Source organism: Triticum aestivum, chromosome 3D (genome assembly GCF_018294505.1).
Source record: "Triticum aestivum cultivar Chinese Spring chromosome 3D, IWGSC CS RefSeq v2.1, whole genome shotgun sequence".
Taxonomy (NCBI): domain Eukaryota; kingdom Viridiplantae; phylum Streptophyta; class Magnoliopsida; order Poales; family Poaceae; genus Triticum; species Triticum aestivum.
This window is the reverse complement of record NC_057802.1, coordinates 420,671,367-420,743,455: the sequence shown is the minus strand read 5'-3', so window position 1 is coordinate 420,743,455 and position 72,089 is coordinate 420,671,367. Positions and strand designations below refer to the sequence as shown.

The 72,089-nt window shown below is 47.0% G+C and overlaps 3 protein-coding genes and 1 long non-coding RNA gene across 5 annotated transcripts in view; 2 read left to right on the top strand and 2 right to left on the bottom strand.

Moving 5' to 3' along the window:
* Nucleotides 1–1,825, bottom strand: part of LOC123076342 (uncharacterized) — a 2,132-nt gene extending 307 nt beyond the window's left edge. Inside the window, exons 1-3 of the mRNA XM_044498642.1 lie at nt 1,450–1,825; nt 279–359; nt 35–198 (exon numbers count right to left, since the gene is read on the bottom strand). Coding sequence (XP_044354577.1) covers nt 35–198; nt 279–359; nt 1,450–1,759 — 555 coding nt within the window. The 5' untranslated portion in view covers nt 1,760–1,825. The remainder of the gene's footprint in view (nt 1–34; nt 199–278; nt 360–1,449) is intronic.
* Nucleotides 1,826–31,618: 29,793 nt separating this feature from the next.
* LOC123079307 (tyrosine decarboxylase) lies at nt 31,619–33,579 on the top strand. The gene has a single exon (XM_044502047.1). The coding sequence runs from the start codon at nt 31,842–31,844 to the stop codon at nt 33,426–33,428; it is 1,587 nt and encodes a 528-aa protein (XP_044357982.1). The 5' UTR covers nt 31,619–31,841; the 3' UTR covers nt 33,429–33,579.
* Nucleotides 33,580–34,643: 1,064 nt separating this feature from the next.
* On the top strand, nt 34,644–37,495 carry LOC123079306 (uncharacterized). Of its 2 annotated transcripts, none has more exons than XR_006437920.1 (5): nt 34,644–35,153; nt 35,371–35,501; nt 35,585–35,761; nt 35,868–37,219; nt 37,354–37,479. It is a non-coding gene; the product is annotated as an uncharacterized lncRNA (long non-coding RNA). The 2 variants fall into 2 exon arrangements; XR_006437919.1 differs by having other exon boundaries at nt 34,645–35,153; nt 35,868–36,957; nt 37,259–37,495.
* Nucleotides 37,496–58,404: 20,909 nt separating this feature from the next.
* LOC123074812 (uncharacterized) lies at nt 58,405–60,290 on the bottom strand. Its single transcript, XM_044497554.1, has one exon. The coding sequence runs from the start codon at nt 60,227–60,229 to the stop codon at nt 58,694–58,696; it is 1,536 nt and encodes a 511-aa protein (XP_044353489.1). The 5' UTR covers nt 60,230–60,290; the 3' UTR covers nt 58,405–58,693.
* Nucleotides 60,291–72,089: the final 11,799 nt, after the last annotated feature.

Below are 72,089 nucleotides of genomic sequence, written 5' to 3'. Positions count from 1 at the left end.
GATGCGAATGTAAGTACACTCAAAAAAGTCATACCATTCTCTGCCCAGCCTTGGTAAAGGTTTTGTTCATCTCACACACGTAGTGGCCAATAGCAGGCTTAACTGACTTAATATAGTGGCTGAGACGCTTCCGAGCACACATTGACATCTTCAAATTCTTTGAATACATCCATCTACCATTAGAGTCTGGATTATAGCCTGCAACCAAAACCAAACAGATTGATTTGATTCAGCCAACGAACAGCAGAATCAGTTAATCATGAGCAAGCAACGCTTACCAACTGTGTAATGTTTAGGACGGTCACACACGGACATGCATACCTTCCAAGGCTTCTTTACCTTCATCCGCTTATGCACTCCTACATAATTGAACAAGCCAGGAAATTATAAGTGCAAAGGATAACAATAACTGGCACGGTTATATGCAAGTTAGGCTGTGAATTTAAAAAAGCATTCCAAACAAAAGTAACCCAAGACAGGATAGTTTCATCATTGCTGAACAAATAAAATAGCAGAGATGGTATTTCTCTTATGATGTTGTTGATCATATGGAGATGTATAACATCATGCCAGCATAGGTTGATCATTCGTCGCCTTCACGATGCTATACATATGTCACCCAAACAATAAAATACATACTATACATATACATACATCCTCCAATTTCCATAAATTATAACAAATAGTCTTCAGCCAAGAACAGAGCTGGGAGCAACAAAAATGACACAATTAATCAAAGCATAAACCTAAGAATAGGTCGCAATGTTACATAGTGTTCAAAGAATGTTCATCCGCTACTTTTGCAGCCTAAAAACATTCTCTGTAGTCTACTCTCCTCCATTTGTTGCCTATCCCAGCAAGTACATGGCATGAGGGTTGAATAATGAATATATGTGGCTAAAAAGACAGAGAGTTGAGGCGTCTTAAAATATAAAAAAGGAAACCTATACAATAAATGTGATGAAAGCCACCAAACTGATACTTCCATCACAAACTGTATCGCAAATTGAGATCATATAACCACTGTTAACGAATTGGACCTAAAATCATACTTCCATCACACACTATATTGCAAATTAAGATCATGTAACCACCATTAGCAAATCAGACCTAAAATCGTGTCGGCCAGTTCGGTCGTACATATCTTTAATACCAGATTCTGAGAATAACAATAAGCTAATAACCACACCAAAGTACTGCATGCCTTTCTTCTGCTTTATACAAACTGAATTTCTCTGAAATCCTCACAATTCCTGTCAAAGCTCCTGCCTTGAAAGTGAAAGCTTTCATGCCTTTCTTCAACTTTATATAAACTAAATTTCTCTCAAATCCTGACAGTTCATGTCCGACCTCCTCCCTTGAAAGTGAAAGCTTTCAGTTCTAGAATTTGTGGCTCTAAGTACATGCAATGAAACTCCAGGATACTGAGATGCACGTGTGAAAAAGTACCTTTAGAAGAGGTGGTATGTGCACCTCCATCAAAGCTCCTGTATGAATCTTCGTCAGAGCTCGTGTATACACCTTCATCAGAGCTGGTGTATACGCTTTCATCTGAGCTGGTGTCCCCGCCTTCATCAGAGCTTATGTGCCTTCCTTCATCAGAGCTGATGTACATCACTTCATCGGAGCTCATACGCATTCCTTCATCAGAGGAGCTATCAGCACACCCATCTGAGCTGCTATTCGAGTGTTCATCAGAGCTACTGTCAGTGCTTCCATCAGAGTTGATGTCCACAGGATCGGTTCGAGATCCCCTCATGATCCCCCGTCGCAGGAACCTACAAAATGATGGATCTTCAATCAAAACAATGCCGCCATTGAAATAACCACGGCGATTTACTTCCCTATGGGCACATCCGTAGATATAAATAAATACAACTCAGGATCTATCATGGCTAAAAAAGGAGACAGGAGGGGTGGAAATCGACACATAAATAGCGGAGACGCAAGTTCCAGATAAATCAAAGCTAAATCCAAACATGTAGACAAATCCAAAATCAGAACAGAGCAGAAATCGCACCGGGCGGCGGCTTTGGAGACGCCTCTAACGACGAACTGAAGAGACGAGGAAGAAAGGGGATACACAGGCTCGCTGGATCCACTCGCTGCCGCTTCATATTCGGCTCTTCACGGGCCACGACTGTCGCTATTCGTGGGCCGGGGTACATAACATTGGCCCATCGAAATACTTATCTCCATATACAGAGAACAAAAAGGTGTTTCTTTCTTTTTTCCTTTTGTTACTCACAAGAAAAGGTCTTTCTTTTCCTTCACGTAAAAAAACAAACATTTGCAAGGCACGGTTCTGTTCTTCCATTTACTATTACATCTACTTCAATTCCTCTTACAGAAGCCAGTATTCATTTATTCAAAGAGCATCGTTATTTCATATTTGTGGCATAACTAAAAAGGTTATTTACCTTTCTGCAAGACATTGGCCATCCTACATGACTTAGTGCATCATTTCCAACCTACTATACTTACTGCATATAATATATGAGCTATTCTTTTCGAACAACAATATGTTAACGCACACTCTTACAACGATTGGCTTATACTCGGCCTTTGCGCCATTGGCGCAACGGGTCATCTAGTTATTTAATAGACAAGGGGTCATCTACTCATTATGCTTTGGTTGAGAGAGAGTCATCTAACTAGGGTAAAAAAACTAAGGGATAGATAATTAATCAAATTGCCTAACCGTACATAATCTATCCTGGGAGAATCAAATATGGTTTGTTTTCTAATTGCCGGCGGCTGGATGAGTCAGGAGTGTGCCTCTACGAGGTGAATGTCCAGGAGAGCAGGTCTCCAAGCCGCTCTCACGGTCTCACCTGGTCAGCGGGATGCTATACACTTACGCCTGTTGCTAGATCAATTTTTGAGTATAGGCCGACATGTCTGGCTGGGTCTCCCCTATGACCATGTCAGTGTCACTATACCTGTAGACATTGTGATTTTGGATTAATATAGAGCGTGTTGTGTTTGCCTTTAAAAAGCAGGATCTATACATGTATACGTGTTGCTACATCAATTTTTAACAGTAGCAAGATATATTGGGTTAGTAGCGCACACGAGCCTCCACGACTTGGTCGATGGGCGCACGTGCAGATTCTGGGAGGACCACTGGCTTGATGGACAATCCATCTCCAAGATCGCGCCGCTGGACTACAACAAGGTGGCCAAGCAACGGCACAAGACGCGCTCTGTGCACGATGGAATCCTCGAACGCGCGTGGATTGCGGACATCCAGGGCGCCCTGGGCGCTGCTGCTCCCTCTGGTGCCGTTTGAGGCTCATGACCCTATCCGACGAGCTATTGTGGCGCTGGACTACCACTGGATCCTACACTGCGAGCTCGTGCTAGAAAGCCCTCTTCGTAGGAGCAGTGACTGACCCACTGGCGCATTACATGGAGATCATGGGCACCTATGCGTATCAAGTTCTTCATCTGGCTAACACTTCTTGGGTGACGCTGGACTGCTGACCGCCTTTGCCTATCACAGCCTGCTGCATGAGCGCACGTGTCTGTTTTGCGACCAAGAACCAGAGACGATGTGACATCTTCTCGCGGGCTGTTCTTTCTCCCGCCAAGTCTGGCATGAGATGCTAGCGTGGTGCCGATCCACTGCTAGGCTACCCGACCACAACGAGGAGTTCATTGCCTATCTTTCCACGGCAATCACCGGCACGACGAACTACCTCCGACGCGGGCTCGCCTCCATGGCCATCCTCACGGCCTGGTCGCCATGGAAGCACCGTAATGGCTGCCTCTTTGATGGTGACCAGCCATATGTGGGCCGTGTTGTGAACGCGATCTAGGAGGAGGCACGACTTTGGGCACGTGCCAGTGCCAAGGGTCTTGGGATCATCCTATGGGAGACATAGGCTAGGGCTTAGGTGGATGGCGCACCCATGGAATCTTTGTGCGCCATGCCAGCCGAGACATGCCATCCCTATGCACATGCTTGTTTGGTGCCCTTCGCAGACATATGCCATCCCTATGCACATGCTTGTTTGGTGCCCTTCGCAGACACATGCCATCCCTATGCACATGCTTGTTTGGTGGCCTTTGCAGTAACCATCTGTAACAACTATACTTTGTAACTTCACTCCTCCTATCAATGCAAAGATACGCAAGGCTTCCGCGTATCCGGTAAAAAATGAAGTGGATCAACCTCTTTTTGGCTCAGCCAAACGCTTTTTACCACTGATAGAGCTTTCTAAAAAAGTGATACAAGAGTGTATTCTCTTATCCATTGTTCAGGAAATCGGTAACTGGTAGCTACTCGGTCGGCTTGGGAGTAGTGATTAATCGGCGAATCGGCCTATTAATTGAATTAATCGGTCGACCATTAATCGGTAGTTTGAAGAGGAATGGCCAACATATATCTAGTTTTTTATGTGTTATACCATACTATCATGCTCTCAACTATGTAATATACCAAAATATGCTACTGTTCGGTCGAACCCTAGCTATTGCGCAGTGAGAGGGGGATCGGAGGGGTTACAGGAAAAAAATTGGACTTTGTTTGCCCACAAGTTAATGTGTCAACAACGATTAATCGGCCTAACTGGCCAATTAATCAGCCTGACAAGTTAACACGATGAATAGGTGTTATTCGATTCAATTACCCTACAAGTAGCGATTAACTGGCATGTTAACTGATTAATTGGACGAATTCTTGAACAGTGCTCTTATCGCCCCTCTCCCCCCCCCCCCCCCCCCGCCCCCAAACGTAGATGGTTCAGCCACACCCGGTGGCACGAAATGATTGAGAACTAGTACGGGGTTGAAATGTGTTTTATTCTTTGCATCCTTTCAAACAAATACATGTCCATGTGTTGGAGGGCTTCTACTCTACTACTCCCTCCGTTTGAAATTACTTGTCATCAAAATGGATGAAAATGGATGTATCTAGAACTAAAATACATCTAGATACATCTATTTCAATGACAAGTATTTCCGGACGGAGGGAGTAGTTTTTTTAGTCTTTTCTACTCCATTAGTTTTTTAGCCTTCTACGCCACTAGTAGGCCGAAGGTAGATGGTGCTGCTATTTGTCACTTAAAGCGGTGACCATTCAGCGAGGTGGAAGAGATCTCTTGCTGAACGCGGCACATTATTTGGGCCGACCGACTTTCAGCTCAGTTAAAGAAAAAAGGGGAGGGAGAAGGAGACAATGAGGGATCGATCCATGGTTCTCCAAGAACATTTTTTCAAATACATGTTCAACATTTTTCAAGTATTTGTTTAACATTAAATACTTGTTCAATATTTTTTTAAATGTTTTTTGAAGTGTGTTTTCTAAAATATATATATTTAGAATACTTTAAATTATAAACAAAATTATATAAATATAAAAGTAAAACATAAACCGTAAAAGAAGAAAAAGAGGTTGTGGCCTCCCGCGCTCGTGGGCCGGCCCAGGTAGCTCACCCCTTCAGCGAGTCCGAAGCCAGACTTGCTGAATGCGAGATATAGGCACGCCCAACGGTCACAGCGATTTAGGGTGCCACGACAGGCGGGAGGTGGAATTCCTCCACATTAAGACACCAACCTACCCTTGACAAGTCAATAATCATTCACTAGATTTAGGATCACAAGCCGATGCGATGCTTCACGCCGAAATGGGTTAGTCTGCATCTGAGAGACCCCGCCTAGCTCTAAAATGGTTTCAACCTTTCCTCGACCTCAACGAGCTGGCGCTTTATTTTTTTCTTTCGATTTTCTTTTCATATCTTTCTTTTTCTATTCTGGTCAGTATTATTTATGTTGCCTAATTCCAAAAATATCCGCATATTCAAAACCTACCTTTTCACTAACTAATTATATATTTACATTTTTCTAAAAATAGCAAAATTGGCAAAATTTTCTTGAATTGAAAACAATTGCGACATAACAAATGTCCGCATATTTAAAAATGTTGGCAAATTAGAAATAATTCATGAATTCAAAATCATTAGTGAATTTGCAAAAATGATCGCGCATTCAGAAAATGCCTATGAATTCAAGAATTAACTAATGCAAAAAACCTTGCTGAATTTTAAAAAGATCGGGGAACTATTTTTTTTGAGAATTCAATTTTTATATATAAATACAAAACAAATTTTGGCGGATTCAAAAATGTTCATGGATTTCAAAATGTTAAGAAATTTAAATAAATTTTCATAAATTTGAAAATATTTGCATTTTTTTATTAATTTATAAATATTAAGGAATTTTCATGGTTTTGAATTTTTTTTAAATAAACACTTGCATATTTGGAAAATGTTCAAATGTTTGAAAAATAGAAAATTTAGAAAATGATCATAAATGTCACAAATATTCATGATTTGTTTTCCAAAAAAGAAAAAGAGAAATAAAAAAGGAGGAAAATAAAAAAACTAACAGGTAAATTCGAAAAGGAGAAAAAGAAAAGAAACCAGAAAAACCCGCTATGAATCTCTTGAAGGAAACCAACAGAATTCCGTAGCGAGCGGTGCTGGACTGGCCCATTGCTAGCGCCTTGTCGGCGATTTATACGTTGCAAGCATAACATTCATCGAAGGCAGACGAATTGTGAAAGAAGTGGTTGGAAAGTTATCAATAGCCCAGGTGATGTCTGCGGCCACGACTGTGAGGCAAATCGCCGCCCTGGAGAAGAAAACGCTGAGAAGGTCTTGTAGAACACACTGGCGAAACATGGACATGACAAGGAGAACCTTATTCCTACAAAGGGATGGTGCCGCCATCTCGCTCCCCTAACGAAAACCCTAAGACAGCCCAAGACCTGTAGACGGTCGGGATCACGTCGCGAAGCCCCCTTCTCTGATGACGAAGCTAGGTCGGGCAGCCACCGAAGGTAGCCAAAGCCAATGCATGGGAGTTGAGACGCCAACCCTAACCAGCCACTGGCGTTGCCAGCGCATGTGCAACAACTGGCCCTCCCCAGCATATCGCGCGCCCCACCAGGGCACCACATTTCTGAAGGACCTCCTAGCCGTTGATGGTGCTGTGTGGTGAAAGGAGAAGAGGCGATCTAGTTTTTTTGTGGGAGCGGCGTGACTCCTGCGTATGTTATGACATCGTGTTTTGACGTCAATGCCGCTGACTGCACATAACACCACCATCGCAATGAGCAGGAAGAAGAGAATCATTACCTCAACACCAACATGAAGAAACACAAAGCGCTTACCCAGATCCGAAGGACCTAAGACGGCGCAAACAATGTCTCCCAATCCAACACCCAAAGCAAGAGAACCACCGCTTTGATGGAGAAAACTCATTCGCCACCGCCACCGCCACCACTACCCGCGGAATCGAAGTGGGTGCGAAAAACTAGATTAAATCATGGCAGAGCCGAGGTTTGCTAAACTACCGTCCATGTTGGTGGCTCTAGCTAGTGTAAACTTGCTAGAACCATGTGTTTCCATATAAGATGTTTTCCATACAAACATTTTTTGCGAGTAGAAACAAAATCTCGTGAGCTATACAAACAGATTCTGTTGCAAATTATCTCCTCGCGCAAAATGTCCATCTGGTTGGGCAGATTAAAACAAGTCATTGCATATGTTGGCACTCGATCGGCGCTCCTCACGCGCGCCAGTTCATTTTCGCATCGTGGCTAGCTGCATGCCATGGCACTGTACCTTGTCTAGCTAGCCACTAACCGTCGTTGACTGCTGATCTGTACACAATTGCATTATGATCATTCACATAAATATTATATGTTTTTTCCACAGCATTATGAATAGACATCACTTAATAGATTAATATCATCTACTTGAATCATGTACGGGTAATGATGTGAAGCTGATGATTCGATTTGGCTGCATCATCTTCCTCACAACTACTACTAGTATATGGCCATGCATGCATGCACGAGTTGTCGTTTGCATTAATTATTCGTGTGTTGCAAGGCCAAGAGGAATGGAATCAAATGATCATGAGAAGAAGTGACCTTCACAGTGCACACACATGGTTGCTCAGACTTTGATGTATTATAAGGGTGTACATATCCCGCTCCTTCTGCACTTTCATGCTCTTCCTAAGGTGCACGGCTCGACTCACATGTAAGGGTGCATGAGAGTTGAAAGCTGAATAAAACTGTTGCTTATTGATGATTTGGTGCGGCATACAAGAGTATATAAGAGGGTACAAACCGACTTGGGGTAGGGATACAAAACTGACTTGGACTAGAAGTCGTATACCATAATGACTACTCTAACATCCCCCCGCAGTATCAACGGCAGACTCGACGACGTTGAGACTGAAACAGATATCTTGAAACGGCTTAGTAGGCTTTGGTGAAAATGTCAGCAAACTGAGCCGTAGAGGGAACATGAAGCACCCGAACCTGACCAAGAGCAACCTTTTCACGAACAAAATGAATATCAATCTCAATATGGTTTGTGCGTCGGTGTTGAACAGGATTGCTGGTCATGTAGACTGCTGATATGTTGTCACAGTAGACAATAGTGGCCTGCTCAATAGGCCTATGTAGCTCGGAGAGTAACTGCCGAATCCAGATTGTATCTGCAACGGCATGTGCCACAGCGCGATACTCAGCCTCGGCCGACGAACGTGAGACTGTAACCTGTCTTTTCGAAGACCAAGAAATCAAATTGTTACCAAGAAAAACACAAAAACCGGAAGTGGACCTTCGAGTGTCAGGACAACCAGCCCAGTCTGCATCAGAGTATGCGGTAAGCGAGTTTGGAGAAGAATTATTGAGGTGGAGACCATGATTGAGAGTTCCTTTTAAATACCGAAGAATGCGTTTAACATGATTATAGTGAGGAACCCGGGGATCATGCATATAGAGACATGCTTGTTGAACAGCAAAAGAGATTTCAGGACGAGTAATGGTGAGATATTGGAGAGCACCTGTTAGGCTACGATAGAGAGTAGGATCGGAAAAGGGTTCACCGGTAGCCGAAAGTTTAAAACTAGTATCGACAGGAGTGCGAGATGATTGACAGTCAAGCATACCAGCACGATTAAGAAGATCAAGAATATACTGGCGTTGGGAAAGAAAAAGGCTGGAGGAATCTCGAACAACAGCAATGCCTAAGAAATGATGAAGGAGTCCTAGGTCAGTCATAGAAAATTCAGATCTAAGAAGAGAGACAATATGATCTAAGAACTTTTGAGAGGAGGCGGTAAGAATGATATCATCTACATAGAGAAGTAAATAGGCAGTGTCAGAAGTTTGATGATACACAAAAAGAGAGGTGTCGGAGAGAGATGGAGTGAAGCCTATTGTTTGAATGAAGGAGGAGAAGCGTTGAAACCAAGCTCGTGGGGCCTGTTTAAGACCGTAGAGAGATTTCTGAAGAAGACATACATGAGTTGGAAAGGATGGATTTTCAAAACCCAGAGGTTGCTGGCAGTAGACAGTTTCTTGAAGGGAACCATGGAGGAAAGCATTTTTAACATCAAGTTGGTGAATGGGCCATGAAGAGGAGACAACAACACTAAGAACGGTGCGAATGGTGCTAGGTTTAACAACAGGAGAGAAGGTTTCTTCGTAATCAATTCCTTGTTGCTGAGAAAAGCCACGACAAACCCACCTGGCTTTATATCGTGAGAGGCTCCCATCGGAGTGGAACTTTTGGCGAAAAATCCATTTGCCAGAAACAATATTTGTATTGGGAGGACGAGGAACAAGTTGCCAGGTGTTGTTTTGAAGTAAAGCATTATATTCTTCTTGCATGGCAGCGGCCCAATTGGGATCAAGTAGAGCAGTTTTGTAATTCTTTGGAAGAGAAGTGAGAGATACGGAGGTATGAAGGTTTAGGCGGTCTTGGGGTTGATGAAATCCTGATTTGGCCCTAGTACGCATGCGATGATCATTAATCGGGGCTGCTGTAGGAATAGCACGAGGGGGGGGTAAGGTGGGTACTGGTGAGTCCGGCGCAGCGGAAGAGTCGGACGAAGGAGTAGGGCTGGGTGGTGGAGTGGGAGCAGGGCTGGGTGGTGGAGTGGGAGGAGGGGCCGGGGGTGTTGGGGAGGGAGCAGAGGTCGGGGGTGTTGGGGACGTCTCGGGTGGGGTGAGTGTATGGTTGGGATTGGCTATGGTGGGTGTTAATGGTGGTGGTGATAAGTTGTGTTCGGCAGGTAGGGGAGTATATAGTTGGAAAGGACGGGGAGAGGGGGTGTTTGCGGAGCTAGGGGTGTTGGATGGTGTAGTAGTGCGTTGTGAGAAAGGAAAAATGTGCTCAGCAAACGTGACATGACGAGAGACATGAACGTGTCCGGTGTGAAGGTCGAGACAGCGATAGCCTTTGTGCTCGTCAGAGAAGCCGAGAAAAGCACATGGGATAGAGCGTGGTGACAATTTATTTGCAGAAGTGGCGTAGGCATTGGGAAAACAGAGACAGCCGAAAACACGAACCGCGGAGTAGTCGGGGTGGGAAAGAAAGAGGGAATAATAGGGAGTAGTGTTGGGTTTAGTTTTAGAAGGTCGAATATTTAGAAGGAAGGTGGCCATGTGTAGGGCTTCAGCCCAAAACTTGGGAGGCATAGATGATTGAATGAGGAGAGTGCGAACTATATCATTGAGGGTGCGAAGAGAGCGTTCTGCTTTACCATTTTGAGGGGAGGTGTAGGGACATGAGAACCTAAGCAGGATGCCATGTTGTAAGAAGAAAGTACGATTTTTAATGTTATCAAACTCGCGACCATTGTCACATTGGATAAAGCGAATTGGGAGGAAGAAGTGAACAGACACATAGCGTTGAAAATTAAGGAAAAGAGAATGGACCTCGGATTTGTTGCGTAGAGGAAAAGTCCAGACAAAGTGGGTGAAATCATCTAGGATAACAAGGTAGTATTTAAAACCCGAAACACTTGCAATGGGAGAGGTCCATAAATCACAATGTATTAATTCAAAGGGATAAGTGCTACAAGAACTAGAGGAACTAAAGGGAAGACGCACATGTTTGCCTAATTGACAAGACTCGCAAAACACAGAATTATGAGAGTCCCTATTACATGGTATGGTAAATTCACTAAGCATAGAAGCTAAGACGGCGGGGTTGGGATGGCCCAAGCGACGATGCCAGAGATCGACGGAGGCCAGCATGGATGTTGGAGGGGTGGCGGCAGGAACTCCATTAAGAGAATAAAGATCACCGGAGCTATTGAAGCGAGCGATCTCGGCCTTGGTCAGGTAATCCTTCACAGATAAACCAAAAGGGTCAAATTCAGCCGAAACTAGATTGTCGCAAGTAAATTGGCGAACAGAGATAAGATTTTTAATGAGGGCGGGTGCAACTAGAACATCGCGAAGTAAAAGAGGTTTGGTGGAAGAGGGAAGTTGAGCCTGACCAACACAATATAGGAATAGATGATCCATCTCCAAGGATAATGGAAGGGAAAGGAGATTTAGTGCAAGAAGATAACCAATTACTAGATGCAGACATATGACTAGAGGCCCCTGAATCAAAGATCCAATCCGTACCTGAGTTTCCTTGTGCAGCAAAGTTATTCATGGCCTGGAGAAAGGCAGCTTGATCCCAGCTCGGCGTCGCAGGTGAGGGTGGCGTCGGAAGCAGTGCCGGCGGATACGATGGTGAAGGCAGTAGGGCCGGCTGGGGAGTGTAGTAGGCATTGGCCGGCTGTGGTGGGGGTGGCGTCGGGAGCAGGGCCGGCTGAGGTGTGTAGTAGGCGCCGCCGTCGGTGCTGTAATGACCATAAGGAGCATACGTCGGGGCGGCGTGATAGGCATTGGCCGGCTGTCGGGGGTTGAGAACCCCGGGAGCACAGTAGGCGGCCGAAGGCCGGGTTGCCAGGCACCTGAGTATGCCGGCGGAGCACCGAGGGTGGACGGAGCGGACCAGGGCATGGGCCATGCTTGAACAAGCCCCGTCCAAGGATCATGAGGAGGCCGCCATGCAACCGCAGATGGAGCACTGGTGGGTGGTGCAGGACTCGGTGCTGGTGATGTCGTAGGCGGAACCGAACGAGTCGACGGCGGCCTGTAGATAGGGTTTTTGCCGCGGTAGTTCGGACTAGGACGCCAGCCTGGGGGCGGTTCAACAGATGACGATGCGGACGGCCCGGCGGCAGGAGCTGGCCTGGAAGGCGGCGCTGGTGTAGACGACAGACGAGGACGAGCCGCAGCATGAAAGACCTTGGGGCGAGAGTCCTTGCGAGCTTGTGTTTCCGCCGCGAGTTGTAGCAAGGAACGTACTTCAGCGAAGGTAGGAGGGGGCCGTATCATCGGTATGAACGAGGCTTGCTTGTCAAAGTCTTCGTTGAGGCCGACTTCGACGATATTGATTAGCTGTGAGTCACTAACTGTATCGCCGAGTTCGCGGAGCTCATCGCCAATGGTCTTAACGCGCTGGCAGAACAGGTTCACCGGCGTCTCCTTGCACCATATTGCGAAGCTCGGTGTGGAGAGCGTTTATCCGAGCGTCGGTGTTGCTTTGGAAGAGCTGACGGAGGGAGTGCCAGATGTTGGCAGCGGTGGCGCCGTCGTGATCGAGCATGTTGAAGATCTCGGTGGTGATGCGGGTGTAGAACCACTGGACGATCGCGAGATCGTCTTTCAACCATTGCGGATCGTCGGGGCGGGGAAGACAGTTGGCGGCGACATGCGAGCGCAGGTTGCAGCGGCCGAGGTGGAGATCGAAGAGATGTCTTCAATGGTAGTAGTTGTGGGCGGCGAGATCAAGAACTATGGGGATGTAGGGGCTGACGTCGGAGATTGTGTCAGCAAGAGATATTGATGCGGCGAGGATGGGTGCAGGGTAGTTTTGTGGAGCTATGGTGAGGGCCGAGAGAGAAGCGGCCGCGGCGTTGGCAGCCTTGGCGATGAGTGCGGCCCGGCGCTCGAAGTAGCCGGGCGGCGGCGGCGGCGGTGGCGTTGGCGGAGCCATACCCTAAACCCTGGAACCGGTATCTGATACCATAAAAGCTGAATAAAACTGTTGCTTATTGATGATTTGATGCGGCATACAAGAGTATATAAGAGGATACAAACCGACTTGGGATAGGGGTACAAAACTGACTTGGACTAGAAATCGTATACCATAATGACTACTCTAACAAGAGTGAGTATACTCATACCAACTCAATTTGTTTTTGAACAACCAACAGGAACTCTCTGCTTTCTCATATAAATGAAGAGAATTGGTCCGTTTATTAAGAAAACTGACCGAGAACCAATCAACTCAAAACTTTAGAAGTAGGAATGCAGAATATAAACTGATACAACATTTTTCAAGTACTTATTAATTTTGTAAAAATAATTGCTCAACATTTTTATATACATGATAAGCATTTTTTCAAATACTTCTTGAACATTTTTTTAAATACTTGTTCAACATTTTTCAAATACTTTCTTAATATTTTTAAATACTTGTTCAACATTTTTTTAAATATTTTTTGAACTTTGTTTTACTTAATATATATATTTTAAATTATATAAAAATTATAAATATAAAAGTAAAACATAAAACGTAAAAATAAAATAAAAAAAGAGGCTGTGGCCTCCCGCTCTCGTGGGCCGGCCCAGCTGGTTGGCCCCTTCCACGAGTCCAAAGCCATACTCGCTGAGGGCGAGATATAGGCGGGAGGCTCCCAACGAGCTGGCACTTTATTTTTTCCTTTCGATTTGCTTTTCATATCATCTTTTATATTTTGGTCGGTCTTATTTAAAAATTTAACAAATTTTCACTAATTCCAAAAATATCCACATATTAAAAACTTACCTTTTCACTAATTAATTATGTATTCACATTTTTCCAAAAATAGCAAAAGTGGCAAAATTTTCTTGAAATGAAAACAATTGCGACATAACAAATGTCCCTATATTAAAAACTGTTCGCAAATTAGAAATATTTCATGAATTCAAAAAATTTCGTGAATTTGCAAAATGATCGCGCATTCAGAAAATGTCCATGAATTCAAAAAAAAAAATCACGAATGGAAAAACCTTGGTGAATTCAAAAAAAATCAGGAACTAATTTTTTTGAGAGTTCAAATTTTATTCATAAATACAAAACAAATGTTGGCGGATTAAAAAATGTTTGCTTATTGAAAAAATGTTCATGGATTTCAAAATGCTTAGAAATTTAAATAAATGTTCATAAATTTGAAAACATTTGGAAATATTTTTTTAATAATTTATAAATATTTAATAATTTTTAGAAATGTTCATGGATTTTAAGAATGTACAATTTCAAAAAACGAATACTTGCATATTTGAAAAATGTCCAAGAGTTTGAAATAAATAGCAAATTTAGAAAATCCTCATAAATTTAACAAATATTCATGTTTTTTTTACAAAAAGATAAAAAGAGAAATAAAAGGATGGAGGAAAATAAAGAAAACCAATAGGAAAAAACGAAAAGGAGAAAAAGCAAAGAAACCAGAAAACCTGCTTCCTGAAATAGAAAAACCCGCTGTGAATCTCTCGAAGGAAACCAATAGAATTCCGTAGCGAGCGGTAATGGACTGGCCCATTGCTAGCCCCTTGTCGGCAATTTATACGTTGCAAGCATAACATTCATGGAAGGTAGACGAATTGTGGAAGAAGTGGTTGGAAAGTTGTTAATAGACCAGGAGGTGCTGGTGGCCACGACTGCAAGGCAAATCGCCGCCCCGGAGAAGAAAATGCTGAGAAGGTCCTGTAGAACACACTGGCGAAACATGGACAGGACGGGGAGAACCTTATTCCTACAAAGGGATGGTGCCGCCATCTCGCTCCCCTAACAATAACCCTAAGACAGCCTAAGACTTGTCGATAGTCGGGATCATGTCGCGAAGCCCCCTTCTCTGATGACCAAGCTAGGTCGGGCTGCCACCGAAGGTAGCCAAAGCCAATGCATCGAAGTTGAGACGCCAACCCTAACCAGCCACTGCCGCTGCCAACGCACGTGCAACAGCTGACTCTCCCCACCATATCGTGTGCCCCACCAGGGCACCACATTTCTGAAGGACCTCCTAGCCGTTGACGGTGATGTGCGGTGAAAGGAGAAGAGGCGATCTTGTTTTGTTGTGGCAGCGGCGTGACTCTTGCGTATGTTATGACATACTCCGTGTTCTGACGTAAACGTCGTTGACTGCACATAACACCACCACCATCGCAATGAGTAGGAAGAAGAGAATCATTACCTCGACACCAACATGAAGACACACAAAGTGCTTGCCCAGATCCGAAGGACCTAAGACGGCGCAAACAATGTCTCCAAATCCAACACCCAAAGCCAGAGAACCACCGCTTTGATGGAGAAAACACATTCACCAGCGCCGCCATCACCTATTGGGGGGGGGGGTGTGTGTGGAAAACTAGATATCAATTAGATCATGGCAGAGCCGAGGTTTGGCTAAGCTACCATCCATGTTGGTGGCTCTAGCTAGTGTAAACTTGCTAGAACAACATGTATTTCCATATACTAATATGTTTTCCATACAAACATTTTTTGTGAGTAGAAACAAAATCTCGTTAGCTATACAAACCGATTCTGTTGCAAACTATCTCCTCGCGCAAACTGTCCATCTGGTTGGACAGATCAAAATAAGTCATTGCATATGTTGGCACTCGATCGGTGCTCCCACGCGCTCCAGTTCATTTTCGCATCGTGGCTAGCTGCATGCCATGGCACTGTATCTTGGCTAGCTAGCCACTAACCGTTGTTGACTGCTGATCTGTACACTACTGCATTATTATCATTCACATAAATATTACTCCCTCCGTTCCTAAATATTTGTTTTTCTAGAGATTTCAAATGGTCACCACATACGGATGTATATAGACATATTTTAGAGTGTAGATTCACTCATTTTGCTCCGTATGTAGTCACTATTTGAAACCTCTAGAAAGACAATTATTTAGGAACGGAGGGAGTACATGTTTTTTCCACAACATTATGAACATACATCACTTAATAGATTAATATCATCTGGTTGAATCATGTACGGGTAATGATGTGAAGCTGAGGATTTGATTTGGCCGCATCATCTTCCACTCTAGTACTCCCTCCGTTCCTAAATATAAATCTTTCTAGAGATTTCACCAAGTGACTACATACGAAGCAAAATGAGTGAATCTACATTCTAAATATGTCTACATACATCTGTATATTGTATTCCATTTGAAATGTCTAAAAAACTTATATTTAGAAACGTAGGGAGTATATAGCCATGCATGCATGCACGAGTTGTCTTTTGCATTAGTTTTTCGTGTGTTGCAAGGGCAAGAGGAATGGAATCAAATGATCAGAGTAACCTTCACAGTGCACACACATGGTTGCTCCAGACTTTGACGTACTCCGGAACTCGATCGATTATCCTCAAGAGAATATTCTGTGTCTTTTTTATTTGCTGGTGTTCAGAGTTGATATACACGGGTAACTTTTAGGGTTATACTTCCTCCGTCCGAAAAAATTTGTCCGTCAAATGACTTGACGGACAAACTTTTTCAGACAGAAGGAGTATATCTTAATAATTACCGCTTGACAGGACACAATATTACATATTCTCCTTGAAGCTTCTCGAGGCCTTTGCTGAGTTCATCAACGTAAAGACTAAGAATATATATCAAGCATGAGAATGACCAAACAACGAACAATTGGATCACTACGCCAACCTTTTGCCAGGCTTCTACACATATATAGTACGTACGTGATAGAAGTATATATACGATAGCACTAGATAATGTTGTTTTCACAAAATACTACTTGCATCTATATATATACCAACTGTTCCCTTTTATGGTACTGATGTACGCGTCGTTGAACTAATTGCATATAAGAAAAAGGAACTACACACAAGTAACTTAAATACTAAAACCGTACTAGCTACCTAACCAGCAAGCAGACCGAATGAAATAAATAGTGTTATTGCTGATTGCAAGTGAATTATCAGCAAGGGATAATGTACAATATAAAGTATGCATTGTATATAAGATACCAATATCTTACATATAAATATAATAATTAATATGCATATGAGTATTTAGTTGTTATATATGGTGTGTGCCTACAGTACATTGCACCTATAATAATCGTTCAAATAAAATCCATGATTTGGTAGGTGGCCATCCCAAAAACCCTACCTAAGCACATCTTATTTGTTTCAGAGAGAGTCATCTAACAGGGCTGCAGACCGGTCGAAAATCCCTATACCTAACCAGAGCGTAGGTACTCATGTTTTTTTGTTACAAATATATTGTTTGACTGACACCATTATAATTGTGCCCCTATATAATTACTGTCCAACAATTAGTAGTTAGCCAATTATTTGTTAGAGAAGGGGCCATCTACTCATTATGTTTCGATTGAAAAAGTGTCATCTAACTAGGGTTAAAAACTGAGATGTAGGTAATTAATCAAATTGCCTTACCGTACATAATCTATCCTGGGAGAATCAAATATGGTTGTTTCTAATTTCCGGTGGCCGGATGAGCCAGCAGTGTGCGTCTACGAGGTGAAAGCCCAGGAGAGCAGGTATCCAAGCCGCTCTCACGGTTTCGCCTGGACAGCAGGATGCTATACACTTACACCTGTTGCTAGATCAATTTTTGAGTATAGGCCGACATGTCTGGCTGGGTCTCCCCTATGAACCTGTCACTATACTCATAGACTCCTTTGGTCGCTCCCGCGGGCGGCCTTGGAGCGAACCCAGCCGCCGCCGCCAGCGGCACAGCCCCCGTCCATCCTCCCCTCGCCGCCGCCGGAGGGCGTCGCCGGGCAAAGCCCGGGCGGTGGGGCCCTTCCCTCCTCTCGCTCGGGTTTGGGTGGCGCGGGCCGCTCGATTCAGCAGGGATTCACGCTCTGGCGAGGGTGCTCACGCTCGAGGCGTCGCGGCGAGGCAGCGCCAGCCGGCGCGGTGCGTGCGAAGGGGGTCACGGTGGCCTGGTCGGCACGGAGGTGTGGGTGCGCCCGTGCGGCGGATCTGGCTGCCCTGGCGACGGCTTTGGGCGCCGTTGGGGCGTGGTGGTCGGGGCGCCGCAGTGGTGCGGCTGCGCGGGGCCGGCGAGTGGAGGTCTGCAAAGCAGCGGATGTAAGGGGCAGCTGGGGGTGGATCTGGCACGGCCGGGCGCGGATCTGGCGCGGCCGGGCGCATCAAGGGGCATGGCGGCGCGGGGACGGGCTCGCGGCGACCGCGAGCAGCGCGGGCTCGGCAGGGGCGCGGCGTGTGCGGCTGTCGGTGGCTGCACGCGGTGAGGATGTGGTGCTGCTGGAGGCTGCGCGGATGTGGTGCTGCAGGGGCGACGGCCCCGGAGCTTGGGCGTCGTTCCTGCTGGGCGACGCGGTGGTGTTGGCTGCGGACCGGAGCGCGGCGGGTCGTGGAACTTGGCGCTCAGATCTGGAGTCAGCATGGGTACTCAGGCTCTGGCCTGGGCGAAGGAGAGGCGACCGACGAGGCATCCCATCCTGCTGCGGCGATGGGGATGCAAGTTTCGGCTGTCGGGGTGGCTGATGCGTGGAGGTGCAGCGAGGGTAGGTCCAAAGGTGGGCTGGCGGATTGGCTGTCGACCAGAGGATTCGAGGGCTGGGTGAAAACCCGTTTCTGGCCATGGCTGGAGCCTGTAACGGCGGCGTCCGTGGACGCCGTGACCTTCCTGAAGGCGTGGACAGGATGCTCTCTTTTCCTCTGCAAGGGACAACTCCGGGGGAAACTCCAGACCCGAGGGTCGGTCGTTGGCGGCGTGTTGACGTCGTTCCCCTCTTGAGGGCATCGATTTTGGAGGTTAATCCAGTCAGAGGGACCAGTGGGTGTGTTGGGAGGTTGGGTGGTGGAAGGCGTTGATGTGGCGTCGAGGCTTCTGTGGCAACGATGATGGGGCGAGTGAAGTCAGAGGCGTTGCGGTGGTTGCGGTAGTCGGCTCTTCTCCGACGTGTCCGTGAGATTACCTCGGTTTGTTTGTTGCAGTGAAGTCGGAGCTGCGGTGGCGGGGCCCTGTGGCAACGATGACAGGCAGCAGGTGGTCCGTTCGGTGGTCTTCCACGGCGCCAGCCTGGTATAGTTCTTTTTTGGATCTCTCCTTCAGAGTCGGAGCTATGCTGCCCTCGACGAGGGTGGCTGAGTTCTGGCACGGTCTGTATGTGCCGCTCAACGGTTTGTGACGGTTTTAGCCCGGTTTTCTATTAATTAACCGAACAATTCTCTTCTGCTTAATTAATGGATGAGGCAAAGCTTTTGCCTCTGTTTCGAAAAAAAACTATACCTGTAAACATTGTGATTTTGAATTAATAAAGAGCGTGCGTTGGCCTTAAAAAAGCAGGATGTTATACATGTACATGTGTTGCTACATCAATTTTTTTACAGTAGCAATATATATTGGGTTAGTAGTGCACACGAGGACACCATTGCAAACGGGTGTAGTACAGTTATGCTATCATTCTGATACAGGTTCTTATGCAAGGGCTGATGAATTTGACCATTTTTGAATGATCACGCTGCCCTTACACGAAAAATCAGACAAGAAAGTAGAAAAATGTCAATTTTTTGAAAAAAAACTAGAGAAACTCCAGACAAAAGATCATCACCTTTTCACAAAAATTAAATAAATTTGTACCTCTAAGTTTCTGTTATGTACCAATAGACCTTCCCGCCTTTGTTCTTTTGTACATGCATCATATTTAAAAAGTTGTCCTTAGCAGGTTCACACTACACCCTATAATACATGTACACGAGTTTTCTAATTTTTTTTCAAAGTTTTGAATGATACTTGTACCACACCTTGACATTTTTCACCATGTTGTATGTACGTAGTCACGAGACCCACTCGGTGGTAGAGCTGTGGGGTGAGAGCCCCCTAAGTTTTGAAGAGAATAACTGAAGAAACTTTTTTGTGAGATCAAAAACATAACCTCAAACTCCCGCCTTTTTGAAAGAATCATCCAAGAAACTTTTTTGGGAGGTCCAGGACAGAAAAATTAGAGCCGTTTACCCTCTCAGACAATCATGGTTTTGTCTTTTGCTCCCCTAGATATTCTACTAAACTTTAATAACGGAATAAGCTATTATAACTGTTTGCATTGATATTTTTGACAACATCAGCACTTGCAATGGTGTTCTTAGAGCCATCAAATCGGAAAAGGGGTCCCCCGAGGGGCCCCACACCACCTGCCGCCACCTCGCCGCCCCTGTGGCCGAGGAGGACGGCCAGCACCGCCCGCGCACTAAAGTAGGCGCCGACCCACCAGCCATGGCCGCCGCCATGGATGCAGAGCACCTTGAGGGAGACCGAGGCTGCCGGATCCTCGCCGCCAGGCAGCCACACAGCGCACGGGCGGCTCCTCTGGTGGCGACGAGGAGGAGAGGAAGGGGTGAGGAAGTTGGCGGCGGCGGTTAGGGTTGGCCGCCTGTGTCGCCCTTGTTGGAGCGACACGGGGGCGAGAGGGGTTCCATCTAAGATGCTTTCCATACAAACATTTTTTTGTGAATCGACACAAAATCTCGTGAGCTAAACAAACATATTCAATTGCAAACTGTCTCCTCGCGCAAAGTGTTCATCTGTTGGATAGATCAAAACAAGTCATTGCATATGTTGGCACTCGATCGGCGCTCCTCACGCGCGCCAGATCATTTTGGCATCTTGGCTAGCTGCATGCCATGGTACATTGGTACTGCATCTTGGTTAGCCACTAACCGCGTTGGCTGCTGGTTGTACAACCCAACTCTCCCGAGGACTGTACTGCATTATTCTTTCTGTTTTTGCGAGAAGACTATACTGCATTATTCATTCACATGAATTTTTTCTGAAGCATTATAAACAGCATCACTTAATAAATTAATATCATCTGGTCGAATCATATGGACTGGGACTGGTGTGAACTCCATTCTACTAAGTATATAGCCATGCATGCACGAATTGTCTTTTGCATTAATTAATTATTCGTGTGTTGCAGGGCCAAATGATCATAAGAAGTGACCATCGCAGTGCACATGGTTGCTCCAGACTCTGGTCTATTATAAAGAGACGTGTACATACCCCACTCCTGCACTTACATGCTCGGCTCGACTCTGGTTTTACCACACACAAAAAACCTTTTTGCAGTTTCGGTTTCAGGTGTAATAGGTCACACATGTAAGGGTGCATGAGGGTGAGTAAACTCATCATCAACTTCAATTTTTTTTGCAACCAGCAAAAAGCTCTCGTATAGAAGAAGAGAATTGATCAGTTATAAAGAAAACCGATTGAAAATTGACCAACTCAAAACTTTACGATGATGTTATCTGGCGAACGTTAGCTAGAAAGGGGGTGACAAGCGAACGCATCCTTCTGACTGTTTAGTTGCGACACGAGATCAAATGGTGACAGTTTTAGCATGAGATGCCTTTCTCTGAAGAAACTGCCATGCTGGTCTGACGAAACTGCCAACCCCCATACAACTAAAGCTGCCATCTAAACGTTCGCAAATGCCAACCCTTCCCAGCAAACGTTCACCAGCTAAGAGGATCCAAACTTTAGAAGTATGAATGCAGAATAAAAACTGATATGACAGCGCATGCTTGCATTTGTTTTCTTCAACATAGAGGCCGACCTGGAAGATGTTACAACAACGACCCGGACATCACAGGCAGGGAATGTAACTTGACGGAATCGAAAACAAAGTGCACTCAACTCAATCGATTAACCTACAAGAAATACCTGTTGTCTTTTTTACTCTTTTTTGTGTTCAGAGTTGATATACAAGGATAACTTTTGAAGTTGTATATCAAGCTAATTAGTAATTAGCTTTTGATGGGACATAACTTACATACTCTCCTCGACACTTCTCGAGGACTTCGCTGAGTTCAATATATTTTCTTATATTGAGTATGAGAACGACCAAGCAACGAACATTTGGATCACTAAGCCAACTTCTTGCCAAGCTTGTACACATATATAGTGTACATACGTCCTAGAAGTATATACGTAAATGGTTGTACGAGATAATGTTGTTTTCGCAAAATAATATTGTATCTATATACATACCGACATATACCGACAGTTCCCTTTTATAGTATTGATGTACGCGTCGTCAAACTAATTGTATATAAGGAAATACATACAAGTAATTTCATACTTAAACCTACCAGCTACCTAAACAGCTAGCAGACCGAATGAAATAACTAGTGTTATTGCTGATTGCAACTGAATTATCAACAAGGGATAATGTATAATATAAAGTATGCATTGTAAATAAGATATCAATGTCTTACATATATATAATAGTTAATATGTATATGCGTATTTAGGTGTTGTATATGATGTGCGCCTACAGTATACTGTACCTATAATAATCGCTCAAATAAAATCCATGATTTGGTAGGTGGCCATCCCAAACACCCTACCTAACCACATCTTATTTATTTCAGGAAGAGTCATCTAACACGGCCGTAAACCGGTCATAAATCTCTATACCTAATCAGAGCATACGTACTCATGTTTTTTGTTACAAATATATTTGTTTGCCTGGCACAATTATAATTGCGCCCATATATAATTACTGTCCAACATTTAGTAGTCAGCCAATTATTTTGTTAGAGAAAGGGCCATCTACTCATCATGTTTTGATTGAGAATGTGTGATCTAACTAGGGTTGAAAACTGACAGGTAGGTAATTAATCAAATTGCCTTACCGTACATAATCTATCCCGGGAGAATCAAATATGGTTTGTTTCTAATTGCCCGTGGCCAGATAAGCCAGCAGCGTACGTCTACAAGGTGAAAGTCCAGGAGAGCAGGTCTCCAAGCCGCTCTCGCGGTCTCACCTAGATAACGGGATGCTATACACTTAGACCTGTTGCCAGATCAAATTTTTGGTATAGGCCGACATGTTTAGCTGTGTCTCCCCTATGACCCTATCACCATATCTATAAACATTGTGATTTCAGATTAATAAAGAGCATGCGTTTGCCTTGAAAAAACGGGATGCTATACACGTACTCATGTCGATAAATCAATTTTTTTACAGTAGCAAGATATATTGGGTTTTTTAGCGCACATGATGATACCAATTACAAATGGGTGTAGTACGGTTATGTTACCATTCTGATATAGGTTGTTATGCAAGGGCTGATGAATTTGACAATGTTTGAATGATCATGCTGCCCGTACACGAGAAATCAGATAAGAAAGTAGAAATGTCAGATGTCAAATTTTTGAAAAAAAAACTAGAGAACCTCCAGGTAAAAAGTCATCACCGTTTGACCAAAACTAAATAAATTTGTTCCTCTTAAGTTTCTGTTATGTACCAATATACCTCCCCATCTTTGTTCTTTGTACATACATCATATTTAAAAAGTTATCCTTAACAGGTTCACACTACACCCTATAATACACTTATATGAGTTTTTCCAAAAATTTCAAAATTTTGAACCATACTCCCCAGAACAGGCTTTCGCCCCGCTTTATAAATAAAGCAACCAACTAGTCTAACAAAGAGTACCAACAACCAACACAGAAAGTCAGCTGGGACCATAACACAAGCAAGCCCAAAGGAAACAGAAAAGAAAGCATAAAAAAGACCACCAAGTGGTCGACACATCAAGCGGTCATAGACGGAGCAAGTTGACGAGCAGTGGCCTGAAGTGCATTCAGCATCCGCCCAAGGCGTGCCTGGTCCCGTTGCCTAGCCAACGGGTGCCAGTGCTGCAGGAATGTGATAAATTTGAAGAAAGCATCAGAGGCGTGTCGCAACAAAGACCAGCCAGAAGAGGCGTCTTTGCCTCCCAGTCTGCAGTGCTCTGGCCTGGAGGAAGCTAGCAAGTTGGGTCCGAGTGCTTCCTAGACATAGCTCCATAGCAATCTAGCCGCCGTGCAAGAAAAGAGGATATGGATCCCATTATCCGGGACACCACACAAGGGGCAGAACCCATTACCCGGGCCATGTCACTTGAGCACCTCCGTCCCGGACGGGAGGCGATCTCTCAGTAGTTACCAGACAAAAATTTTAATCTTCAAGGGGAGAGGCGCCTTCCAAAGGGGCGCCACCCACTGAATCGTCGGACTCCGGCACAACGCCCGATATGCTGAAGCCACCAAAAAAACTCCCGAGGGAGAGAGGCGCCAAAGCGTCGAATCAGGCTTGTTAGCCAACACCGGAGGTAGGGTCTCGAGTAGATTGGACCACTCTAACACCTCTGCCGGGCCAAGTGAGCGACAGAACACGATGTTCCACTGTCCATTTTGGCGAGCTTCCAAGACTAATAGCAAATGATTCCCGCAAATGGGAACAAGGCAGGGAACCCCGAGCAAAGAGGGGTTCCATCCACCCAAACGATCTAACCAAAACATGGTCCCACCACCATGACTGATCGAAAAGGACAGCCCCAGGCGAATCTCATGTTTGATCTCCTGGATATGGAATGCCAAAACAGGGAGCCCTCCATGCGGTCGCAGGCTAGAAGAGGCACGCCCCGAAGGTACTTTGCCTGGATAAGCTGTAACCACAGTCCCCCTTCCCAGTGAATGATCCGGCAAACCCACCTAAGCATGAGGGCAACGTTCATCCGACGGGAGGCCAGGATACCCAACCCGTCAAATCCTTGGGCCGACAGATACTTCACCATACCTGTATCACACCTCGAATTTTTTCACAGTGAAGTATATACGTAGTCACGAGAGACTCACTCGGTGGCAGAGCTGTGGGGTGAGAGCCCCCCCCCCCCCCCCCCCCATGTTTTGAAGAGAATCAGTGAAAACATGACCTCCTGCTCCCGCCGTTTTGAAGGAATCATCAAAAAAAATTCTTTTCTGGGAGGTCCAAAACAGAAAAATAAGAGCGTTTTACCTTCTTAGAGAATCACGTTTTTTGTGTTTTGCTCCCCTTGATATCCTTGGCTAGCTCCGCCAATGGACTCGCTAAACCTTAATAACAGAATAAGCTATTATAACTGTTTGCATTTGAACATATTTTTTACAACATCGGCACTTGCAATGGTGTTCTCACGCAGTTGCCAGGACCTAGCAATGGGGTTTTGACCATGCACCTCACAGTCGTGGTTCATGCAGAGTTGGTACCATGCATACATGTTGAGTTTGCCTAGATATAACATCGACTCGACTCAAGATCACGTAACTGCTTGCCAATTGATCAATAGCTTCTCGGCAGCTAGTCCATCGATCGTCGTAGCGTGCACGATCATATGCGTACCGATTTGCCTGCGCTAGAAACAATATTTACTTCTTTTAGAAAAACGCAGCTCGCTATTTCTAGCCCACAAACCAAACACATATAGTAGTATTTCAACTCGAGCAACACCACACACGGCGATAATATAAGTAATTAAGAAGGTTGGCTCGTGGCCAAGCCCGAAGTGGCCAACCACCCCGGCCTGGTAGAGGATACGATCGAACCGAATAAACGTTATCGATCTGCTAGGTGGGAGAGCGCCGTCGCGGGCAGCTGTTTACTTTCGTCGATGCTGTCGGCTGTCGGGGCTCGAGCAGTTTCTTCTGCTACCGCGACTCCTCCTTTTTCTTCTTCTTGGTAAGAATATATATTTCGTTGCATTATCTTGATCACAAGCACGACTGGTATACGCATATCAAAACGAATATGCATGCAGCTTGCACGGTGCAGCTATAGCTGCTGTGCCCAAGCTTTCAACGAGCTGTAGAGCGGACAGCGGGGAGGGAACTCGATCGAACACGCGATCTCACTCGCGCTGTACGAAGGCGTTGCCACCACGCGGAGGCCTGCAACGACCTGCAGCTGAGCAGTCGTGGAGTGGTAGGACTTTGACCGGAAAACGTGCCAGCCTAACCAGCGTGGACTCCACCAACCCGGCCTGGCCAGCTTAATCATATGTTTTTTTTTTTTGGGAGGGGAAGCTTAATCGGTTTAGCCTGGCCAGCAAACCAACCTTTTTCCCACAGCGTGTGCTCATGTGTTTTTTAGGCAACCTGGCAAATCTTTTTATTCATGCTTCACAATGTTACAGCAAAAAAGTGAAGGTCTCTAACCAAGCATGGCGGTCAACCCCTAGATGATGAGCATGCTTTACTAAGTTGTAAGCCTCGAAGTTCAGGGTTCTGTATCCGTGACTAAATTTACAGGAGGTAAAAGATGACGAACATTCTGTTATTTCATGTATAATTGCACCGAACTGAGCCGCACTTCCTTTGTTGATTGCTTGAACAATTACCTCACAATCTGACGCCATGAAGATGTACTGCAGGTACAAATCTTCCGCCAATGCTTGTGCCTCTCGATTTGCCAACGCTTCAAGGGTGACCGGACCATCAATATTAGGAAATACCATAGCTGCAGCGTGTGCTCCATGTGGTTCTATCCGGTGGATTACACCGTACCATCCACATGATCCACTCGTATCTATTGGAACGATTCCTTTCACTGAAGCCAGCTTGCAAGTGGCTTTTACAACCTACTCCCTTCATACCAAATTCAAAACTACGACACTTATTATGGATCGGAGGGAGTAGCATGTTTCATTGTTGAGGTAAGTGCGTGGTATATTTTATCACTCTCTCAAGCTATTGGAGATAGGTGGACAATATATTTCTACACTCGCCCTTTGTCTAGGGACTCAACTATTTTTCACTAATAAGCTGCTGATCAAGACCTATATATTGTCTCCAATAAAACGTTGAACTGCACCTGCATGCCTGAGAGCTCAAATTGTTTGAGAAAGATGTAGCAAATACTTCAACATTGGCCGATGTTCCAATCGGTGTTGCCTGCTTGGCTTCCTAGCCACGTGCTCGTGCTGCCCTCTTCGGACCTCGAAATTGTGTGTGCCCAACGTTAACGCCGATGCTGATGGCACCCTTCTCGCCGATGATACTGAATTGTGGGATGCAAAGACACTTGCATTGAACAAGCAATGGGAGGGAGTTGGTATTTTGCTTCCATTTTCGGTTCCCAAGTGGTTCCCACTCATATTTTTTCTGGAAGGATGACAAGGCGATTCGAGAGAGAAGACAACTCGTTGTTGGGGACAAGTGGACCTAAGGCGATGCTTAGGATCGATCTGCATAAAATAATAGTTAATGTATTAGGTGGAGTAGGAAGGAGAAGAGGGAGGAAGAATGAAAAGCAACCATAGACCGTCCTATAACACTGAGATAAAATGTGACGGTGATGGCGAGGTCACTATCAACCTGGATATGCCTTGGATGTTAAACGATGTCTAGATGAGCAATATGGTACCCTGACGACCTAGATGTACGAATGATCAGTGCATCAACAGCCTGCCTCAACGTTGCCGCCACTGACAGTGGATGATCGAAACAAAACATGAGAAGGCGGAGAAGGAGGAGGAGGTGGCAAAACTCTAGATTAAGAGAATGAAGGGAGGAGGTCGCGGAAGAAGGTTGTTCGTAGGGTTACAGTGTATGGCTCTAGTACCTCTTGTCCTCGAATTAAAGTTGCACGCCATGAGAGAGTGCAATTTTAGCCTTACAAATGTACAAATTTCAAGTGAGTAAGATTTATAAAACTTGAAGCAACTGGAAATTAGCAAAGAGTAATTCATGTTTAATCAACCAATGTTTGAAAGTGTGCTTTTAGCACCATTTCCCCTTACTGCTTATATAAGACCTAAGAAATGTGTAGAAATATTCAACTACCCGAGTCGCATGCTTTCAAACTTAGGCTATGTTTGGACGCAAAGTTCTCAAGACCACCGTATTGAGAACCATAGTATGTTAGCTTGTGTGCAAACAATACCATAGTATACGAATACTATAGTGAGATGACTTCTATTTTCCTGGAGAAGGACCAGCCCCCGCAGCCTCCCCTCACCAGCCCCTCTCCTCCTCACCGTCGCCGGTGACCTCCGGCAGGCAAAGCCTGCGCGGAGCCGGCGGCGGCGGGGTGCTCTCTGGCCGCTGCTCACTCGGGAGGAGGGGATCTCGTGTGCGGGTGGCGGCTGTCCGGCGTTCGGCTCCGGGGCAGCGTCCTTGCTCGCGACGGAGGCGGTCTTCGGCATGCGTCGCGGCGTCTGGTCGCGGTGGTGGGCGCACCGTCGCGGTGCGCGAGGTCGCAGTCGTCGGGCCTGTTCGGTCCCGATCCGATCTGGGATCCGCAGGCGGCGGCTGGCGCGGGCGGTGGAGGGAGGCTCGGCTCCTCTGTTGCGCGTCCTGGAGGCCTCCTGCAGCGTCTTCTCCGGCTAGGTGCCGTGGTGGTTCAGGCTGGGGCTTCGGCCGGTCGGCTGCCGATCTGGTAGCTCGTCCGGCGAGTTGGGGTGGGGTGGCGGCCCTCCCTCCCTGCTCGGGGCTCTTCTGTGGCGCTGCAGCAGCAGTGGGTTGCTGGATCTGGCCTATTTCGGTCGTGTTCGGCTCGTCGGCGTCTGGCCGACGGCGAGGATTGTGGTGGCTCCTGCTTGGTCATGGCGCGATGGCTTCGTGGGAGGTGTGCGGGTCAGCGGAGGTGCTATGCGTGGGGGTGTGGGTGTGGGTGTTGCTCCGGGCGAAAGATTGCAGCGCTCTTGCCGGCCGACGGCGTCGGCGTCTGTGGACGTCGTTTCACCTTCTTGGAGGCGCCGCCGTGGAGTCCACCCTTCACGCACCCTTGGATCCAGTTCTTTGGGCGAAAGCCTAAGACCCAGTCGGGTCGGGCGACGGCGTCGGCATCGTCGCTTCCCTCTTTGGGGCGTCGCCTCGAAGAACTTTGGATCCCGTTTGCACGCTCCATGGGTTGGTCGTGGTGGTGCGGCCTGCTCAGGACCGAGGGTGGTGTGTTCTTCTTCAGGTGTTTCTCTTCGGCTGTCCTACGTGTGGTCTCTGGCCTGCTCTATGCATGCTCATGCCCCTGCTCTGATGAGGCGAGCCTCGGGCTCTTGGTCTCATCTTGGTTTACCTTTGCTTAATGACGACGCAATGACGCCTCTCCGACTTGCTAATCGTCTTGAACTTCCGTGGCGGAGCGCTCAGTCAAGGTTCGTGTTAAGCTTTGGCACAAGGTTCATGTTAAGCTTTGGCACTCGTTGATTGTGGATGCTCCTCCGTTGTGCTGTGGGGTTTGATACGCACGCCGGTGCGGTGCGTTAGGCTGTTTGTAGAGTCTTGGTATTGTGATCCCTCGACGCACCCCTCATCTACCTGGTCCTGTTAGTATGCTAGCTAGGTCTTGCCTTATGTTGGGCATCCTATTCCTCTCCTTTTCTTGTAACACTCGTTACTTGTCTGGTTTTCGGCTCGGTTTTCCTCATAAACGGGGTCAATTTGTTAAGGTTTTCGATCCGGTTTTCCTTATAAACTGGATCACTCTCCTGGCATTATGGCCACTTTGAGCAATATATTCAGGTGAAGGGACTCCTCCCCCGTGATTCTCAAAAAAAAAAGAATACTATAGTCTTTTGCAGTATTTGGAAAACGAGGAGTTGCTTGATGCATTCCATTAAGTCAAGAAAACAATCAAGGAAAATTCTAAGGAGCAATCGTGCACATACATGTCTTCTCTCACGCTGCTCCTTTTCAATGAAATTTTGCCTACAGAGTGAGGACATGCATGCATGAATCTTACACACATCATTCTGATATAATCACATTGATTGCTAATTTGATTTTTTGAAATGATCTATCTCACAAACAATTAATCCAATTAGTCACCATGTATGCATCATCTCAACAAGGGCTTCAAAACATGATCCCATGTTGTAATGTTTTGAAGATTTATTTCGCCGCTACTATTTGCCAGATATGTCACCATGGTTGCCATGCTAGGAGTTACCAGACAAGAATTTTGTTTTCTTGTAAACATTACAATGATATGCATAGTTAGAAAATGAGTATTCAAGTGTTACAAACAAGTAAGAAGTGGGTATCAACCCATACAAGTACCACGAAGCAAATTCTACATTGATGTAAATTATCATTCGGTAGCCTGGCAAGTAAGTGACTAATAACCTCACACGAAAGTAGAATAATCTCGCAAGTACGGACAAAAAGTAAGTTGCCGAAACATGTCAACATGAGATCTGATTTTCAATATCTCACGCGAGGAAGACAAGGATGAAAGCAGATCGTCAATCAGGTTAACGGTTTAAGGGATAAACATTTTTAGATTTTCCGAATTTAGAAGAATCTTTGATGATGTCATCCTATTAGATGCATGGATGCATAGATGAGAGAGAGGGGGATGAGGCGAAGCATCTGAAGACAATTTTGTGGCGCCCCACCCGAATGCGGTCAACCATTCGAATGAGTTCGCATGATGTAGATCTACATGTCCATGATCATGAGCTTTGTATAGCCTTACTTATTAAGGAATCAAAGCCATGCACTTTTGCACTCATGGGAGCTATATTTGATGCTTTGAACCTACATGTTACCCTCAGGATATAGACGACAATTCATGATCCAAACAAACACATCTTACGAACTTGGATATGTATAGAAGTGCGGGAACATATGTGTGGAAGAAAGTAGCAAGAGCGTTCCGAGATTACAAGGAAAGCAACGAAGGAACAACCGTTTCTCGGCTTTAAAATAGAAGTGGAGGGTAGAGGGACGCGGCTAATCTGCACCCGAGCTCAAATGAGCTCGGGTGAACAGTAAAATCGTAAAAAAACCAAAAAGAATTCCAAAAATTCCAATTTTTTTTAGAGAAACATTGACAAAAGTTCTAAGTGCCTGCAAAAATTCGTCATGAAATCACATTCCTAGAAGGCGTGGCAAAAAAAAACAAAAACAGTACTCTGAAAAAAGCTACTTTCAAACGCATTTTGAAGCACTGAATTTGTTTTTTTTGTCACGCCTTACAGGAATGTGATTTCACGATGAATTTTTGCAGGCACTTAAATTTTTTGTCAATGTTTCTCTCAAAATTTTTTTGAAATTTTTTGAATTTTTTTTTCGATTTTACTGTTCATGCGAAAGCATATGAGCTCGGGTGCAGAATGGACTTTTCGAGGGTAGAGACCTTTTTTCAGTTGTAGAGATCTTTTTAGTAGTTCAAAAAGATCACATTATTAAGAATATTACAGTTCGTTATAAACTGCAGTATAGGCATCCTAAAAGGGTCCTAATGGTGCAATTTTATAAAGTATGTAACAGCTCAGTTTTCGGTAAATAGACCATCAAGGTCCAGGATCATCGATTAAGGGTAAGAATTTCTCGATCGAACTTAGAAATATATGCATCATCAAGCATAAGAATTAGCCAACAAAAAAGATTAAACATAAAAATTTGGGTGGTTAGGTCTTAGTCGACTGAAATTTAATCAAGTCTCAATCAAGTGACATAACATACAAGAGAGAAGAAAAAAAATTTGAAAAAAATTGCACGGATCTCAATGCAAGTTCTCACGATATAACATGAATTGAGACTTAACGAAATGTTAGTCGAGCGAGAAAAGCATCGGACTGAATCAGAATTTCGCTTGTACTACGTGCTGGCCACCGTACCTACCGGCTATCACCTTCAGTTCACGGCGTCTCACTGTCGCGCGCGGTGCGGTAGCTTGAGACGTGGCTTCCCGTTGCACGACATGCACCGTGACTCCATTGGGTTAGTTTATTGTGCCCAAGCCTACGGACAGGTGGAGTCAGTTCTGACTTGGGATTCGCTAGCTAGCTCGACCGCGTGCATTATTTTCTCCGGACGTCGCTTTTGGCGCCTCACAACTCGTCTTAAACCCACGGAAAACCTATTTCGTGGACGACCGATATAATTAATCCCATATAGTTCATGCGTTCATGCGCTACTAGTACCGCTCGTATTATCACGGGAGAGTGACGTGCACCGTGAATAATACCGTAATACGGGTGCCCCAACTGTATAAATAGCTACCCTTGCCGTCCTGATTTAGCATCAGTCGACATCGCCACAGGTTGCCGCTAGCAGCAATTGATCACTGCTCAGCAGGCCCATTAACTCGCTGATCCTGCTGCTAAGCTGCTTGATAGCAGTACGTCGAGCGCATCTCCCCACATTAACTCCACACATGGCTCCACCGTCGCAGTGCTTCGACGCCACCATGCACGGCGCGGCCCACAATGGCGCCGCCCCGGCGGTGGCTGACGCGAAGCCGCAGTGCCCCACCGTGCTCGACGCCGACGTGTTCCGGCGCCAGGGCCACCAGGTCATCGACTTCATCGCCGAGTACTACGGCGGCATGGGGGACCACCCCGTGCACCCCAGCGTCACGCCCGGCTTCCTCCGCAATGTGCTCCCCGCGGAGGCGCCGTCCCGCCCGGAGCCCGACGCGTTCGGCTCCGCGCTCAGGGACGTCCGCGACCTCATCCTCCCGGGCATGACGCACTGGCAGAGCCCGCGCCACTTCGCGCACTTCCCGGCGTCCAGCAGCACCGTCGGGGCCCTCGGGGAGGCGCTCATTGCCGGCATCAACGTGGTGCCCTTCACCTGGGCCGCCTCGCCGGCCGCCACCGAGCTGGAGATGGTGGTCGTGGACTGGCTCGGCAAGGCGCTGCATTTGCCCGAGAGCCTCCTGTTCGCCGGTGGCGGCGGGGGCACGCTTCTGGGCACCTCGTGCGAGGCCATACTCTGCGCCCTCGTCGCCGCCAGGGACAAGAAGCTCGCCGAGATCGGCGAGAGGAGGATCGGCGACCTTGTCGTCTACTGCTCCGACCAGACCCATTTCGCCTTCCGCAAGGCTGCACGGATCGCCGGGATCCTGCGTGACCACTGCCGCGCGATACACACGTGCCGTGAAGACATGTTCGCGCTCTCGCCCACGGAGCTGCAAGCCGCCATGCAGGCCGACGTGGACGCCGGGCTGGTGCCGCTGTTCCTGTGCGCGACGGTCGGGACCACCCAGACGACCGCCGTTGACCCCATCGGTAAACTCTGCACCGTCGCAGCGTCTCACGGCGTCTGGGTCCACGTCGACGCGGCCTACGCTGGCTCGGCGCTGGTCTGCCCGGAGTTCCGGCACGTGATCGACGGCGTGGAGGCCGTGGACTCGTTCAGCATGAACGCCCACAAGTGGCTCCTGGCCAACAACGACTGCTGCGCGATGTGGGTGAAGAGGCCGAGCGAGCTCATCGCGGCGCTGGGCACGGAGCAGGAGTACATCCTCAAGGACGCGGCGTCGGAGGGGCACGACGTGGTGGACTACAAGGACTGGACCATGACGCTGACCCGCCGGTTCCGGGCGCTCAAGATGTGGCTCGTGCTCCGCTGCTACGGCGTCAACGGCCTGCGCGACCACATCCGCTCCCACGTGCGCATGGCCGAGGCGTTCGAGGACATGGTGCGCGCCGACGAGAGGTTCGAGGTGGTGACGGACAGGCAGTTCGCGCTGGTGTGCTTCCGGCTCCGGTCGCCGGAGAGGTTCGGCGGCGAGAAGACGGCCAACGAGCTCAACCGGGGCCTGCTCGAGGAGGTGAACGCGGTCGGCCCGGGCCCATACATGAGCTCCGCGAACGTAGGCGGCGTCTACATGCTCAGGTGCGCCGTCGGGAGCACGCTCACGGAGGAGTACCACGTCGCTGACGCATGGAAGGTGGTGCAGGATCGGGCCTCGGTAATCCTCCGGAAAATGGAAATTATCTACAGCGTGCTTGGTTAATGTTTGGGCGAGGTGAATCTCTATGTAAAATCTACTTGCAAACAAACTTGATCCTAATTAATTCTCGACCTCAATTTGGTCGGAACCACGATGATTTGTATTTTATATTATATATAAAGCAATTTATTGATGACGTGTACTGCTTATTTCACTCACTCTGTTTGCAGTTTTCTCTTCTTTTTTTTGTAGTTTTGTCCGTTGAGTTCTCAAAACATACGCCCGTTTCAGCAGCTACATAGTGGAAACTTAATTATATGTTTTGCGTGGGCAGTTTCAAAAAATTATGAAATTACAGTTGACAACATTCGTGGTATGATTTTTCACACGATGCACTCTTTTTGCTCAATCCTCGTCGCTGGTGATGGATTCAAGCGAGTAATTGCTGGATAATTGGCGAACCGAGGACAACTCAGATGGTATGATTTTTTGTGCTGAAACGAACCCATTAGGTTCAAGTCTAGACTGGGCATCGGTGATCGCATTTTCTGAATTTATTTTATATTTTTCTGCAATGTTCGTTCAGTGAAAAAGATACTCTTCTAGACTATGAGGTGTCAATTTCGTCAATCTAGACGATGATGTAGCATGCTCGACCAACATATGCGTGCATATCGATCTCCTGAAGGGAAAATCCTTCAAACACAGCTCCTTTATTAGCACAACAGACCGAAACCATATTTGTTATCACTATCATTAGTAGTCGACCGGTAGCAACAGCACATCCACGTACGGGTTTGGATGATAGGGGCACGGCCGGCCAACAGGAAACCACTTGGTAGTTCGCAGATCCTCTGACCTACATACTCCTAGATGGGTATAATAAAGCATATCCTCTGACCTATATTAGACCACGTGGTAGTTTGCAGATCCCCATCGCAAGCGGGCAGGCGTTTACTTTGGCGGATCCGTGGATGCCGATGGGATTTTATCGAGCATTTTCCTTCACATCTTAGTATTATTGATATAGGATGCCTCGTTGCCAGAAATTCATCTATATCTATACTACTATTAAAAGAGCAAACATGAATTCCCCTAAAACCACACCACAAAATGTACACAGAAGTACCAGAGACGTTTGATCGATCCCACTAATTTACATCCAACGTTCTACATTACATCAAGCATCTACCACACAAATCAACGATCTGGATTAAATGTTCTGCGAGGGCAGACTACCCTGCCCACGTCCTGCAGCCCCCCTCACGCAAACAAGCTGCCACACAACAAGCCGCTAAACGCATCTGAGCCCCCATTCATCACGTTCACCTCACCTGCCCGGACTGCGCCCCCGCCTCCCTCCCCACCGCCGTGCTCCCTTTGCCTTCGGGTCGCTCCCCTCTGTGGTTGTACGACGCCCGCCGCCCGCGCAACCTCCCTTCACCCCGCTCGACGTCGTCCTGCCCGTCCGCCTCTCCTATGGCGCACGGCACCTGCCGCCTGACCCGCCCTTCCACCATCTCCTGTGTCGCCGGCAGAACCTCACTTCGCGCTGCTCGCCATCGGATTGGCCCGCCCGTGCGCCTCTCCTACGACGCCGGCCTCCAGCTCCGCCCTCCTCCATCTCCTATGGTGCACGACGCCCGCCGCCGGCCCCACCCTTTGGCATCTCCTATGGCGCGCGGCGTCCGTCCGTCGGCCTCTCTTGTGGCTAACGGCTGTTGCTGCTCGATGTCTCGAACAACGCTACAGAGTGGCCCTGCCACGGCTTCATCATATACCTCATCGGTAAATTTCTTCGAGTTTTTTCTGTTTGTTTTGATACACTGTGCTCCAAATTCTAAATTTTGAAGGCTATGGATGGAATTCCCCTTTCATTTCATATATTGCAATGTAGCATTTTAGTTCAAAGTTCAGAAACTGGATTCTGTCTATAGTTATTCTCATGTCCCTCATGACTCTGCATGTGTACTTCTTCTCATGTTAAACTAATGTGTGATACTAGGTCTTTGCATTTTCAATGATCCATCCCTTGAGCCATATGATCTGTCAGATGATGACACTAATTTACAGAAGAATTTCACACATCTAAGTGATCTTGCAGCTGCACTGCGAAAACATGACCATCGTGATGGTGTAAGTTTCCAGTTAGTGCTTTGAATACCTACCAGACAAAACTACTGGATGATCCTGAGCATTCTTTCTTTTGTCTTCACAAGGTTGAAAGCGCTCTTAGTTCTGCTGAAAAGCTTGTGAGAGCATCACCTGATGAGCTGTGCCACTGCTCGGGTGATCTTGTTCAAGCACGTGTACATGTTCCTTGTTTTCGTGTCAAGGTGGAAGGCGAGGAAGATTCTCCTGAAGAAAACCGACAGAAGGCATTAGTCGCCTTGCTGGTAACCAGCCCATTTGAATCATTTTCACCTTGCATTTTCTTCAGGGATTTGGTGCATGTGCATTTTCACATAATTTGTAACAAACTAATTCATACATTCGTTGCAGATGAATAACCAACCAGGCACAGATCCATTTCAGTCTTGAGCATGCCCCATTTACGGACCTAACGAGCACTGGTAATAATCAACATCGTCCCGGGAAAAACGAAATCTGACATTTTATTCTGAATTTATCTAACAGTATGGGAATACGGTAAATGATAACAGTCAGAAATCTGACATTATGAAAAAAACTAGACCATTAGGGAGAAAAGCCCCTGCTGTTTTCTAATAAAGAAGGAGATGTCAGACCCGTGTAAGAACCGAGGTGAGGAACCCGCGCCGTCTAGGAGGCAGCACTGCACTCTGACCATTGAGCTGAGAGCTCATCTACCGAAAAATCTGACATTAAACCGGTAGGTCCCGACCTCAATTGCCGGGTGTGCTCTATTAAAGCTTGGGATTTACCCTGCTAATGTGCCAACTTTGGTTTTAGTTCAGGAAGAAGAAGGTTGTGCACAAGATGGCGTTGAGTGTAACTGGCTTGAGGCTTTTCTGAATTCCTTGGTTCTTTCTACCAAAAGTACTTGTATTAGGACGTTTTCTACACATTTGGGATAGATTATCAAGAAAATTTGTCTAAAGTTTGATCAAATTCATTTAGATTCAGTTTAATTATAGGGCTGTTCATTTTTTACATTGATTTTATCATGTTATAAACCTGTCATACCATATAGTTCTTGAAACTGCATATGTTTTCCTACTGCAGGTGCCACTTGTTGTCACTATTGCAAAGAGACGGTGCATGTATGCATATTTTAACTCTCATGAGTACTTGTAGAAGGAGAATTGTACAATGCTGAAAGATGTTATTTGCATATGCAAAGTGGGATCATATCTTTTGAATGATTCCGTTAGAATCAGGTCACTCCTTGACTAACTCGAACTTGAATCATTTGCTTTTTTTTATCATGGTTGGAGATGTGGTGTAGCATGAGCAGAAGCTAATGGACGTGTCAGCAAGCCTCGAGGGAGATGCCCCCTGCAACATGAAGAACACCATCTGGACAAAGGGAGGTACACAGATGGCCAAGGACGAAAGGAGGCGTGCAGGTCTGCGTTTCACAGTTATCTCTTTCAGCACCAGCGATTAAATGGTATGTAGCCGGTCAGGCGTGCTTGCCTGAAATGTGCTTTGTTAGTTCTAGAGCCATGCTAGCTTTGTATGTTGTTCTTGCAGCCTCAACGAGCTAATTCTATTTAAAGCTAATGTTGTTCAATCCTTCTAATTTTGACTATGTGTTCTATCCTTTTAATTACTGTTATTCAGATTTTTTTTTTCATTTTTCTGTTGCCATTCAGATACAAATGTTATGAGATTTCAGGAATTTTGTCATATCTCCCAATCGCCTTAATTTTGTAAGTTGTGTTCTAATTCAATTTTGATTTTCTTTTCAGAAAAGCCTACTTTAAAGCTGTGTGAATCCATTATTTTCCTTTGAGTTTGCTATTGAGGTGACTTGGGAACCTTTTCTTTAACTTGGTGGATGTAGTTGTAGTGATGGAGACTTGCCTGAATGTTGCTTTCCTGGGCGTGAAGTGCCTTGAATTATCATAAATTCTGTATAAATGTACGTACCTGTCTGCACCTGATGGTGATCTGCCAAAGTTTTGTACTTTCGAGGTAAATTTGCTACTCCCTCCGTTCGGAATTACTTGTCTCGGAAATGGATGTATCTAGAACTAAAATACGTCTAGATACATCCATTTCTACGACAAGTAATTCCGAACGGAGGGAGTACATGGGAAGATTCCTCAATGGCAATAATATACCATGATAGTGATAATGATATGCATCCTATGCTGAACAAGAGCAAGACAGAAAAGAATAAAATAAAGAATATAAGGTTACAATTCATCACCTGAAAAAACAGATCTTTGTAGTCATAGTAATGTCTTCTCCAATTGACCATACCCTTAAGAATTTGATGAAAATGGATATATCATCAAGAGCCTTGCAAGCAAATTTATCTACAACAGGAAACACACAATGATGACATATCAGATATTCCCAATCACTATATGAAATGTTTAATGTTCACTTCCCCTTGTAACGTTAGCTTATCTAGCAAATTTCTGTTATTCTGTACATCTGATTGGTAAGTTTCAAATAGTACAGGAACGAGATATCCAGCTATAATTAGAGTAGGGATCGACACTAATTAAACCTCTTGACACGCTCATTTGAAAGTCAAGTATATTTATGCAGCAACGCCTTATTACTCCTACAGAAGATACCATTACTGCTGCTCATAGGAAGAGATATTACACCATCAGTTGAGTTTAGCTAAATCTGCAGCTTTCATTACAATGCATGAATCTTATTTATCTTGCTTCAAAACTGAAGGAAAAAAGAGAGGATGGAGTACCCGTCTTCCAGTCATCTGGCAAGCAACAGTCCAGTGCATATTGCATTGCAGACCTTGTTAGCAAGCATCATCGAGTGCTATTGTATCTTGAATAACACAATTGTACAGGGATCTTGAATAGAACATCAAACAGAGGCACACCTAATTGAAATTACATTGGCACATTAGTACACGGTAAACTGCACAGTACGAATTAAAATTTAATTGCAAAGGATAATCCAGAGAGTTGACACGAAGTAATGTCTAAGGACTAAGATCAAATCAGAATTAATCCTGATGGTCAATACAGAAATGAGAATTCATTTCACAAAAATATTACTCATACCAGTGGAGGCATCGAACTGTGCCCAGAAGTTTTTGCGCACCCACGCCCCGCTCCTTGTTGTCTTGTTGCGGGCCTCCGCGCTGGGTCGCCCGTGAGCATGCCAAGCTCGAGCCCATCCTTGGGCACTTGGGCCAACGGATTCGAAGGACGGGGAAGAGCACGGGCGTGGAAGTGTCGCGCCTCCGACAGAGCCTAGCGCTGGGATGCTCGCGAGCATGCCAGGCTCAGGGACCTCCTCGGCCACTTGGGCGACCGGATTCGTCGAAAAGGCGGGGAAGAGCAGGGGTTGCGAACCTCTTGTTGGCGGTGGGGAGAGGGAGCTGGCGACCAAGGAAGAATGGGGAACGACGGGGAGAAATGTCAGGGGCGGTGGGATTTTTTTTTATTTTTGTACGTGAAGCGGTGGGAAGGTAGGTGACGGTCTGAGGGGCCTAACTGAGGAACCGGCTCCCTGTCCATTGATATGGGCCAGAAAATTACCAAAAGTCCAATCAATCCAGCCCAGCCGTTCGTCTGATGCCCAGCGCTCGGCTGAGTTTTTTTACCGGCTAATTAGCAATTGCGTTCTTGAATCGGAGACCAAGCTAGCTGCTAGGTAGGCAACGAATGAATCATATCCAAAATTGAAGTATTTGTAAAGGTGTAGTTAGATTTCAGTTGACTTAGACTAAGTTGAGTGATATTAGCATGTTTATTTTTCAAAAAAATCACCTTTTTTATTTGGATTTATGTTTTCTAAATTTTAATACATGAATATATTTATCATTTTTTCAATCGCGACTCAATTAATTATTTTTATCTCTCTAAAAACATTCCAATATTTTATAATCCCTCTAAAAATACATGAAGACGGAGGAGGATCTCAAAGATAAATATTACTTCTGTACGTTAATATAAAACATTTTTCAGTTTAGTTTACACAGGGCGTAGTACATAATGTTGTTTAGTTGTTGTTTTAAAAAATTATAATAAATTTATGTGATCATGATTTTTTTCATGAAGACATATCTGTGGATCGTGTATTGCACGCGCGCTTTCATTGTTGGGCATGAGACATATTTTAATGGCTCGGTAAAAAAAAAGCCCGCTAATAAGATTTAAAATAGATTTTTTAATTATTAATTATAATACGTGCGTTGCACGTGCACGCTTACTAGTGATCACAAGCACTCATCTGCCTAATGAAGACGGAGAGGTCTTTACGGTAATGCCGATGGGATTTTATCGAGCATTTTCCTTCGCACCTTATTTTATTATTTAAGCAAAGGTTGTTGTCTATCGTGGATCTTGCCAGACCGGTGACATCCACGGCCACGCGGCGGACTCCCACGAAGATTAGGGTGTGGGATACGGAACTGTCCACGTCCGGGGGAGAGTAAGACGTCAGACAAGGACGTGTCCAGGACCGCCGAAGATTTAGATTAGGAGTGTTTTGCTATGTTAGAAAAATGTCATATCCGCTTTTGTTTAATGAAATATGTCAACCATTTCATGAATTCGGCCTGGTTTAAATGAAAATCGCCCGGTTTACATGAAATTTGTTTGGTTTTTTATCCATATTTAGAATGCACGGAGATGTTTTGGATGTATCCGACGGAGACGCCCCGGACAGTTAGTGCCTCATACTTGCGGCACCGCGTTGAAGACACCCTTACTATATTTTCGTAATGCGTGCTCCGTGCATCCGCTCCCAAACAGCTTATTGCATGATCCCAAACTCAAGCCTTATCAAGCGAACATAACCAAGGCCATGTTTCTCTCCTGATCTCCCCCCCCCCTCTCTCTCTGACCAAGCTTCTCTCCTTCATTGACTGCGCTTGAAACATAGCTAGCGATGAATTTTTCTCTTGATCTCTTCTCATTTGCTTCATCATTTTTTTGTTAAATTTGTAACATCTTGGACAGAACACAAACATATGAAATAGGTCATGCATTTTTTTTTCAAGGATGCGTCAAAAGCTTGACGCATCAGAAGCATAGATAGAAAGTGCCAAGAATGGCAAACAAGTCTTTACAACTCCACGGTTTACAAAGCCAAAAGGATGATCCACATGCGGATCACTCGCCGCTATCCAACCTCACTACTCTACGTGGCAAGGAGCCGTGCTCACGGAGCAAACCCGCGGCCCTCCAGTCCTGCCCCTCCTCGTCAATCCTCCTAAGCACTACCTCTGCCGAGGGGGAAGCACCATTGAACACTATGTCATTCCGGTGTCTCCAGATCGTCCATGCCACAAGGGTGACCACCGTCCAAATCTCTTTCCTTAGCTGCCTCTACGGAGTGAGGGCGGTCCACCATTGCACCAAGGTAGCATCTGCCGTAGGCATCCAAGAAGGCTTACCCCACGCATTGGTAATACAGGACCAAACTTGCCTAGCAAACACACACCCCAACAGCAAGTGGTCAATGGTCTCCTGGGCTTGGTCACAAAAAGGACATGCAGAGGGGTGAGGCAAGTGACGTCTTTGGAGTCTATCTGCTGTCCAACATCTGTTCCGTGCCGCAAGCCATGCAAAGACCTTGCAAGTGGCCGGCGCCCTGGATCTCCAAATCTGAGTAGCGCCGTTCGCCTCAATCCTACCCGCAAAACATGCCATGTAAGCGGATTTAGCCGAGAACTGCCCAGTGCTGTCCCAAGCCCAATGGATCTTATCCTCCGTCCCTGGCGTGAGATCCACATCCTGCATTCTGTCCACCAGAGCAATGAACTCGAGCAGAGCACGCGTAGTCATGTCCGGGGAAATATCTTGCCACCATCCTTCCACCATGGCCTGCCTGACCGTCTTCAGCCGCGCTGGCTTTCTCACAAAAGCATACAGGTTAGGCATTAGCTCCTCAATCCGGCCATCCCAGAGCCACCAATCAGTCCAGAAGCGCGCTGATTCGCCGTAGCCAAGCACGCAACGTGTTGCCGCTCTGTAGATCCCCAAGGACTCGCACGAAACATGCAGATTGAACTCGTTCCAAGGTCTGTGGGGGTCAGTTCTCTCGAGCCATGGCCATCTTGCCCGCAGCGCCGCGTTCAACAGTCTCAAATTGGGAATCCCCAGGCCGCCGAGCTCCTTGGGCGTGCAAACCTGATCCCAAGCCACCAGGCAGTGGCCTCCCTGCACGTCTCGACGCCCCTTCCACAGAAATCCACGGCAGATCTTGTTGGCTGCTGTAATAGTCTTGACAGGCAGATCGATTGCCATCATGGCATGAATAGGCATGGAGGCAAGCGTAGTACGAATGAGCTCCAGCCTGCCCGCGCAGAAGAGAAGCCTGGCCTGCCAGGCAGGCAATCGGTCAGCCATCTTGTCGATCAGGTACCGTAACTGCGCGGCCGAAATCTTCCGTAAACCCAAGGGCAGCCCAAGGTACTGACAGGGCCAACCCAGCACCTGACACTCCATCTCGGTGGCGATCTGAAGCACCTGCTCCTCCGTACATCTGATTGGGTGGGCGGAACTCTTGATTAGATTCGTGTGTAGGCCCGACGCCGCGCCAAAGTCATGAAGCAACACCGTGCATGCCCTGAGACTCTACAGATCTGGCTTGATGAAAGTAACCACGTCGTCAGCATATATGGACGTGGTACTCCGAAGGCCATTGGGCGCGAGAGGCCGCAGCACCCCAGCCACCGAGGCCGAGCGCAGGAGGTGGTGAAGAGCTTCCATCACCAGGACGAACAGAAGTGGCGAGGCTGGGTCCCCCTGCCGCAGGCCTTGTCTGTTGTAGATGATCTCGCCGGGAATGCCATTGAGCAGCACCCTAGTGGAAGAAGATGCAAGTAAACCGGCAATCCACGACGTCCACTTGGCTCCAAATCCCATGTGCCGTAACACATCCATCAATAAGGCCCAGTTCACCGTGTCGAAGGCCTTCGTAATATCTAGCTTGAGCATCACCGCATCCTTCTTAGTGGCATGTAGCTTCCTAGCCAGCCCTTGCACCATCATATAATTGTCATGGAGCCATCTCCCCTTGATGAACGCGCTCTGGTGCGCCCCGACCAAGTCCGGCATCTCCTTGGCCAACCGAATAGCCAACACCTTCGCCACAAGCTTCGGGAAACTATGTATCAAGCTAATGGGTCGGAACTCCCGGATCTCCATCGCGGCTGCCGTCTTGGGTAGCAAAGTGATGAAGGCCTGATTAATGGACGTGAGACCACGAAAATCCAGTCTCTGTAGGGAACCGAACGCCTCCATCATGTCGTCCTTAATGACCGACCAACAAGCCACATAAAACCTGGCCGGGAACCCGTCGGGCCCCGGTGCTTTATCCAAGCCTTGCGCACGCACCGCAGCCAAAACTTCCTCCTCAGTGAAATCACGGTCCAAATGATCTAGAACCTTACGTGGCATACCAATTTCCTCCAAGTTGAGCGTGAAATCCCTCTCAACAGACTCCCCAAGCAAATGGGAGAAGAAGGAGTCCACGGCCTCGGCCATAACCTCGTGGTCAGCAGTCAAAACTCCGTCCACCCGAAGCTTGGGGATGTAGTTTTTCGATGACGGTGACTAGCGTGGGCATGAAAATATTGCGTGCACGCATCCCCCTCCCGCAGCCTCAGAACCCTAGACCGCTGCCTAGCGATCGTGCGCTCAAGCGAAGCCAAACCCAACAGCTTATGCTTGAGCAGCCTCCTGAGCTCCATTTCCTCCACCGTAAGGACACGACTCTCCATGGCGACATCGAGTCGCAAGATGACCTCATTGGCGATACGAATTTGCTGCTTGATACTTCCGACATACTTGTTGCTCCAACTGGCCAAGCACTTGGCCGTAGCCTTTAGCTTGGCCGCAAGTCTCTTGAAAGGATTCCGCACCCACGGCTGACTGCTCCACGCCGACTGAACCACGTCCTGGAAACCGTCTATCTTCGTCCAAAAGGACTCGAAGTGAAATCGCCGACCTCTCCGCAAGTTGGCCTCAAGCACCAGGTGCAACGGACAGTGGTCGGAAACACCCGTGCTGAGCGCAGAGAGGAACGATGCTGGGTATAGGGCCTCCCACTCCAGACACAAGCACTCTGTCCAACTTCTCCAACGTGGGCGCTGTGCGCTTGTTCGACCAGGTGTACCTCCTGCCGTTAAGGTAGACCTCATGCATGTCCAAGTCCGAGATGCATCTCCTAAACCGCCCCATCATCTGCCTATTTATTCTGTCGTTGCTCTTGTCGGACGGGTCCGCAATCAGGTTGAAATCACCGGAGAGCATCCAGGGACCTGCATGTAAACCCAGGATCTCCCTAAGCTCCTACATGAAAACGATCTTCTCCGCGTCCTCCTGGGGCCCGTACACCTCGGTGAACCACCAACCAACCGACTCAAGACATTGCACCCATGCCGTGACCGAATTGTCCATGACATGGGGGTTTGAAAGCTGCACACCACTCGACTTGGCTGCCAACATAACGCCACCGCGCGTCCCCACCGCAGGCGCGTAGAAGAACTGATCGAATGCCGGCCCAAGGCATTGCCGCACAAGTGCAGGGGTCATGTCTTGGATTTTTGTTTCCTGAAGGCAGACAACACTCGCTCCCGAGCCCGAAATGACATTATTTATAGCAACGCGTTTCGCCGGGTTGTTCATCCCGCGTACATTCCACACCACCACAACCTGGCTCGGATCAGCCATAGAGAAGGCCTACGAGCAACCAAGGGGGCAGCACCTAAAGTGCTACCTTCCCCACATCCCTCCCGAGAGGCAAAACATCGGCTTGCCAACCAAAAAGGCCAACAATGGCCGCGATATGCGCCTGCTGTAGCGGCCTAGAGAAGAGCTCAATATACGCCTGCATGGCCGCGTCGCCAATCACCTCGCCCTCACGTGCAATCCCAAGCTGTACCATGAGCGTACGCTGCTGCGTTTTCACCGAAGCCCCACTAGCCAGCCGCCCATTGATGCGCAGGCTGCGCCGTACCGTGCTTGGAGGGGTCCTGCGCTTGCGCTTCCACCTCGTTGCCTTGGGCCTGGATAGGATTGGAGTGACCTTTATCTTGTACCGCGCCCTGAACCGAGAAATCGAGCCTGAGATAGAATCCTGCGCATCACCGCCAGTCGAGCCAGAGAGGCTGACGGCGAAGGTCTCCAACGTCCCCACCTGCATGTTTCCCGCGCAAGGGGAACCCCAGCCTGACCGAGCGCTGCTCCAACTGGGCGTGGAAGCAGACATATTCAAATCTTGATCCTCGCTCCCCGCGCCAGGCGAAAGAAGCCAGCAGTTTGAACTGCCCACTTGCGGACTGGGCGCGCAACCCAAATCCTCTCTGGCCCCGCCAGGGTCACGTGTCGAGTTCCCCTCGTCTGCGCGCCTGCTCCCCCCCGGCCTGGCCAAAAGCGGGGTCGAGCAACCGCCTAGGTCGTCAGCCGCCGGGGGCCCAGCCTTATCCCGCCAGGTCAAAAGCGGAATGTGGACCGGGGCCGTGACCACATGCCCCACGACGTCAACCGAGCGTTGGGCGGGCTCGGTGACGGTGGCCAGCTCCACCACGCCACCATCAGTCACCGGCGCCGTCTCCAAGCGCTCCGTCATCGCCTCCGGCACCAGCGGCGCCGTCATGCCAGCCGCATGCCGGTCCGGCCCAGGAGCTTCCATCGATACCTGCTCGCCAGGCGCGGGTGCTTGCGCCGTACCACTGTCAGGCAGCTCGATCTGAACCGGAGCCTGCCCATTTGCCATGCCAACCGACGCCGACCCTTGCGCAGCACCAGGCCGCGGTGACCATGGAACCACCATCGTTGGCAGATCGACAGCCACCCTCCTATGCCCATTGGCATCTCCACGACGAGCCGGTGGCCGCCGCCGGCCTCCATCTCCATCCCGCACGCCCCTGGTGTACGTGAAACGCCGCCGCGTGTGACGCGCGCCGCCCGGGCCATCAGGATCTGCGGCCGGGTGATCGAACTCCTCATCGTCATTGCCATCATCGCCGGAAGAAGGCCCGGAACTTTGAGCCGTGTTCTCAGTGCTAACCAGGTGCACCGTGATCGAATACTCGAGCATGGCCTTGTCCAGCGGCACGAGCGCCTCCGCCGGCAGGACGAGCCCATCCGCCAGCTCCACATCCATGGCCTCGTCCGGTTCCTCAACGAGGATGATCTTCTCCTTGGGCAGCAGCGAGGGATCATCGGTCCAAGCGTACGCCTCAAAGCTACCCAAGTTTGCCATGTTGGCCGTCAGTGTGCCAAGCCGCTCCACCCACGCCGCCGAGCCAAGCACGATCTGCGCGGTGGCTCGGCTCCAGACATGCGGCGGCACCCCAACCATCTCCACACGGACCCGATAATGGAACTGACGGCGCGTCGCCTGCAGCTGCCGGTTCCAGGGAGCGAATCTCAGGGAGAAACCACGTCCGTGTGCCTCGTTCACGGAGGCCACTACATCCCTCGCCGCCCTAGAATCGAAGACGAGCAGAAAATCGGCCGGCCAGAACCGATGCACGGTGAAGGCATCAACCGCAGCCGGCACCGCCGCCTCGACGGCCGCGGTGACTGCGCTTGGGGCAATCCGCGGCCTTCCACCCATAGCAGTAGCGACCAAACTCCAGCGCAGAGCCTCCTCAGCAGCCGAGACCTCCGCCGTGCGCGGAACGATGTAGCGCTCAACCTCGGGCCTCGCAGACGGAGAACCCGGCCGCACCCGCCTACTGGACTCGCCCACCTCCGGCGCCCTGCCCAGCGTCCGCTCCGAGGGCACCCTGTCAGTGGGAGGCACTGAAGGGCCCAGGCGAGCGTTCGCTGGCATCCCGCGCTGTTGCGGCCGCCCAGCACCCCCAGCAGAGCCGCCGTGCTCCGAGGGAAGCCTGCCGGCCGCATGGGCCGCAGTTCCCAGGCGAGCGTGAACTGGCGTGGCTCACTGCGGGGCGGGAGCAGGCGCGCGATGGGGAGACAACGCGGGCGGGGAGGGGGAAGGGGACGGGGGCGGCCCGACGCGGGGGCCGAGGCGCTCACGGACGGGGCGGGAACTCACCAACGGAGGGGAGCGGGAGCGGGGGGCGCGGCACTCGCGCGCGATGTGGCCGGGCTGCCTGCACCTGAGGCAGACCCGCTCGTTTGTGCACATGCCGGCGACGTGCTCTTCGCTGAGGCAGTTGAAGCACAGGCCCGCAAGATCCGGTGGCAGGTCTGTTGGGAATCGTAGCATAATTTAAAATTTTCCTACGCTCACCAAGATGCATCTATGGAGTCTACTAGCAACGAGGGGAAAGGAGTGCATCTACATACCCTTGTAGATCGCGAGCGGAAGCGTTCCAATGAACGCGGATGACGGAGTCGTACTCGCCGTGATCCAAATCACCGATGACCGAGTGCCGAACGGACGGCACCTCCGCGTTCAACACACGTACGGTGCAGCAACGTCTCCTCCTTCTTGATCCAGCAAGGGGAAATGAGAGGTTGATGGAGATCCAACAGCACGACGGCGTGGTGGTGGATGTAGCGGGTCTCCGGCAGGGCTTCACCGAGCTTCTGCGAGAGAGAGAGGTGTTGCAGGGGAGGAGGGAGGCGCCCAAGGCTGTGTATTGCTGCCCTCCCTCCCCCCTTTATATAGGCCCCCTTGGGAGGGGGGCCGGCGTCCAAGGAGTGGAAAGGGGTGCCTTGACCCCCAAGGCAAGGGGGAAGCTCCCCCCCTTAGGGTTCCCAACCCTAGGCGCATGGGGGGAGGCCCAAGGGGGGCGCCCCAGCCCACTAAGGGCTGGTTCCCTTCCACTTTCAGCCCACGGGGCCCTCCGGGATAGGTGGCCCCACCCGGTGGACCCCCGGGACCCTTCCGGTGGTCCCGGTACAATACCGGTAACCCCCGAAACTTTCCCAGTGGCCGAAACTGGACTTCCTATATATAATTCTTCACCTCCGGACCATTCCGGAACCTCTCGTGATGTCCGGGATCTCATCCGGGACTCCGAACAACTTTCGGGTTTCCGCATACATATATCTCTACAACCCTAGCGTCACCGAACCTTAAGTGTGTAGACCCTACGGGTTCGGGAGACATGCAGACATGACCGAGACGCCTCTCCGGTCAATAACCAACAGCGGGATCTGGATACCCATGTTGGCTCCCACATGTTCCACGATGATCTCATCGGATGAACCACGGTGTCGAGGATTCAATCAATCCGTATGCAATTCCCTTTGTCAATCGGTATGTTACTTGCCCGAGATTCGATCGTCGGTATCCCAATACCTTGTTCAATCTCGTTACCGGCAAGTCTCTTTACTCGTACCGCAATGCATGATCCCGTGACTAACGCCTTAGTCACATTGAGCTCATTATGATGATGCATTACCGAGTGGGCCCAGAGATACCTCTCCGTCACACGGAGTGACAAATCCTAGTCTCGATCCGTGCCAACCCAACAGACACTTTCGGAGATACCCGTAGTGCACCTTTATAGTCACCCAGTTATGTTGTGACGTTTGGCACACCCAAAGCACTCCTACGGTATCCGGGAGTTGCACGATCTCATGGTCTAAGGAAAAGATACTTGACATTTGGAAAAGCTCTAGCAAACGAAACTACACGATCTTTTATGCTATGCTTAGGATTGGGTCTTGTCCATCACATTATTCTCCTAATGATGTGATCCCGTTATCAATGACATCCAATGTCCATAGTCAGGAAACCATGACTATCTGTTGATCAACGAGCTAGTCAACTAGAGGCTTACTAGGGACATATTGTGGTCTATGTATTCACACATGTATTATGATTTCCGGACAATACAATTATAGCATGAACAATAGACTATTATCATGAACAAAGAAATATAATAATAACCATTTATTATTGCCTCTAGGGCATATTTCCAACAGTCTCCCACTTGCACTAGAGTCAATAATCTAGTTACATTGTGATGAATCGAACACCCATTGCGTCCTAGTGTTGATCATGTTTTGCCCTAGGGAGAGGTTTAGTCAACGGATCTGCTACATTCAGGTCCGTATGTACTTTACAAATATCTATGTCTCCATTTTGAACACTTTCACGAATGGAGTTGAAGCGACGCTTGATATGCCTGGTCTTCCTGTGAAACCTGGGCTCCTTCGCAAGGGCAATAGCTCCAGTGTTGTCACAGAAGAGAGTCATCAGGCCCGACGCATTGGGAATCACCCCTAGGTCGGTAATGAACTCCTTCATCCAGACTGCTTCCTGTGCTGCCTCCGAGGCTGCCATGTACTCCGCTTCACATGTAGATCCCGCCACGACGCTTTGCTTGCAACTGCACCAGCTTACTGCTCCTCCATTCAAAATATACACGTATCCGGTTTGTGACTTCGAGTCATCCAGATCTGTGTCGAAGCTAGCGTCGACGTAACCCTTTACGACGAGCTCTTCGTCACCTCCATAAACGAGAAACATATCCTTAGTCCTTTTCAGGTACTTCAGGATATTCTTGACCGCTGTCCAGTGTTCCATGCCGGGATTACTTTGGTATCTTCCTACCAAACTTACGGCAAGGTTTACATCAGGTCTGGTACACAGCATGGCATACATAATAGACCCTATGGTCGAGGCATAGGGGATGACACTCATCTTTTCTATATCTTCTGCCGTGGTCGGGCATTGAGCCATGCTCAATTGCACACCTTGCAATACAGGCAAGAACCCCTTCTTGGACTGATCCATACTGAACTTCTTCAATATCTTGTCAAGGTATGTACTCTGTGAAAGACCAATGAGGCGTCTTGATCTATCTCTATAGATCTTGATGCCTAATATATAAGCAGCTTCTCCAAGGTCCTTCATTGAAAAACACTTATTCAAATAGGCCTTTATACTTTCCAAGAATTCTATATCATTTCCCATCAATAGTATGTCATCCACATATAATATGAGAAATGCTACAGAGCTCCCACTCACTTTCTTGTAAACACAGGCTTCTCCATAAGTCTGTGTAAACCCAAACGCTTTGATCATCTCATCAAAGCGAATGTTCCAACTCCGAGATGCTTGCACCAGCCCATAAATTGAGCGCTGGAGCTTGCATACTTTGTTAGCATTCTTAGGATCGAAAAAACCTTCCGGCTGCATCATATACAACTCTTCCTTAAGGAAACCGTTAAGGAATGCCGTTTTGACGTCCATCTGCCATATCTCATAATCATAGTATGCGGCAATTGCTAACATGATTCGGACGGACTTCAGCTTCGCTACGGGTGAGAAAGTCTCATCGTAGTCAACCCCTTGAACTTGTCGATAACCCTTAGCGACAAGTCGAGCTTTGTAGATGGTCACATTACCATCTGCGTCCGTCTTCTTCTTAAAGATCCATTTGTTTTCTATGGCTCGCCGCTCATCGGGCAAGTCAGTCAAAGTCCATACTTTGTTTTCATACATGGATTCTATCTCGGATTTCATGGCTTCTAGCCATTTGTCGGAATCCGGGCCCGCCATCGCTTCTTCATAGTTCGAAGGTTCACCGTTGTCTAACAACATGATTTCCAGGACAGGGTTGCCGTACCACTATGGTGCGGAACGTGTCCTTGTGGACCTACGAAGTTCAGTAACTTGATCCGAAGCTTCATGATCATCATCATTAACTTCCTCCCCAGTCGGTGTAGGCACCACAGGAACATTTTCCCGCGCTGCGCTACTTTCCGGTTCGGAAGGGGTGACTATCACCTCATCAAGTTCCACTTTCCTCCCACTCAATTCTTTTGAGAGAAACTCCTTCTCCAGAAAGGACCCGTTCTTGGCAACGAAGATCTTGCCTTCGGATCTGAGGTAGAAGGTATACCCAATAGTTTCCTTAGGGTATCCTATGAAGACGCATTTTTCCGACTTGGGTTCGAGCTTTTCAGGTTGAAGTTTCTTGACATAAGCATCGCATCCCCAAACTTTTAGAAACGACAGCTTAGGTTTCTTCCCAAACCATAATTCATACGGTGTTGTCTCAACGGATTTAGACGGTGCCCTATTTAAAGTGAATGCGGCAGTCTCTAAAGCATAGCCCCAAAATGAGAGCGGTAAATCGGTAAGAGACATCATAGATCGCACCATATCCAATAGAGTGCGATTACGACGTTCGGACACACCATTTCTCTGAGGTGTTCCAGGCGGCGTGAGTTGTGAAACTATTCCACATTTCCTTAAGTGTGTACCAAATTCGTGACTTAAATATTCTCCACCACGATCTGATCGTAAGAATTTTATTTTTCTGTCACGTTGATTCTCAACTTCACTCTGAAATTCCTTGAACTTTTCAAAGGTTTCAGACTTGTGTTTCATCAGGTAGACATACCCATATCTACTTAAATCATCAGTGAGAGTGAGAACATAACGATATCCTCCGCGAGCCTCAACACTCATTGGACCGCACACATCGGTATGTATGATTTCCAATAAGTTGGTTGCTCGCTTCATTGTTCCGGAGAACGGAGTCTTGGTCATCTTACCCATGAGGCATGGTTCGCACGTGTCAAATGATTCGTAATCAAGAGACTCCAAAAGTCCATCTGCATGGAGCTTCTTCATGCGCTTGACACCAATGTGACCAAGGCGGCAGTGCCACAAGTATGTGGGACTATCGTTATCAACTTTACATCTTTTGGTATTCACACTATGAACATGTGTAACATCACGTTCGAGATTCATCAAAAATAAACCATTGACCAGCGGGGCATGACCATAAAACATATTTCTCAAATAAACAGAACAACCATTATTCTCGGATTTAAATGAGTAGCCATCTCGAATTAAACGAGATCCAGATACAATGTTCATGCTCAAAGCTGGCACTAAATAACAATTATTGAGGTTTAAAACTAATCCCGTAGGTAGATGCAGAGGTAGCGTGCCGACGGCGATCACATCGACCTTGGAACCATTCCCGACGCGCATCGTCACCTCATCCTTCGCCAGTCTCCGTTTATTCCGTAGTTCCTGTTTTGAGTTACAAATATGAGCAACCGCACCGGTATCAAATACCCAGGAGCTACTACAAGTACTGGTAAGGTACACATCAATTACATGTATATCACATATACCTTTGGCGTTGCCGGCCTTCTTGTCCGCTAAGTATTTGGGGCAGTTCCGCTTCCAGTGACCACTTCCCTTGCAATAAGAGCACTCAGTCTCGGGCTTGGGTCCATTCTTTGACTTCTTCCCGGTAACTGGTTTACCGGGCGCGGCAACTCCCTTGCCGTCCTTCTTGAAGTTCTTCTTACCCTTGCCCTTCTTGAACTTAGTGGTTTTATTCACCATCAACACTTGATGTTCTTTTCTGATCTCCCCTTCCGCTGATTTCAGCATTGAATATACCTCGGGAATGGTCTTTTCCATCCCCTGCATATTGTAGTTCATCACAAAGCTCTTGTAGCTTGGTGGAAGCGACTGGAGGATTCTGTCAATGACCGCGTTATCCGGGAGATTAACTCCCAACTGAGACAAGCGGTTGTGCAACCCAGACATTCTGAGTATGTGCTCACTAACAGAATTGTTCTCCTCCATTTTACAGCTGAAGAACTTGTCGGAGACATCATATCTCTCGACCCGGGCATGAGCTTGAAAAACTAATTTCAGCTCCTCGAACATCTCATATGCTCCATGTTTCTCAAAACGCTTTTGGAGACCCGGTTCTAGGCTGTAAAGCATGCCGCACTGAACGAGGGAGTAATCATCAGCACGTGATTGCCAAGCGTTCATAACGTCTTGGTTCTCTGGGATTGGTGCTTCACCTAGCGGTGCTTCTAAGACATAATCTTTCTTGGCTACTATGAGGATGATCCTCAGGTTCCGGACCCAGTCCGTATAGTTGCTGCCATCATCTTTCAGCTTGGTTTTCTCTAGGAACGCGTTGAAATTGAGGACAACGTTGGCCATTAGATCTACAAGACATAGTGTAAAGATTTTAGACTAAGTTCATGATAATTAAGTTCATCTAATCAAATTATTTAATGAACTCCCACTCAGATAGACATCCCTCTAGTCATCTAAGTGAAACATGATCCGAATTCAACTAGGCCGTGTCCGATCATCACGTGAGACGGACTAGTCAAGATCGGTGAACATCTCCATGTTGATCGTATCTTCTATACGACTCATGCTCGACCTTTCGGTCCTCCGTGTTCCGAGGCCATGTCTGTACATGCTAGGCTCGTCAAGTCAACCTAAGTGTATTGCCTGTGTTCCGAGGCCATGTCTGTACATGCTAGGCTCGTCAACACCCGTTGTATTCGAACGTTAGAATCTATCACACCCGATCATCACGTGGTGCTTCGAAACAACGAACGTTCGCAACGGTGCACAGTTAGGGTGAACACTTTCTTGAAATTATTATAAGGGATCATCTTACTTACTACCGTCGTTCTAAGCAAATAAGATGCAAAAACATGATAAACATCACATGCAATCAAATAGTGACATGATATGGCCAATATCATCATGCTCCTTTGATCTCCATCTTCGGGGCACCATGATCATCTTCGTCACCGGCATGACACCATGATCTCCATCATTGTGTCTTCATGAAGTCGTCATGCCAACGATTACTTCTACTTGTATGGCTAACGCGTTTAGCAACAAACTAAAGTAATTTACATGGCGTTATTCAATGACACGCATGTCATGCAAAATAATAAAGACAACTCCTATGGCTCCTGCCGGTTGTTATACTCATCGACATGCAAGTCATGATTCCTATTACAAGAATATGATCAATCTCATACATCACATATATCATTCATCGCATCTTCTGGCCATATCACATCACATAGCACTTGCTGCAAAAACAAGTTAGACGTCCTCTAATTGTTGTTGCAAGTTTTTACGTGGTTTGTAGGTTTCTAGCAAGAACGTTTTCTTACCTACGTATGACCACAACGTGATTTGCCAATTTCTATTTACCCTTCATAAGGACCCTTTTCATCGAATCCGTTCCGACTAAAGTAGGAGAGACAGACACCCGCTAGCCACCTTATGCAACTAGTGCATGTCAGTCGGTGGAACCAGTCTCACGTAAGCGTACGTGTAAGGTCGGTCCGGGCCGCTTCATCCTACAATGCCGCCGAAACAAGAAACGACTAGTAGCGGCAAGAAGAATTGGCAAACTCAACGCCCACAACTGCTTTGTGTTCTACTCGTGCATAGTAACTACGCATAGGCCTGGCTCATGATGCCACTGTTAGGAATCGTAGCATAATTTAAAATTTTCCTACGCTCACCAAGATGCATCTATGGAGTCTACTAGCAACGAGGGGAAAGGAGTGCATCTACATACCCTTGTAGATCGCGAGCGGAAACGTTCCAATGAACGTGGATGACGGAGTCGTACTCGCCGTGATCCAAATCACTGATGACCGAGTGCCGAACGGACGGCACCTCCGCGTTCAACACACGTACGGTGCAGCAACGTCTCCTCCTTCTTGATCCAGCAAGGGGAAAGGAGAGGTTGATGGAGATCCAACAGCACGGCGGCGTGGTGGTGGATGTAGCGGGTCTCCGGCAGGGCTTCACCGAGCTTCTGCGAGAGAGAGAGAGAGGTGTTGCAGGGGAGGAGGGAGGCGCCCAAGGCTGTGTATTGCTGCCCTCCCTCCCCCCCTTTATATAGGCCCCCTTGGGAGGGGGGCCGGCCAAAACCCATCTAGGGTTGGGGGGGGGGGGGCGGCGGCCAAGGAGTGGAAAGGGGTGCCTTGCCCCCCAAGGCAAGGGGGAAGCTCCCCCCCTTAGGGTTCCCAACCCTAGGCGCATGGGGGGAGGCCCAAGGGGGGCGCCCCAGCCCACTAAGGGCTGGTTTCCTTCCACTTTCAGCCCACGGGGCCCTCCGGGATAGGTGGCCCCACCCGGTGGACCCCCGGGACCCTTTCGGTGGTCCCGGTACAATACCGGTAACCCCCGAAACTTTTCCGGTGGCCGAAACTGGACTTCCTATATATAATTCTTCACCTCCGGACCATTCCGGAACCTCTCGTGACGTCCGGGATCTCATCCGGGACTCCGAACAACTTTCGGGTTTCCGCATACATATATCTCTACAACCCTAGCGTCACCGAACCTTAAGTGTGTAGACCCTACGGGTTCGGGAGACATGCAGACATGACCGAGACGCCTCTCCGGTCAATAACCAACAGCGGGATCTGGATACCCATGTTGGCTCCCACATGTTCCACGATGATCTCATCGGATGAACCACGGTGTCGAGGATTCAATCAATCCGTATGCAATTCCCTTTGTCAATCGGTATGTTACTTGCCCGAGATTCGATCGTCGGTATCCCAATACCTTGTTCAATCTCGTTACCGGCAAGTCTCTTTACTCGTACCGCAATGCATGATCCCGTGACTAACGCCTTAGTCACATTGAGCTCATTATGATGATGCATTACCGAGTGGGCCCAGAGATACCTCTCCGTCACACGGAGTGACAAATCCCAGTCTCGATCCGTGCCAACCCAACAGACACTTTCGGAGATACCCGTAGTGCACCTTTATAGTCACCCAGTTACGTTGTGACGTTTGGCACACCCAAAGCACTCCTACGGTATCCGGGAGTTGCACGATCTCATGGTCTAAGGAAAAGATACTTGACATTGGAAAAGCTCTAGCAAACGAAACTACACGATCTTTTATGCTATGCTTAGGATTGGGTCTTGTCCATCACATCATTCTCCTAATGATGTGATCCCGTTATCAATGACATCCAATGTCCATAGTCAGGAAACCATGACTATCTGTTGATCAACGAGCTAGTCAACTAGAGGCTTACTAGGGACACGTTGTGGTCTATGTATTCACACATGTATTACGATTTCCGGACAATACAATTATAGCATGAACAATAGACAATTATCATGAACAAAGAAATATAATAATAACCATTTATTATTGCCTCTAGGGCATATTTCCAACAAGGTCCACACGGATGTTCATGGACGGGAGGGGGGAGGGCCTGGCGACGACGCGGCCTGCGGCGCTTGCGGCCAGCGGTCTGCCATCCGCCGCGGCGATCTGGACGCGGCTCCTCCTCGCGGACGACGACGGAGGCCAGGCGCGGAGCGGCATCCCGGGTCGAGGCGGGGGGAGTGGCGCAGGGAGCCGGAGCAGGAGGGGAGGGGGGGGGGGCGAGGCGAGGAAGGCCCCAGCGGCGGCGAGCAGCTCCTCAAGACCTCGCAGTAGGAGCGCCGGTGGCCGCGGTCTTCATCCTCCGACGAGGACACGTCACCCCAGCGGGGGGAGGCCATGGCCATGGGGGGAGGAGGAGAGGGGGGAGTGGACGCCGGGGCCGGAGCGGCCGGTCGGCGGGAGAGGGGGGCGCCGGGGCCGGAGTGGCCGACGGCGCGAGGGGCGGTGGACGCCGCCGCCGGAGTGGCGGGCGCCGGGGCTCGGGGAGCGGGGAAGCGGAGCGCTAAGGAAAAATCCCGTCAGCTTGTGGTCAAACTTCCGGTCTCCTTCTAGGTCATGCATTTTATAACCTACAAAAATGAACACTACTATGGTTCAAATAGGTTATACAATGCATTGTTGTATAACCTACAAAAACGAAACCATGCATTGTATAATCTGTTACAACAGACAACAGAAACAGAACGATCTTCCAATTCGTTAACATAATGCAATTGAAAAAAATGCGTCGAAATTAAATTTTGGATGAAATATTCACTTAATGTTCACGCAAGAAGAACACCAGAGATGGAGTAATCATGGGATCGAATATGCATGGCATGAATTGCAGGAATGTACAATTGCTTCATGCAAGCAGATCATGAGTACTACTAGCTAGCTAGGACACACCTTCAATGTTTGGAGAGCTTGAGTAATCCATGCATGGGATTGGCAGAATTCAGAATATATCATGCAATTATAGTAAAAAAAAATCACTGCACAAGCAGAGCTGCAGAGATTGCAGGAGTTGAGCAAGACATGACATGCATTGGGGGAACAATAGTAACTTTGCGCAAGCAAATCTCCGATACTCGCTACAACAAAAAATTAATCAGGAATAGTACAACACACTGGACAGAGAAAGAGCAATCTACTGGGTTGATCAAAAATTACTGAAAAATAATATCAGGATAAGACATTCACTTCGTGGGCCAGACGTAGCAGACAACTTTCCAGCTCTGTCTGGCTTGCTAGCCCAAGTATACTCAGGGACTGTGTGCTCAGTTCTGTTAATTCCGCACTGCTCGCATAGAATTCTTCATTTTCTTTTCAATAAAAATAAAGATGCATTCAATTGAGGTATCCACTTAAAATTGGGTCACCCAATTTTGACAGTCAACAATTTCTCAAGGAAATAGAATTGGGTCACTCGTCTATCTATCTATCCTCTCCCTAAGTTTAGAGGCTTCGTAATCAATTGAGGTCTTTAATTTAACTTGGGCCGCTTTATTTGACCGGGTCAACAATTTTTTAATGAGCTTTCTCATTCTATTTTTTTAATTCGCTACACTCCCTAATTTTGAAGCTCTCCCATTTGTTTGAGGTATTCAATTTTAAATTTAGATCACATTTTGAGCGGGTCAACGGTTTTTTCAAATCAATCAACAATAACCAGCATATAAAAACATATCAACCCACGCACCCTCTCGCCACATAGAAAAAAGAAGCACAAACATGTAATGTTGTAACACAAATATAGTACATGCAGCCATCGACGTAGAAAATTTTCTCACATAAGTATGGGTTGATTAGCAGATAACCTAGAATCACACTGCAAAAGGCCCACCAAAAACACCGCATTATAAATGAAAATAAAACACACTCCATCGTTTCTCCAACTTGCCAAACGAAATACTCCGTCGGTTAAAAAATATAAGGTGTATTAGTTTTTTTGAAAAGACAAATTTCTTTAACATTGACCAAATTCAGAGCCAAAAGAATCGACTTCCACAATACTAAATAAATAAAATATAAAAATTTCATTTCATGATAAATCAAATGACACCGATTTGATATTATCGATATTGATATATTTATCTACAAATTTAATCAAACTTGAAGAGTTTTGGCTTTTCCAAAACTAATGCATCTAATATTTTGAAATAGAGGGAGTAAATAAATTATGAAATTCCAATAACACCAACGGCACAGCAAAGCGCGCTCAACTCTACTAGTTCCTCTGAAAGGACATCAAGAGCGAGAAACAGAAATAAACATGTACCAGGAAGAAATAATGGTAGTACTAGCATCACCAGTATGAGGCATGTTCCCTGACTGTATAGTTAATTTCTTTAACATTTGGGTCCGAGTTTACGCATCGCAAATGATACACGCAGCTTAATACTAGCTAGAAGATGCAAGCTCAAAGGAAAAAAGAAAAAAAAACAGTATGTCCTCATCGAAATACAGAAGAAAATAATAAGACCATACTGAAAACCAAGCATAGTATGAGCTGAATCATACTCAAAATAAGAACAAGACAATATCCTTATCCGTTACATGGTGACAGTTGACTTATAAGGTTAGTTTGAAAAGAATACATAGTTTAGAAAAACTAAGACGCATGAGCCACATGCCAAAATTACTACCAGAATACTTACTGGACCTATATTCTTCAGCCAAATGTAGTCAAGCAAAACACACAATCCAATGTGGGATAAGAAACTCACCAATTGCATGGGATCAGGATATATATGCTATTCACTCATGCTCAATCAAAGAAAAGTCCAACACAGACAGAGAGCAATTCATGGTATCTCTAATCAGTGACATAAACATCAGGATGTGCCATTCACTGCAAGCCTTTCAAATATTCACTGCAACTTTATACAAGAACAACCGCAGAGAATGAGCAATCATGGTATGGTATTGCCAGCTGCAAGAAAATGGGCAAGGCATAACATGCATTTTGAGGAAACTTTCAAATTCAGATAAGCAGATCAAGAATAGTACTATCGACACCACCTTCGATCAAGAGTAGCTGAAGAAATTCAATAGCAATTCATGGGGCTGGTGAGAAATGTCAGGTAATTCAGGTTAACTCATTCATCCACTTGAAGCATGTAGTTCAAAGCTTTAAACACAAATTTGATCCCAAACTTCTTCGACAGAATGAAATGAAAAAGGTTTAGCACGTGAAAGACGAATCAAGTTGACCTTACTCCTATAATCTTTGACAAAGACCACTAGGAAATTAGTGATAAAGGAGGCAGAACAGAACCACTAAGCCACCAGATACAGTGAGATGTTACCATTAGAATTAAATGGCTCTTACTCGAAGGCCCATGGACTCTCTTTACGCAGTTCCTCCTCCTCCTCCTCGGTGAAGTCGGTGGCGATGCCGAACATCTTGCGCGTCTGCTCCACGCTCTTGCCCTTGATCATGTCGGCGACCTTCTGGCAGGCAGCGTCGAGGAGTCCCTTGATGTGGAGGAAGTTGACGGCCATGATGAGGTCGTAGAGGGCGTCCTGGCTGAGGCCGTCGACAAGCTTGCGGTCCCACTCCTTCAGCACCTCACTGGATGCCTCGGAGTTGCAGCTGCTGCTGCCCTCAGCGACACCGTGGTTGGCGTCGGGATTGGCGGTGGCGGTGGCGTCGGCGTGCTCATTGCAGTATTCAATCACCGTGGCGAGGGCCCTGGCGTCCACATTGGGCAGCTGGATGATGCCTTTGGCGCAGTCCTGGTCGATCATGTCGGCGAGGACCACGGACAGCCGTGCTGCAGCCTCCGACACCTTGAACAGCATCCCATCCGAGCTCTTTAAGGTGATGATTTTTCCGCTGGCCCTGAAGAAAAATGTGTCGTTTTCGCCAGCAACCTGCTCCTTCTCCTCTGCCATCGCTCCCTTCTCCTCCGGCCGTTGACCATTGGTTCTTGCCCCCTCCGCTGCCGCCGTCCCCTTCTCAGAAAAGGGAGTAAGTCCAGAGAACCATGTGCACATGTCTTCCTCCTCTATCTGGTGCATCTGCCCGGGGGTCTTGGAATTGACCATGTCCACGACGGCGACCTTCTGGCAGGCAGCGTCGAAGAGCCCCTTGATGCGGAGGAACTTAGCGGCGATGATGACGTCGCAGAGGGCGTCCTGGCTGAGGCCGTCGACGAGCTTGCGGTCCCACTCCATCAGCGCCTCCACGGATGCCTCGGAGTTGCAGCTGCTGCCGCCCTCATTGGCGCGGCTGTTGGCAGAGGCGGCGTCGGCGTGCTTGTTGCAGTACTCGATCACCGTGGCGAGGGCCGTGGCGTCCACGTTGGGTAGCTGGATGATGCCTTCGGCGCAGCCCTGGTCGATCATGTCGGCGAGGGGCACGGACAGCCGTGCCGCCTCCTCCGACACCGTGAACAGCATCCCATCCGAGCTCTCCAAGGTGATGACAGCACTGGCCTTGAAGAAAAAGATCTCTTTTTTGCCGGCCACCTCTTCCATCGCTCCCTTCTCCTCCGGCCGTTGTCCCTTCGTTCTGCTAAAACTTTGTCGCTCCCTTCTTTCCCTCTCCGTCGCCGCCGCCCCATTCTCCGCCGCAGTCTCCTCTGCTTCCGCCTTCTTCTTATGCCCCCTCTTCGCCGACGCCGACTGATTCTCTCCCTTTTGCTCCGCCTCCTCCTCCTCGTCCCCCTTTTCCTCATCCCCGGCCGTCGCTCCCTTCTCTTCCTTCTCCGCCGTCGACCCCTTCTGCTTATCCGCGGCCGCGTCTCCCTTCATCTCCTCCGTCGCTCCCGTCTTCCCCATCGCCTTGTCCCCGGTCGTCGGTCCCTTCTCTCCCGGCGCTGCTCCCGCTCCCATCTCTTGCTTCTCCTCCGCCGCCATTGCTCTCGATGAGGGTTAGGTGGGGAACTGCCGGAAATGGCCGAGTGTGCGGTGTGCTTGTGGACAGAACCAGTGCGATGAATCCATTTCTTCTGCCGCAATGGGCCTACTTCTGGGCCGAACTAAAACAAGCTGGAGTTTTGGGCTGCTAGATTTAGTGGGCCCATTTGTAATATTATGCTTGAGCCAGTCTCTTTTTTTGAGTAGTGCTTCATGAAGGAGATAGCTACACTATTTTTTTATCCGGTAGCGAACGAGTCTCCCGTCTCGTTAGGGTTTCCTCTCCTCTCGGCGGCGACTTTGCTCCCATCGTAGAGATCTGCTCTTCCCCGCGTTTCCCCCCTCCATGCCGGTGACTGTTGGGTCGTCGGGGCCTGGCAGTGGTGTGGGGAACGGGATCGTTGGGGCCCCTACCACCCGCGGACAGAAGCAACCATGGGCAAGAGAAAACATGGCGAAAGCAGCGGCGAGTTCGGGGCCTGGTACATCCGATCTCGAAGCAATGATGGAGGGATTGGGCCTGAAGGAGGACGACTTGCAGGACGTGGTGATCGATGATTCTGAGCTGATGGAGGAGGCCACTAGATGGATGGCGGTCGCTAGGGTTTACACCGATAAGACCTACAACCAGTACTGGTTCTATAGGAACTTGAGGGCGGCGTGGGATCTGACTCAGGAGGTGAAGATCCGGCCGCTCGAAGACAACCTATACACAATGCAGTTTTCTTGCCTCGTTGATTGGGAACGAGTGATGGAGGGGGGGCTTGGACCTTCAAAGGAAAAGAAGTGGTGATTACCCAGTAATATGGCTTCACAAAACCTTCGCAGTCTAGGGGGGGGGGTGAATAGACTCTAATCAAGAAAAGTTGCAGTTTTTAATCTCTTGAGTTGAAGTGGAGTATTAGCACAAGTTTAAACATTCACAATACATATCAAGCAAGCATGCGAGCATACAAAGAGTATATGAGCAGCGGAAAGTAAGGCATGCATGTTGCAAGAATGTAAAGAGAAGGGATTGGAGTGTGCAAACGCAATTTGGAGACACGGAGATTTTTTATCCGTGGTTCCGATAGGTGGTGCTATCGTACATCCACGTTGATGGAGACTTCAACCCACGAAGGGTAACGGTTGCACGAGTCCACGAAGAAGCAACCTTGTCTATCCCACCATGGCCGTTGCCCATGAAGGACTTGCCTCACTCGGGCAGATCTTCACGAAGTAGGCGATCTCCTTGCCCTTACAAACTCCTTGGTTCAACTCCACAATCTTGACGGAGGCTCCCAAGTGACACCTAGCCAATCTAGGAGACACCACTCTCCAAGAAGTAACAAATGTTGTGTTGATGATGAACTCCTTGCTCTTGTGCTTCAAATGATAGTCTCCCCAACACTCAACTCTCTCTCATAGGATTGGATTGGGTAGAAAGTAGATTTGAGTGGAAAGCAACTTGGGGAAGGCTAGAGATCAAGATTCATGTGGTTGGAATGGAATATCTTGACCTCAACAGAAGTGTAGGTGGTTCTCTCTCAAAAAATATGTGTTGGAACTGTAGGCATGTTCTGATGGCTCTCTCCATGAATGAAGAGTGGGTGGAGGGGTATATATAGCCTCCACACAAAATCTAACCGTTACACACAAATCACCAAACTCGGTGGGACCGATTCAGAGAACTCCATCGGACCGATTCGGTTCATAATGTGACCGTTAGGCATTTCGGTGGGACCGACTGGATCAACTCGGTGGGACTGATGTGCTAGGGTTAGGGTAAATCCAATTCTCGGTTTGACCGATTACACAAACTCGGTGAGACCGATTTGGGTAATAAGCGAAACAGAAAGTTGGCCAAGCAAACTCGGTGGGGCCGATTACATATCTCGGTGGGACCGAAGATATTTCAACGGGCAACAAAGAGATTGCAAGCCCATCTCGGTGAGACCGAATTGATTAGGGTTTCTGGCAGTGGCTATGACAACTGAACTCGGTGGCTCCGGATATGAAATTTCGGTGGGGCCGAGTTGGAATTTTTGGATTAGGACATATGTGGAAGTGAGAAAGTGGTTGAGGGCTTTGGAGCATATCACTAAGCACTTTGAGCAAGCAAGCCATTAAGCAATACCTCATCCCTTCTTAATAGTATTGGCTTTTCCTATGGACTCAATGTGATCTTGGATCACTAAATAGAAAATGTAGAGTGCTGAGCTTTGAGCTTGAGCCAATCCTTTGTCCTTAGCATCTTGAAGGGGTTCCAAATCCTCTTGTCCATGCCACTCCATTGTTGAACTTATCTGAAACTTACTAGGTAGAAGCATTAGTCCAACAAGAGATATGTTGACATTAATTAACAAAATCACCCAGGGAGCACTTGTGCTTTCAATCTCCCCCTTTTTGGTAATTGATGACAACATACATCAAAGCTTTAGGTAAAGATATAGAGAGCAATAAGCAAAGCTTTGGAAAGAGATGTAACATGCAAAGGCTCCCCCTACATGTATGCAATCATGTAAATATGAAACATAGGAGCATGTGAATGCATAAACATGACAAAGTAAGCCATGTGTTACATGTATCTTGGCTATATGCATCAGAGCAAATGATGTGAATATAGGAAATGTACCTTCATGCCCATGAGTCCTTGCAAACAGTATGTACATCAGCAAGAAATCCTCATACACAGGACTATGATGCATATACTTACCTTGTGGTCTTGAGTTAGCTTAGGAAGGAATGAACCTGAGTAAACATGGTTAGACAACACAGATACACCTACTAGCCAGAACAAACAAAAGAAACCACAAGAGAACCAAGACTGGGATGACATGTATAGAGTGAGTACTGAGTACCCCATTGGGTATAGACATGTCCCCAATGGTAAAGATATGCAATAAAATCATAGATTTCCTTCCCTTAGATGTCTTGCTCCCCCTGAATCTTGCATGGGATATTGGGAGAAGATAGGGAACAGAAAATCAGAACAAAAGAAAAAACAACATAATTAATGCAAGCAATCAAATATGATCAAATATGAACATGTCTTTCCCCTCTTGAAGACATGTAATTTCTCTCCTCTTGAACACCAAGCATCTGAGGTCTGAGGTTTCTTACACACACTCCCCCTGAGTATCCTCTCCCCCTATAGAAATGATTAATCATAGAGATTTGATGTGATCCCTCTCTCCCCCTTTGACATCAATTTCCAAGAAGGGCTCTTCTGGATTTTTGTTTTATTGTAAAAGGGTTTGGTCCTTGAGTCACAAAGCAAAGCGACTGTGATGCTGGTAGAGAGCAAGAGTCATTGAGTGGAGCTGGAGCAAAAAGACTGCAGAAATAAGTGGCAAGTTGGCTTTTCTGTAGTGAAATCAGTAGCACTGAGTTGTGTGCTTCGGTGGCACCGAGAGAATTTGGTTGGGCCGAAGAAAACAGACTGGTGTGACCGAGTTCATCACGGTAAAACACTTGTCACCTCAGCTCACCAGGCACTTTAAGATCTCACAAGGATTTGCAAGGAATTAGCTGAAAGATTTGCAATGAATTGGATGCAGAGAATGCAGAGCAGAAACAAAAAGAAAAGAAATGTAGATGAAGTTTTTTTGAAAGTGGAAACAAATATGCAAATGCAAGAGCATGGAGAAATGCAAGAGAACTTCATCTAGCATTGGTCGGCGACAAAGTGACCTATGTTAGAGTATGTTGACTTAGGAGTCAAGTGAGATCACTTGATCTTTGGTCATACTCATTGTTTAAGCTCAAAATGGGGTTACCATTTTTAGTTTAAGCTTCTTGATGTATTCACATCTTGTTGAGTTGCTTTATCCCATGACTTGGAGTAAAACTTCTCTAAGATGGAATAGCATACCTTGGGTGGTGGTGTTGATCTTGATCATGTAGTCGAACTTGTGTGGGTTGCTCAAGGCTGATGTAGCTCATCAAGAGTTGGGAGCACCACTTGGAGTTTGAGTTCATCTTCCTACATGGGTTAGCTTTGCAAGGAAGAGCACTTGTGTATCCAAAATGACAATCATAAAATTTAACATAGAATGAGTCAAAGGATATATTTGAGGGGTTTTGTGCTCCCTTGACTTCAACCACCATTATGTAGAGACTTGGTGATGTAGAGATTGCTCAAGATGTGAGTGAGTTGCAATCTCATGGATTTAGATTCATCCAAGTACCTACAAGGATTAGATAGCATGCAAGGGTGCAAAAGTATCCAAGACATATAGATAGCATCATGAAAGAAATATCAAGGATTAGTCAAAGGCTCATGCCTTGCATGTATCCAAATGGAGTTCCTACTCCAAGTTTGAAGCATCAATGATGTTCAATTCAGCTCTCAAACGGCAAAATACTTTCTCATCAAGCGGTTAGGTAAATATATCCGCTAATTGCTTATCGGTGCGAACATGCTTAAGATTAATGTCCCCTTTGGCAACATGGTCTCGAATGAAATGACGACGAACTTCAATATGTTTAGTTCGAGAATGTTGCACGGGATTGTGAGCAATCTTAATAGCACTTTCATTGTCACACAGCAATGGAACATGTTTCACATATTTCCCATAATCTTTAAGAGTTTGGGTCATCCAAAGTAATTGAGCACAACATGAACCAGCGGCAATGTATTCCGCTTCGGCGGTGGATAAGGATACTGAGTTTTGTTTCTTGGAGGACCAAGACACAAGAGATCTACCAAGAAATTGACAAGTACCCGAAGTGGACTTTCTATCAACCTTATCTCCGGCATAGTCTGAATCGGAGTAGCCAACAAGATCAAAGGAAGACCTCTTAGGATACCAAATGCCAAAATTTGGTGTATGTATTAAGTATCTCACTATCCTTTTCACAGCCTTAAGATGACATTCTTTAGGTGCCGCTTGATATCGTGCACACATGCACACACTTAGCATAATATCGGGACGAGAGGCACATAGATATAACAATGAACCAATCATAGAGCGGTAAACTTTTTGATCCACCGGATCACCGTCTTTGGTCAAATCAAGATGTCCACTAGTAGGCATGGGTGTAGACATACCTTTGCATTCTTGCATATTGAACTTCTTGAATAAGTCCTTGGTGTACTTTGTTTGAGAGACAAAGGTACCTTCCTTAGTTTGCTTGTTTTGCAAACCGAGAAAGAATTTGAGTTCACTCATCATAGACATCTCAAACTTCTCCGACATTAGCTTTCCAAACTTCTCACTAAAATGAGGGTTAGTCGAACCAAATATAGTATCATCAACATAAATTTGGCACACAAATAGTTCTCCATTAACCCTCTTAGTAAAAAGAGTAGAATCAATTTTACCAATTTCCACTACAAGAAATATGTCAACTAGTGACCTTCTGTCAGTGACCCTGGAAGAATTGGTCATAGATCTATGACCATTTGAGACCAATTGGTCAAAAGCTGTTCCGGGGGCTCCAAACCCTGAATTATAACGACCATTTTGGTCAGAAAGGTCGTAATTTCCTTACACGAAATGGTCATAAAGCAGATAGCACTGGTGCGCTGCCTTATTTCTAGCTTATCATGACCAATATAGATGGTCATAACCTTGTAAATTGTGGTGGGTTGCTATGACTAGGCGCCACCTCATCAGTTTTGCCTATGTGTCATGTCCATGTGGCAGTTTTTGCCCTAGGTTGTGAAGCACCCTATATTTCTGTCATTCCCAAAATTTTCAAAAAAATCTCATAAATTCTTTGGGTCATATCTTCGTCAAATATGTAAAAAACCTTCCTTGCCTAGTTCAAAAGTAATTAAAAAATATTCATTTTCCTATTCTGTTCAGAAAAACACTTTGTGAAGGAAGTACCACTTTGGCATGTCCAAATGGCATCCATTTTCTACAGTGCTTTCCTATGCCCAAATAACCATCCTCCACCAAATGCTAGCTCAATCCATTCATTATTTTGAGCCCAGCTTCAACATTCGTATTTATGTGCAGTGTGGTACTTTGCAAAGCAAGTACCACCTAGGCTCTTCCTTTTGAGTTGAAAATTTGTGAAGACGGTCTTCTTAGTAACTGATCATCCTCAGCCAAAACTCACGCCCATTAGCCATGTGCATTTCCCGTACCGCTAATCAAACACTTGGCTGCTTATTCATGTTTGAGCATCGATCGGTCTCCTCGTGAGAATCTTATGTTGTGATTTTCTTCCTAGCACCTACCTGGGGAGTGCCCAACCCACTAGACATGCCTAGGCCGCCCAGAACACATGGCAACGCCACGGTCACGCGGTGACCACGCGGCGGGCATGCGAGTTTACGCGCTCTAGAGGTGGGGCCCTCGGCCACCGTCTAAACCTCGACGTATCGCCACCAAACCATGTATTTATGATTAAATAGGTACTTATGTAACTAGAAATGATTTTTGGAAAAAATAAAGAGCAAACTATGAGGCACCTACAGTTCAAATTTGACCCGCTTCCTACTGAATCGACGTGAATTTGTCTTTTTCACCAGAGGTGGATAAATTTTTTTGACACCCAACCATTCTGTCAATTGTGCATTATATATGGCCTAGTATTTTATAAAATTGATTAGGTCCAATTTTGCAACAAATATATGGTAGGTCCTTCACAAAAAAACTCATTTTGGGCACTCGAAAAAAATGGAAAATGAATTTTTCATCCAAAGAAAATGAAAACTTCCTTAGGCAACATTGTTTGTCATTCCAAGATGCACCCTTGTGCATGATATGAGGTCATTTGAACAAACTATGCCATAAATGTGGCCATAAGATTGATCATTTGGCTTGAAAGCCATGAATCTTCACACATGATAACTCATTTCTAAAAACACTTTTTTTAAAATAATTACCGTATTATAAGTTTATTATTTTTTCTAGAAACTTGGTCACATATAATGACACAATGCGGAGGTTTTCCAAATTTTTGAATTTTTTGAATTTTTTATGCCCGTTTCAAAATGCGGTCAAAACGGCGGGCTTGACCGTTCCTAGCTAGTTGTTGAATCTTGGAGACCTTTTGATGTTTCTCTGATTAAATAGATACTTATGTACCTAGAAATGATTTTTGGAAAAAATAAATAGCAAACTACGAGGTAGCTACAGTTCAAATTTGACCCGCTTCCAACTGAATCGGCGGAAATTTGTCTTTTTCACGAGAGGTGGATCAAAACTTTTTACACCCAACCATTTGGTCAATTGTGCATTAAATATGTCCTAGTATTTTATAAAATTGATTTGGTCCAATTTTGCAACAAATATATGGTAGGTCCTTCACAAAAAAACTCATTTCAGGCACTCGGAAAATGGAAAATGAATTTCCCGTGCAAAGAAAATGAAAACTCCCTTAGGCAACATTGTTTGGAATTCCAAGATGCACCCTTTTGCACAATATGAGATCATTTGAACAAACTATGCCATGAATGTGGCCATAAGATTGATCATTTGGCTTGAAAGCCATGAATCTTCACGCACGATAGCTCATTTCTAAGAACACTTTTTTAAAATAATTGTTGTATTAAAAGTTTATTATTTTTCCTGGAAACTTGGTCACATATGATGACACAATGCGAAGGTTTTCCAATTTTTTGATTTTTTTTGAATTTTTTATGCCCGTTTCAAAATGCGGTCAAAACGGCGGGCTTGACCGTTCCTAGCTAGTGGTTGAATCTTGGAATTTTTTTGATGTTTCTCTGATTAAATAGATACTTATGTACCTAGAAATGATTTTTGGAAAAAATAAATAGCAAACTATGAGGCAGCTACAGTTCAAATTTGACCCGCTTCCTACTGAATCGGCGGAAATTTGTCTTTTTCACGAGAGGTGGATCAAGGCTTTTGACACCCAACCATTGTGTCAATTGTGCATTAAACATGACATAGTATTTTATAAAATTGATTTGGTCCATTTTTGCAACAATTATTTGGTAGTTCCTTCACAAAAAAACCTCATTTCGGGCACTCGAAAAATGGAAAATGAATTTTCCGTGCAAAGAAAATGAAAACTCCCTTAGGCAACATTGTTTGCCATTCCAAGATGCACATTTATGCAAAATATGAGATCATTTGGACAAAATTTGCCATGAATTTTGACATAACATTGGGCATTTGCCTTATAAGAGAAACAAAAAGAAAAAAACTACATAAGCTTAATTCTGATTGGTGGAATCACTTGTGGCTTGGATTGATGACATGGCATCCATCTGACCATCCATCCGTCTATCCATCCAACCCACGGCAGCAAACTCCCCTCTCTCTCGAACCCCACCCAACCCCACCCCTCGTGTCCTCCTCTCTCTCGCGCGAACCCTAGCGCTACACTCCTCCCTTGCCGCCGCCACCTCTGGCGCCCGGTCCTGGCAACCTCAGGCGGGAATCCTGCTATCCTCCTCTCACCCCCACCGTCGTCAATCCTTCCCCGGCCACCACTCTGTACCGCACCTCTCCCTCTCTCCCATGGCGCCAGATCGAGCCGACGAGACCAGTCCGCGGCCAGATCCGCCACCGCTACAGCGGGCCTTCCGGATCCACACCATCGTTGAGCTGGATCCGCGCCTCGTCGTGCGGCCTCGTCTGCCTCCCCGGCCGCGCCACGGGCTTCTACTATGTCTCCCAGTCCGGCGTCGGCGCACGTGCCCAGCAATGCGTGGCGGCGCTCGTGCTGGGCGCGGCTGTGCTGCTGTCCGCGCTCTTCTGGCTGCTGCCCTTCGCGGGCCGCGGCGGGAAGGGCCCGCCGCCTGGCGCGCAGGATCCCTTCGCCGATGGGTTCACAGGTGAGTCAGTTCGGGATCTTCCCTCCGGATCCACCAGCATTGCCTAGATCTCGCCTCGGTTTCCGCTGCCACCGCCTGTCGGCCCGGTCTGCGCCTCGTCCGTACGGCCCCGCGCGCCTCTGGATCTGGCTGTACGGACCGCCGGGCCGTGGCCGCTGTCGGTGGTTTTTGAATCCGTCGGCTGCGGGGAAAGCGGTCTTACCAGTGTGACCTGGTAGTCTCACCTGCTAATTTTAGTCGCGTACGGCTCGTTGCTTGATCCGTGCTGCTTAGGCATCTATCGGTGCTAACTTTTGGAAATTGAGTAGGCCGAGAAAACGTCTGCCGACTGCATCCCCCTCAGCGTCGTCGCCCTAAGCTTTGACCGATTCGGTTTGATGCGAGTGATGTATTGGTTTTGATTCTGCATCGTAGTCCAGCATGATTTTGTACCGTTGTTAGTTGGCATAGTTAATTTTTCATCTGGCTGTAGAATTATCGGTGGTGAAAGCTACTTGAGCTGCCAAAGTGATGGAGTTGCTGTCGCTTCCTATTTCGTGTTGTTGCAACAGCTGTGATAAAGGACCGAGCAGTAATTGATTACTGCTCATGAATTTTAGGCGTGATGTATTACCAAACAATATATGACTGTCCATGAATTCTAGGTGCGATCTATTCCCAAACGATATATGAATCCTTTCCAGTGGCCTAAAGCAAGAACTTTGACCACCAATGAATCCTTGCCAATTTTAGGTGGCACTATTGGAGCGTCATGGTTCCAATTTAGTTTAAGCACATGCGGTGATCACTGTTCTTTGTTTTATTGGGTAAGAGTACCAGATGTATTGATGTATGAATGTATCATGTGTTTAATGAAACTGTTTTTTTCTTCCAGATGATATAGTGGCAAGTTTTAGGCTGCACAAGAATGTTTCCGAGCTCAGGGGAAACATGTCCAAGCTCGTACTGGACATCTGTGCGGAAGTCGGTGTCCCTAACTCCATTGTATGCCCCCACCACATCTTTTATTTCACTGTATTGATACGTTCTTCCACAAGTGTTGACCGATGCTTGAATGCCATGTTTCCCCTGAGCTGGCCAAGATCCAGCAAGGAGATGACAGCCATGTTTTCCTTCGGCCTCGTGCTTCTGGAGACCATCACTGGCAAGAGAGCGGTCCTGTCTGACGAGCCCGACGAGACTCTGGTCTCTTGGGTGAGTCGTTTTTACCCTGAATCCTATCCTCTCAAGTCACGAACTGTACTTTGTTTGTCTTACTTTTTCTGAAGTTCAGTTGAGCTATGGAGCAACACTGTGCAGATCACTAGTATGTTTACTGAATTTTTTTATACTGTGCAGGTCAGGTTGTCGCAGGTTCCATGGAGCCCCCCTCCCCTCGTCAAGCTCGGCGCCAAGAGCGAGGAGCTGCTCTTCGCCTCGCCTCGCCTCGCACAAGCGACGTCGTTAGGTTGCAAGCAAATATTCATGTCTGCTCTTTCACTAGTGTCGACCCTTGCTTTCATTGCTAATAATACATGCATGCTCCACAACTAATACAGAAGATGCATTTCCATCCCATCTAGTAGGTGCTGACTCGATGCAAACAAATAAAATAAAATTAGTAGGTGTTGACTGCTCACACCCCATATATGCTGCACGATGCTAACTGTTGTACCAATGTGATGTTGCTTGCTTGATTGATGACTGGTTGTCATTAACTAGAAAAAACAAGAAGAAAATCTTGTCAATTTATTTGAGGAGAATCATGTATCCCATTCATTAGACAACCAGTACTACTACTTGTATTTGCATGTTTGCTTGCTTGCTTGTAGCACTATCAAGTGTGAGGAAATTCAGTACTAGGATGTGTGGAGCTGGGACGCTGTTGGATCATTAGCACTTGTAGCACTATCAAGTTTGTACTAATTGCAGATAGAAAACCTTGTAATTTTGTTTCCATAAGCTAAACTTTTTGATTTAATTTCTGGAAGCTAAACATTGTAAGTCTATTAAGAAACTTGAGCAAAATCAGTCCACAAGTTAGTTGAAGTCACCATTTGACTGGATTTACTTATCCATGAACGGATCTAAGCTAGCTGTGCCATCGGACATTCGGGTGCAAATTGGCACCAAGTACAGTGCTTGTTTTTTTGTTCAAGTGTCAGTCAACTTAGGAGGTGTTTGGCAAATGCAGTACTCCTAGATGCTAGGATCTGTAGTAGAGTTATGTACTCATCTCTTGTATCCCTAGCCGCATAGAATCAATCAGTGTATGACTGCTCGCTCCAACGATCGATCGATCGATCCAAGCCTCGTTAGTTTTTTCTAGTACATCTACCATGAATTCAACTTTGATGCTAGGCTAGGCGTCTCTGGTACGCATGTATAGTGCCATGTCTCTTTATATTTGTAAGTTGAATCCAACAGTAACATGTGAGTAACATTTGCGCTGGTGTATGCATTTACCTCTAAGGAATTAAGTGCATGTTTGCTACAGCAGACAACACTGGTGTATGCATTTACCTCTTAAGGAATCAAGTGCATGTTTGCTACAGCAGACAGCAAAGCAGAGTAGATGTATTCTTAGGCTCCTTATTTTCTTTGCTTGATGTCTTGCTTCTGGTGCAGTATTGTACATATTCTCCTCCTTTATTTATTTTGCTTTGTACTCCGCTGTGGTGTTGAACTGCCACTGTTGGATGAACAGGAGCGTGTGCCATCACCTGCTCGCCCATTGAAGATCCCTGCAAGAGCTCGAGAGAATCCACGCCCTAGTTATATGTATTTTTCTTCAGTATCGCATGAATGCAGATTTGTTTAGTCTTGGGTGTGCATTGCTGTTCTTATCTCTGTACTTTCTAGTTGTGCTAATTTTAGGACATGTTCGGTGAATTTAGATGTTGGGAAGTGGATCCTGAATGCACTTTGTGTTTGCTACATTCAGATTTGTACACACAGTTTTTACTGTAAAAAAATCTATAGTTACGTACGGTTTGAATCACTACACCTGAATCTGCAGATTTGCACATACAAATCTTCAGAAATTGGGGCATATCAAATCTTGATATATCCACTGTATCTTCTTGCTGAATCGAGTGCTCTCTTATATAGGTCTATGAATTTCCTGAACTGGTGCAT

Excerpts from the sequence above, each read along its gene's own strand:
- LOC123074812 (XM_044497554.1), bottom strand. The coding sequence starts at position 60,229 with ATGGCGGCGGAGGAGAAGCAAGAGATGGGAGCGGGAGCAGCGCCGGGA.
- LOC123079307 (XM_044502047.1), top strand. The coding sequence starts at position 31,842 with ATGGCTCCACCGTCGCAGTGCTTCGACGCCACCATGCACGGCGCGGCC.